The 72,089-nt window shown below is 37.1% G+C and overlaps 1 protein-coding gene across 1 annotated transcript; it reads right to left on the reverse strand.

The window, feature by feature from the left end:
* Window positions 1-777: 777 nt before the first annotated feature.
* On the reverse strand, window positions 778-33,313 carry LOC114284746 (glutathione gamma-glutamylcysteinyltransferase 2-like). The gene is made up of 14 exons (XM_082906778.1): window positions 33,181-33,313; window positions 30,706-30,786; window positions 30,538-30,621; window positions 26,668-26,728; window positions 26,546-26,573; window positions 26,345-26,394; window positions 26,154-26,251; window positions 18,441-18,583; window positions 15,612-15,849; window positions 15,142-15,305; window positions 10,716-10,767; window positions 8,951-9,172; window positions 8,317-8,805; window positions 778-1,203 (listed from the first exon to the last, which is right to left on the reverse strand). The coding sequence occupies exons 2-14, from the start codon at window positions 30,763-30,765 to the stop codon at window positions 1,114-1,116; spliced, it is 1,779 nt and encodes a 592-aa protein (XP_082762904.1). The 5' UTR covers window positions 30,766-30,786; window positions 33,181-33,313; the 3' UTR covers window positions 778-1,113.
* Between the last annotated feature and the right edge of the window lie 38,776 nt (window positions 33,314-72,089).

Below are 72,089 nucleotides of genomic sequence, written 5' to 3' on the forward strand. Positions count from 1 at the left end.
TATTTCCCAATGTGAGGGTCATAGAACTTGGATGCCTCAAGGCTCTATTTATCATTGCTCAAGGTGAAGGACCACAAAGTGGTTAGCCATGAAGGCACATTCTCATTTTAACCGTGTATATAACAAATCACATTCCCTCTACAACTATTTCCATGATTCTAGGGAGGGAGATTAGCTGAGGTGGCATTTTGCATATGCATGTGTTCACAGCTTCCATGTATGCTCAAGGATGACTCAAATCGGTCTTGTCCATACCTTGATTCGGCCTTTCATGAAATTGCTTGTAGAAATTGATTGACCCATTTGGATGACTTTGTGTGGGTTTGACCCAATTCGATTCTATTGATGGGTATGGCCCAGCTCAGTACTCTATATGGGCTAGTCCTATCATTATGATCTTGTCCCAAGTGCTTAGGGACTTGAGAGGATGATCCATATAGAGTTGGGCTCAATATGATTTGGCCCAGGCGGGTATCTGACCCATATCGGATGGTCATTCAGGTCTAGGCTTAATGGTTTGGACCAACCCAAAGCTTAGACCTGCTCCATTCATATTTAACCCCTTCATTTGCTCCCTAACTCGTGTTAAGATTCCCTTGGTGTGAACTACTGATTCATGAATCTTATTTTATAGATCATGATAAGAAGATTCCTAAAATAGAAAATTTTTATTTAAATCAGATATCCAAATCAAAAGTTGTTAAATTTTAAAATTTTCAAATAATGTAAATAATGCTTGTCAATGTAATACAGTTACCAAAGCCAAAAAAAAAAAAAAACAAACAAACGTACTACTGTTATTGCAAGCGTCAACATGTAAAGGGATACTTTGGTCATAATTTGGTCTCCAAATAATTTAAGGACTTGGGCTAGCAAACTAGTATAAACTTATAATAATGTAGCCCTAGCAAAATCCCACTATAATAAGCCTAGTATATTAGATAAATTATATATACCATGTTTTTATCATCCAAAAATAAAATAAAAAATGCATATATATACACAACATTATACCAATTTCCAACCTAAAATAGTAATCACTTAATTTTAAATTTAAAGTATAAATCGTTCATACATAGTAAACTTCTTGAACCATGGCTCTTTCAGTGTACTTCAGTCTGATACTGTAGTTAGCTCCTTATGCACAGAATTTGAACCAATATCCATCATAAGAAACTCGAGCTGTTGGCGCAAGCTCAGCACCTGTGTTGGTCATGAACAGAAATTCAAACTCTGAATCAGCATCATTTAACATCATGAGACAACAACTAATAACAATCTCCAAATAATAAAGATCAGAAATATTAATATATGTTTACATAGATAAAGAGCGTTTTTAGAATTGTGAGAGATGATTAATAGAGCATAATATAAAAAGAAAGATTATAAAAAATAAATAATAAAAAAAGATAAAAGAAAGGAGGTAAAGAAATGAACAAAAGAAATTTGAGAGAAAATATTAAGACAAGTTTTTAACATCTAATTTGTGGATCGTTCTTAGGATTGGAATCATCGTTATGAATCAAAACCAAACCGCTTTCCACAGGGTTGGTTGGTTTGGTTCAGTTCCATAATTTACATGATTTGGTTTGGTTCCCTAAATTTTTGAAACGGCTGAAATCGGTTCGGTTTTTAATTTACCTTAGAACTGGAACAAACTGAACCAAGTACACCCCTATCAAATTGCATAAAAATCACTTAATATGTAGAACACTAACACAATTAAATTTGCCACTAATGATACGTTTGAATGACATTTGCATAGATAACAATAATATAAGGATTTCCATGTATGAAAAACTACATCAAATGAAAATTGTAGAAAATCAAGTACAAAGAAGCACATCATCTTTGTTTGATCACCCCTAGTCCCAAAACCTTGAACTGTTAGGAAAGGGTTGCCACCTTGAGTAAATTGACACCCCTGAATTTTTTGAAAATTGAGAAACACCTAATACTTGAACTAACAATATGCAAAAACAACCCCTTGGTTGCTCAATAATTAGGAAAGATGCTGACATCGGCAAAATTTGTGTAATGCTAATAATACTCTTGAATTGTTCTGCAGACATAAGTACCCATTCATGGTAGAGTTGGAGTGCAGATCACAAGACAACCCTTTCTTTTGGCATAATGCTAACCTTAATACTGAAATAATCATTTTGGTACAAGGGTAAACAAGTAAAACCAAGCACGTTGTAACATCTGTCAACCCTTCATCTTTGATAGGGATTTTCTAGTAATTTCAGAAAACTGCAGGGTGTCCGAGTATTTGTTAGGAACCTCATGGAGTGTTTATGCAATTTACCTAAATAAAAATCACAAGCACAGCTAAGGTGCAAAATGTGAGCAAGCTTCAGTCAGTGATCAGTATCAATATGAGGTCCAAGAAGTAAAGGCATAGTGATTAGAGCAGTCCTAAAATAAGGAACTCAACTAATTTCTACCTCTTAAGAATTTGAGAGAGCAAAACTCACCTTCAAGTCTCAAGAGAAGCAATTCATTGAGCGAAACAAGAAACTTATATCGTCTATTACAACATGTTTCTATGCATTTTTACATAACATTATATTATAATGATGAAAACATGTACTACGAGTTCTACAGAATCATCTGCAAAGGACAGGCTTCTTCTTCCTTGCTAGATTGTTTGTTTTTTTTCTTTTTTCAATGAAATCCTTCATCATGCTGAAAATGCACCAGATTCGGCCACCAAATACAACACCCCACCAAAAATAAACAGAAAGTTTAAAACTGATATACATATGAAGAAATTTAACAAGAAAAATCTAGACAATCAGATCATTTGACTGTGCAAGAGTAATGAGTCATCCATATATTTAACTTCATCACAATCATGTAAAGAGAAGCCAAATCCCGGTTGACTTTTAAATTGGTAATAGGACAAAGATCACATAGAATATTAACCATGCATTCTCAAGCCAACGAACTCATTAAATAAAAAAAAAATTAAAAAGATCTAGAGACACAATAATAGACCGTTGAATCTGGTTTCAATTTTCAATTGAATGATAGCATAAGAGGAGACTAAGGAACACAAGAATCAACAAGCTTAAAGGACTATAAAGTGTTAAATATAGAAATTAGAGTAGAGTACATAGAATCTTTTTATTTTTAGTATTATGTATATAATCTGTGATTGTGTCAATTACTGATTTAGTATTGTTTTCTTATTGATATCGTTTCTTAAATTGTATCATAAATCTATTATATATACATGGCCTCTACCTCATTTATGAAAAAGCAAAATAATTCTTTTCATTCTTTTTTGTATCAGAGCTAAGTTAAGGACCTAGTAATTTTGCTTCACCGGCGGGCAGCAGCCTTGCCTTGGCCGCCCGCCGAACCTCAACTCATTCCACTGCCATATTTTCTTTCGGTATCACTTCGTGGTGATCTCTTCCTCTATATCATGGTGAGCATGGTGATATACCATGCGAACTACCTAAGCCGCCTCATCTGGCGCATAACCCAAGAATCCCTCTCTAGCACACAACCCAAGTCGCCCCCTTGGCACACCACCTAAGCCACCTCCCCTGGCGCACTTTCTAATAAGCCGCCTCTTAGCGCACTCAGTCATCTGTTGCCATCATCATTTAGCACCACATCATAAGTTATGTGTGTGCCACACTTACTAGTTCAACATCCAATTAGTTTCTACAACGGTTTGACATGACCTTTTAAATTGTCTCGACATTGATTCCGGTCAGTTTCTTCTAGGGCAGTTCAGTCCCTGTTTTTTCCCTTTCTAGGGTGTGGTGCTGATGTATTAAGCACTTTCTGGTCTTTTTCATTTAGTAGTATGTTCGGTAGCATTTATTTGGACTAACCGTTGAGTTTTTTCCGGCTTCTTCCAGTCATCCATTACCAAGCTGCAATTGTTGAATATCTTCACACCAACTTGAGAGGGAGTGTTGAATATAGAAATTAGAATAGAGTACATTGCATCTTTTTATTTTTAGTATTATGTGTATAATCTGTGATTATGTCAATCACTGATTTAGTATTGTTTCCTTACTTATATCGTTTCCTAAATTGTATCATAAATCTATTATACATACATGGCCTCTAACTCATTCATGGGAAAGCAAAATAATTTTTTTCATTCTTTTTGAAGCACGGATACTTCTAAAAAGGCAACGTATCCGTATCGTATCTGTATCAGATACCGATACTCCTTGGATACTCACAGATATGTGTTGGATACTTACTAAAAGTATCGAATACTTCTTAATTAATTTCGAAGAATCGGATACTCCAAGTCCCGTATTTCTTTCACAAAATTAGAATTGTAGCATTTATTGCATAGCATTATAATATAATATAATTGTGAGGATAAATACAAAAAAAAAAAAATTAATACTTTGCTTAGTTCTTTGATAAGAAGAACATAGTGAATTAAAGTAATTTAATTTGTCAAATTGACTTATTCTTATTGTGTCATGCACGTCAATTAGAAAATAAAATTAAATTAAATATCATTCTTCTATTATTATTGTAAAAATATATGTATTATTGATTTATATCTTGATGTGTTATATTACAAATCAGAGTGGCTCATTATATAGGAGAGGGTTTGGGTAGTAGGTGAGGAGTAGGTGAGGGTAAATTGGTGGTAGGTGTAGTAGGTGTGGTAGTAGGTGGTGGTAGGTGTAGGTAAATTCTAACAGCCCCCCGCAAACTCAAGGAGGATAGAAACTAACCAACTTGAGTTTGAAGAGAGGAACAAAACAAGAAAATACAGAAAAAAAAAAAAAAAAAAAAAAAAAAAAAAAAAAAGATAGGAGACACTGTATGGTCGTGTCAGACCGTTGGTGAAGACACTGTATGGGGTGTCATAACGTTGTAGAGGACACTGTATGGTGGTGTCAGACCGATGTAGAAGACAGTTTATAGGGTCATGTCGGACCGTTGTAGAAGACAGTTTATGGGGTCATGTCGGACCGTTGTAGAAGACAGTTTATGGGGTCATGTCGGACCGTTGTAGAAGACAATGTTGTGACAGTTTACGGAGTCTTACTGGACCCTTGTAGAAACTAACCGGAATCAATGTCGGGACAGTTTACAGAGTCTTGTCGGACCCATAAAGGAGCTAACCGGAATCAATGTCGGGACAGTTTACAGAGTCTTGTCAGACCCATAAAGAAGCTAACCGGAATCAATGTCGGGACAGTTTACAGAGTCTTGTCGGACCCTTAAAAAGTTGCACCCTCAAAAGGTGTGCCCAATTTTGTCAAAAGGCGTGCCATCAAAAGGCGTGCCCAATTCATCAAAAGGCGTGCCATCAAAAGGCGTGTCCACTTTGTCAAAAGATGTGCCATGAAAAGGCGTGCCAGTTTGTCGGGCGGCAAGAGGCGCGCGATACGCGTGGCTGCCTCGGCTATTTAACCAAGACGAAGGCTGAGGCTGAGGCATACCATTCTGAAACCTCTGAAACCAACCCTTCGCTAAAAAAAACTCTGCCTCTGCGGAGAGAGAAACTGTGGAACACTTCGTTGCCATTCTGTCACCAACCCTTCCGAACATTACCAGTCTGAAATTGCTATTTCGCTGAAACACTTAGCAACCCAAAAACATGGCCTCTTCTTCCCGTCCAGCTACCCAGAACCTGCTCACGCTCTTTCCAGAACTGAACGAGCCCACAAGAGAAATAACTGGTGCGGTGGCCAGTGAACCTCAACCAAACACCTCTGGTTTTGCTCCATTGAACTTTCCGATGCGGTCGGTGGAGCAAAAAATGGCGGTGCAAACTGATATTGAGGCTAATCAGTATACTCTGAAGTCATGCGTGGAAACCATGACGGCGGTCACAAATTTGTCGAACCGGCTGCAGAGTAGGACAAATGAGGTGCAGCATTTAAATTCCCAGCTGGCTCTGCTCCAACGCATGTATAAGGATGCGCGAGCAGAGATCAGTGTGCTAAAGGCAGAAAATAAGGAACTGAAGCGGAAGGCCACCGTGATGTTCCGATTTGGAGGGCCGCCATATGCTGCAGTGGAAGAGTATGGGGAAGTGAACGTGCTGGGCGGCGTGGAAAACACGGAGGCAGCACCGTCAAGGGCCGCGCAGGACGGAGGCAAGAAGAAGAGACCGGCGGTAGAGTAGAGAAGAAAAAGTCCACTGTTCCGTTTTGTTGTTGTGTTTGTTTTTTTTGGTTTTTTGTTTTTTTTTTTTTTTGTTTTTTTTTTTTTTTGGTGTAAAATGGTGATCGGGGTTGAGCCCTGAGATTAATGAAATTTGGTTTGGTGTGCAAAGTGTTGTTTGTTTTTTTTTTTTTTTTTTTTTGTCTTTTTTTTTTTTAATAATAATAATATATTAAGGAGGAAAGTATGTGAGCCGGGGAGAGTTGTACAGAAAAGAAAAAAAGATAGGTGTGATAAATAAAAGAAAGGTGATGGATATGATTAAAGTGAATCTGATATAAGAGAGGGTGTTATGTTTAAAGAAAAGAAGAGTGGAAAGATAATAGTAAAATAAAAAGAAATGAAAAGGGGGGACAAAACTAATGTGATAAAGTGGAGAGAGAATAAAGAAATAAATAAAGAAAGAAAGAAATAAAAAAGAATGCGTGTGTTGTGATGCTTTAAAACCATGCTGAGTGTCATTCATTAAAATAATATGGAGTGGGCGGTCATGATAAGAAAAGCAAAAGAAAGAAAGATAAGATAATTCAGAAAGTACCCACAGATTAAAATAATCAACCCATCGGTGAAACCCACTAGAGTGTAAGGAAAGTAAGCATTGCTCCCCATACCAGGTGTGAGAGATAGAGGAACGGGAGTCGCCCACCCCATTTCTGCAAGAGTAATGGAGCCATTGCACGACACATCCTCCAGCAACTGCAGAATATGAACATTGTTGACTTGGACTCCAAGGGTGGGAGGAAAAATCACGTCAAGCGGCCAGCGAGAGTTTTTCCGCAGAGTTTTTCAGCAAGAAACGGTCCAACTGGCGGCGAAAACAGAAGGTGAAGAAGCGAAATAGCGGCGGCGAATCGGCGGCATTACCGGTGGAGAAGCCGATTTCTCGGCAATACCGCGAAACCCAGTCCGAAATCGCCGATTACGGCTTCGGCCGGCGATCCTGCGATACGGATCCTCGGTTCTCCCTTGATGAGATGGTAAATGGTGATGATGCACAAATGGAAGGGAGTGAGCTTGAGCAGGATGCTCACACTTATTCCATCAAGGCACCTCTGTGTCGAACTGAGCTTCCAAATAGTTCTCAAAACGGGTCATTTGTTTGCAAGAGGGAAAGGTCAGATGATTGTCCTTTACCGTGTACAGCTGACGCAGAACCACTCTCTTTGGCTCAGAATAAAAGATCAAAGCCAGATGATCCCAACTCCACTTGTGCAAATGGTTCGGAAGATTCAATCACGACAACTCACGATCTTTGGACATCTACAACTGTAGCAACCACAACAAAATTTCCCTCTGCACTCTTGGTCTTCGTTGGCAGCCATTGTAAAGGCAGAGAAGAGCTCAATTATGGAAGAAGGTATGTGTAACAAAAAAAAAAAGAAAACAAGTGGACTAGGTTGAGGTCCGGCGGGCGGCTAAGGTGAGGTTGCCGCCCGCCGGGGAAGCGAAAATATTAGGTTCTAAACCCGCTCTGATACCATGTAAAAATATATGTATTATTGATTTATATCTTGATGTGTTATATTACAAATCAGAGTGGCTCATTATATAGGAGAGGGTTTGGGTAGTAGGTGAGGAGTAGGTGAGGGTAAATTGGTGGTAGGTGTAGTAGGTGTGGTAGTAGGTGGTGGTAGGTGTAGGTAAATTCTAACAATTATAATATAAACATATTAGACTTGATATTGAAATGAAATATTTGTAAGACCTATTAAAAGTTAAAAGCAGTAAACTAGCTACCAACTTAAATTAATACCTAATTATTAAAGATTAGTATTTTGTATTATTTAATTACAGTATGGTTTCTCAACATTCTTGAGCTCATGCATAACTGACTACTAATAATTTTTTTTAAATATTTTTTTTATAAACATATCCTAACCGTATCCATATCCTATTTTTTAAAATTTTGTCGTATCGCCGCATTCATATCGTATCCATATCCATTCTTCCTAGTTAAAGGATCAGGTTGAGGATGTATGTTGGAAATACTAGACCTCATTTGTAAATATTTGAAGATTCAAGCAACCCCACAATGTTGGAGATTCTTTGTTATTCCAGCATAGACATAATAGAACACAGTAAGGAACCAATTAATGCAAGTGAGATATAATACCAAAGAAAGTAAGACACAAGAAAAGGAAGAACTGTTACCTCTTTCTTGAGTATGTGAGGAACACTCTCAATTGATACAAGGCTGTTAAACTCTGCAGATAGGTTTGGTTCCTTAATTCCAGACCACATATGAGAGGGCAGGGCCAACAACAACATCGTTAGAGCATCTTTGCAAATAAAATGGCCATTGTTTACACTGCAGCCACTCGGACTTGGATCAATAGTTTGGATCATTTTACCAGGCCCTTGCTCCCTGCTGCAGGTAACTGGCTCACTCATTTCAACAGAGACTCTTTCATAATTGCCTTTTGAAGAACCCACTGAATCTGTAGAGTATAATCGACCAGAAGAACCAGGGTTCAATGTTGAATGCTTGACCCCATCCGAAGCCACATTTGCTGCAATCTCAAGCAAAGCATGCTGATTGCCAGAACTTGTCACAAATCCGCTATCAGAATTCATAGAATCCATCCATTTGCTGACTCGCTTATGCAATTCTGTCTCCCGTAATTGCATTAATAACTGGCCCTGAAACCCGAAAACAAGAAGCTAAATTATAAGATAATCTTCAGATAAAATGGGAGAGGTCAGAGAGAACAAGGGAGAAGGGAAAGAAGTTTCAATTTTAACAGGTGAGTAACAGGAAGCATATGTAGCAGAAGATAAATGACACCTGGGTAGTAAGCCTTTTCCTCTTCCTTTTGCTTGAATGAACATGCCCGTCCTTCCCTTGGGCTTCAGCAACTTGCTTAATAAACACACTGAAATTGGTAGAGACTGACATAAATAGAACGGATAGAATTTGATTAACATCTTTTACATCCTCTGACTCTAGTAGAAGGGGTATTTGTGAAAGATGATTTGCAGTCCTGATCCAACTCCCATCACGACAGCTCTGCACACAAAGTCCACAACAATTCATGTCCAATGTTTATTCACAAAACCACAAAAGTAATGCCAATGCCAAAACTGAAAGCTAACCACTATCATAACAATACCAAGAAGATCTCATTAACAAAAATCAAATGTCCACTAAACATACATTTTCAATAAATTTCATATATTTCAAATGCACCTTTCACTTGGTATAGGTAGGCCTCGGTAGTCTATGGTTATTGGCTGGTCATGCGTTAATCCAACTAGGATGGGATTTTGGTTGTGAACGGCTATAACACTCAACCCACTAAATGTGTCTATGTAAATGCATGAGTGCATTTTATACCTATAATGCTCATCACTGAAGTGCACATAATAGAAGTGCAAGCCTGTGTGCATTATTTCCGAAGTGCGACATTGTAGAACACAAAGGTTGTGCAAGATAGAATGTGGTTCCTTGAGCATTTGAACACAGATTATAAGCATCGATTGGAACAGTTTATTTAAGTCAATAGAATGCTTGTCCAATCGCAAGCTTGATTTGTTTGAACGCACTATTCAATGGAAAAGTAAAGTTGGATTATAGTAGGATCTATGTTAGAATGCGAGGCTTCTCCATTGGAATGTGCTGTCGGTATGACCTAGTATTAATGTACCTGAATCAAAATCTTGTGATTTTGGTTTTCTATATCCTTTTGGTTCTCCTTTCCGACATATAGATGCTTCGTCTTCTATGTTAGAACATACATGCATAAGAGAGAGAGAGAGAGAGAGAGAGAGCTTAAGTGAGTTTTAGCTTATAATCCGCATACATACATATCTTGAGTTTCTTGGTAATTCTTTTAAGCTTTACAAATCCCTTGGTGATTTTTGTGGTGACTGTGAGCATTGCGATTGGCTCCTAATCTAAGCCACATACTCATATAGATTTAAGGCAAGTGCATGATCAGTTTGTACTGTTGATCTCATCCGTGTGGAGGATTGACGCTAATACTGTTGATAAATTATTTGAACACCTCAAATTGTCCCTGAAGGTTTGGAATGGTCTCCATTTAAGGATAGCAATAAAACTAATTGGTTGGAAAGAATTTTGACAAGATGGAATTTAGAGTGGCAGCCTTTGAGTGTGAAAGACACAAGTCTTCGAAGCCAGATGGACTTTCTATGGCAGTTTTTTGAGATTGTTGAGATGCTAAATCTGATTTGATGAAGGTCTGTGTGGAATTTTTTGAGAAAAGAATCGTTAATGCTTGTAGAAGTACTTCATTTATATGGGCATTCTTAAGAAGAATTCTTTGAAAATTGGTGGTTCCACTGGGATCAAAATTTTCCTCAATCCTAAAAACAGCAACCAATAAACTAAATAACAAAATCAACGAACATGATTCTAAGCTAATCCCAGTAAGTGGAAACCAATTCCTGACTATTGTCAGTTCAAATAAAACAGCACGTAGAAAACAAGTGCAACAAGAAAAGGCATAAATAATGACTCTTTTATAAATGAAAGACAAATAATGAATTCATGTAATTATAACCGAAAGAACTTGCAGCAAGCATCATACCAGTGTATAAAGCACGCAAGGATCATAGGGAAGCCTTGTTAGAACCATAAACCTATAAAAACAGAAATACAAGAATTAAAATTGCAGAAAACAAGGGTATTGATTTCATATGAGTAGTGCAGTAGTGCAAGTTTATAAAGTGGATGAAACATATGAACTTCATCTTTATAACCAATAGGCTCACTGAATTTGAAACAGGATGTAAATAATTTTACTTATCCATTAAAAGGAATGTAAATAATAGTGTACAAAAAGATGACAAGCCCCACAAGTCATTGAAGTGGAAAAACATACGAATTTTTTCTACATGCCAACTAGCTCTCTCGATAAGAAATAGCAGTTAAATAAAGTGACGTATAAAAATGACCAGTGCCTACATGGAAGATAATGAGAAAGCTAACATTTTACATCAACAACTCATGATAGAGAAAGAGAAAGGGAGGTTGGTCCCTTCATGTATACTCCCACTTCTTTTCTCTTAAATATATTTCCACAAGAACATGTGGGTTTTAAGGGTTTGGGTCCTTAAATTGCAATGGTGAAATTAAAGTGATGATGCTTTTAGGTTTGGTAGATCAGTAATTGTTGGTTGCATCCTTCATCTAAAAAAATGAAACCCTTAAGCATGTAAATGCAATCAGTTAAGGAATTATAGTCTATGGTGGGTAGGAATGGCAACGGGCCGGGGCCAGGGATCACACTCCCCGTCCCCAATTGTGAAAATCTCCCTGGCCCTGATCCCCAACGGGGAACCTACCACCATCCCCATCCCCATCCCCTCCCCCTAACGGGGATCAGGTTTCCCCGACCCCGAAAATTCCCCACCCCCCAAATATGTTTCAACAACAACAACAACATCATCATCATCATCCCCAATTGTTTCATTTTCAACATCAACATACCATAAGCCAAAAAAAAAAAAAAAAAGGACAGATACACACAAACATACATGTATACATACATACACAAACAGATCTGAGATCTGTGTCACAGAGAGAGAGAGAGAGAGAGAGAGAGTGGACGATCGGCATCATCAATAGATCCACTAGCAAAAAAATAAAAAATGGACAGATACACACACACATACATGTATACACACATACACAAATAGATCTGAGATCTGTGTATCTGTGTCACAGAGAGATAGAGAGAGTGGACAATCGGCGCCGATGGACAACGGAGGAGATCGGAGGAGGCGATAGTGGACGAAGGAGGACGATTGGCGTCGCGGACAGTGGCGATGGACAACAAAGGAGGACGATCGGCGTCGTTGACAGTGCGAGAGTGAGAGAGCGAGTAGAGGGAAAAGAGAAAGAGAGAGACACAAAGGAAGACAAAACTGAGATGAGGATGAGGATGAGGGTTTGGTTTACATATGTATATATATATAGCGGTAAACTAGTAATTTCACTTCGGGAACAAACAAGGATGGGGACGGGGACAGGACGGGGACAGGACGAGTACGGAGTTGGGACACTTATCCCCGCCCCCGGCCTGAAACTAATTGGAGATTGATTTTTAAATACCATCCCCGTCCCGCGGGGATATTTTTTGAGGAAAAACCGCTCAAATCGGGGTTTGGGGAGTTGGGTCCCTGCCAAGCCAGGTTCAAATTGCCATCCCTAATGGTGGGATTCATAACTGGTGGTTTTTGGTTTTTAGGTTGATTTCTACATGTAGATTTTGCTCTTTCTTCATCAATTCATCTTTCTTGAAAGATGTTTTCCCTATTGGATTGGGAATGGGTCTTTGTAGTTGAATGTATGTATGCAGGAATACATATAGCTTGCACTGGGCTTCAAATTATTTCTATGTTTGGAAGATTGGGCATTACAAGTCGTAGTTAGTGGTTATGGGGGTTTGTAGTGGGGGTTATGGTGATAGATTGCAGTGATAATGGAATATGGTGGTTCGGTTATTAGGTGGTAGCAATAGCGAGTTGCAATGTGTTCCACTGGGTAGCCAATGGGGATGTTTCTCTTTCTCTCTCTGCCTTCTATCCCTCTATTTTTCCCTCACTAGTGGGTTGACCTCTACAATTGGGTTCAGGGGACAACCTTGTAATTGCCAGAAACCTCAAGCAAGGTGCGTGTAATTAACCCTTTTAATATAAATACAAGTGTTAATGAGAGGCAACCCTACTTTTTGGGTCTCTCACAATAGCCATACATTCTATCTTCTCATTCTCTTATTCTGCTCTTTTACTATATCAGTTTTAATTGGTGGTGAAACCAAAATATGGAAGTATGAGGGGGATTGGTCTTCGATGGACATTTCTATGTCTCAAAAAACCATGGACATTCTAAGAAGATAATGTGTCAGGTCCAACAACGTGTCTCACATTGACACGACACTCATTGGACACTTCCCAACACTTCACACATTTACAAGTTTGAATAAACTTACTTGGTATCAAATGAGAAAAGAAAAATAATTTAAATTTATACTTATTTTCCTCCTTCAAATTTTAAAATTTATTATCTTTGAATTAAATATTCATATCTGACATATAATAATCATCTATCCCTATATATGACATATAAGCAATATATAAAATTATATATTTTCTACGTGTCGCTCATATGTCATCTCCGACATTTTTTTAAAATTTCCATGTTGGAGTGTTTGTGTCAGGTCACGTGTCCATGTTTGTGTCCATACTTTTTGGCTATGGCATATGGAACGACACTTCAAAAAGATTTTCCAAGTCATATTTGTTGTTGGGAATGGTGAAGAGTTTGCTTTTGGAGTCATCTTTGGCGTGAAGAGGACAAGCTGGAAGAGCATTTCTCTATTCTTGCTCATATTTTGGTTAATAGGGGAGTAGTCAGAAAATATCTTTAAGAGGAAGGTACTCAAGTTTTTGAAGATATTGCTTTTCATTAAGAGTTGAATGATTGGGAGGCGAAGGAGTTGGGGAATCTTCATGGTATTTTGTATGCTATTCCACATATAGGAGAGGGAGAGGATGTTCTGTGGTGAACGAGATTTAACTCCGAAGGCTTTGAGTTCATAGAGGTTTGTCCTTTCCTTAGAAAGGAGTTTGGGTTTCCAAAGCTTCGTCTTGTATGGATGGAAGTGCGTATAAAAATAGTTGCCATTCATAACTTGATTAGGAGGTGGCCAATTCATTTTGAGTGATGTTATATGTGCAACCAAGATGGAGAATTTTCAATTGTCTCCTTAATAATTGGCTATGGTTTAGTGTGCGAATTCCCTAGGAATGTGTTGGATTTTATTGAATTTGGGAAGGGGGCTAGAGTGGGGAAGAGAAGGAAAAAAAGATTGGTTTTTGGTGCATTTAGCTTTGATATGAATTATTAGGGGAGAGTGCAATCAGAGGACTTTTGATAGGGTGGATGAACCTAATTTTATATTGAAGGGTAGAATTTTGTCTCTTTTGTATAGTTGGTATGCAGGTAGAGGTGATCCATCCTTGAAATAAGTTTTGGAATATTATAGTCTTTTGAATAAGGATATGATGTTATAGATGTTTTAACACCATAAGCAAGGATATTTAACACCTCAAGATAGACAATATTTCACTCTACTTGCAAACTGACGTAGGCCAGATGTGGGTACAAGTAGCTAGATTCCCAAAACTGATGTAATCAGATCTTATGGACTGCATCCAGAATTATCTCATCAAAATATTGTTGAATAGACATAACTAAGATATCTATCAACAACAAAAAAAACGAATAGACATAACTAAGATATCTAAAACTGCCTATCCAAACCAGAAAGAAATTACAATCCAAAATTTGGCCCCATAGTTATTCTTCCACCCTCTTTAAGTGACTTATACCTAAAAGGTATGCTAGACTTCACCATTCAAACCTAGGATGCCAACTTCCAGGCGCATGTTTGTTATCATTCGTATTCACACCGATGTCTGTTAATTAATAATTAGCAGGAATAACCCCAAAAATAATCCTCACAAAAGCTCCTTCTTTCATACAACACATTATTTTCATTAAAAACAATAAAAATATGACCGACAATTCCCATCAAAGTCGCTCCTCAACTCAGCATAGTTTCTGCCAAGCAAACTAGGCATAGTTTCTTTGACTGTATCAGTTCATCAAATGTAAATTTGGCAGTTGACCACCGTTTTAACAATACCTTAAATTATTTGAACAATATGATCATCAGTACATTATTTTCAATAAATTGTAGGTCATCTTTAACACATTTCACAATTGGTGGCTATTGCCCAGGTAAGTTATTGATCTACATCAATGTTTGTGCTTTAAGCTATGAATGACGGGGATCATGCAGAAAGTAATCGCTATGTCGGTTCACTCTGTCTATACTCCATACTCTTAACAACAATATTTCACTTTTTTTTATCAAATATAGAAGATAAATGGAACAATGAGATTAATGTTTAACTTCAATAGGGTTTGGTAAACATTATCCATACCCCATGTGATTTCCAGTTGCTTTGTCAATTGAAGTCATGGCTTGCCAAAGAAGTGTCAGTGGAATCCAGAAAGGAGGATACTCAAATCGAGAAACATCCATAACAAGTACCAAATCCCGTCCACCATGATATGCACCAATTGGAGAAATATGACTGCCACCAATCTGCCATTATAAGACATAATTTTCACTTGAAACACTTTTCACTTATCAAAAGCAGAAGAAAAAGAAACAGATAAACAAACATGATTTTAAATTAGTGTCATGCTATGGGATAACTCCATGACCAGCAAGACATTCAACGTGTGTACATTGAATATTGTTATTCATGAAGAAACTTAGCCCAAAAGTATTTGAAGCAGATTTTTAAATCTTATTGTAAGTTGCAATTTGGGTAGTGAAAAAAAAAATGAATGAAAAGAAAACTATTCAAAATTAAAAATAGATTTTTAACAAATTAAAGATGCATACCTGTTTGAAGTGGGATCTATCAAAGTATGAGACCATATGATAATCCGTTGAAGTTGCACATTTCAAGACATAATTGCGAAAGTCATCAATAGTGCATAGATTCGTTTGAAAAACTTCAACTTTAGCTCCATTGCAATGAGCCAAAAAAGCAAGTTTACCGAATCCAAGTCCTTCAGCTATGACCTTTTCAAAATTGTCACAAGAATCCAACAAAAATTCAAAACAACATCTCCAACTGCCTGCACCACCACCCAACCCCAGCAAGAGAGAGAGAGAGAGTCAGTCACATAGGCAAAAGGATATGCGAGCTTAAAACCAAGTGAATAACGCATAATAAATCAGAGAAGGGATTAATCTTCTAAAAATTCAATTAATGCTAACAAGAGTCTGGATTTGTAAATAGCAATTGCAACATGTGAAAGATAGCACTGTTTACATAAAGCATACAGCCAGCTGATGGATCTACACATAAAAGTTGTGGGAAAATTTGTTCAAATATGAGCGGTTTATGTACTCAACGTCCATAATCAGGCCAAAACACAACAATGTCGAAGGATTGAGTGCGAAACACATTAGTAGATCCTAGTATATTCAATACAGGTGAGACCTAGTATGCATGAATAAAGACACATATAACAGCAATAATCTGGCAATGAAAATAAAATAAAATATATATATATATATATATATCAATTAAGACCTTGCAAGCACTAACCCCTCATACTAAAATGCAAAAAATAGAACAGAGATGTAGTACACTTATTACTACGGGGAAAGGTACAGCTTTTAGTACTCCAAGTTGACAACTCAAACAAGGAGATAAAATAGACCAAACACAGCCAAGCACAAAGTGGAAATCTGAGTAAGGTGGTATCCAAAAGAGGGAGGAGCACACTAGCAAAAGTGGAAGCAGTTGATATAGGAAGGGGAGGAAGAGTCCATAAATTATGGTCTGCTTATTCTGTGGCTAGGCCAAACAAAATCTTTACCCAATCGTCCTAAGGAAAACAAGACATGGGAGCGATGCAGGATAAGTGTGATGAAACACACTCCCACAAGAATTAATGCCAAAATTTGCATATGGTAGCTACGGAGGGGCTTTATTAGGGCTGACTATAACAAGTTTATAGTTAAATCACTGGTAAAAGCACATGGGATTCAGTGTTTGTTGTATAGTTGCATGAACGGGGAGTGGAGACGGGGAGTGAGGGCCCTATAGAAGAGTTTAAGATTGGGAGCGGGAGCAGGGGTGGGGGTGGGGGTGGGGGAAGGGGCGAGGTTCTGGAGCGAGTAGCGAGGCCCCCATAGCAGTTTCTTGCTACTAAGGTTTGTAGAGAATAACAATAAGAAAAGTTGTGTGGTTATATTGAAGCAAGAAAGAAAATATGAAGCTGTTCAGGGTGCTGTAAACAGCCCCTGTAAACAGTTGACAGTGCCAGTTCCAGTCCTGTTTAACGACATGAAATTCAGGTAAAACAGTGATGGAAACAGCAATATTTTTTAGGATATGGAGTGGCAGTATTAATCCTTTTGGCATATACTAAAAAAGAGCACATTTTTATCTTATTATCTTTTTTGAGTCACATCAACTCTCTACTTTTCTGCATATCTTTTCATAAAAAGTCAAAAAGTATACTTATTTAGCACTTCCCAAACAACCTCGAATTGGGTTAGGTTACAAAGGTATGCCTCTGGGTCAGAGAGTAAGATAGTGATTAAACTGGATCTGCAGCAAAGAACTTAAGGGGGCAGAAGAACAAAGAAAAGAAATTGGAAAAGAAATGCAACAAAAATGAATCACTCAGGGTCCCTTAGGCAACATATCTAGGGCTTACAATTAGATACAAAATTTCTAAAGGGCATAAAAATCTCCAAAATCATTCACTAAAACTTGTTCTCTAATGAATTATAAGAATCACAATGTATAACGCTACAACAATTCTTATTCTAACAAAGACATCGACTACTGAAATGACCTAATAACATGACCTACTGCGTCAACTGACCATAAAATTTAGTTTACACCCAGCAATTTCAGAATTATGAATATAGATTTGACTTCTATAACTTAATATAACATAAAATAAACAAAACCCACCCAACAGCTTATTAACTTAAAAAAAGAACATAAAAATTGAGACTTTTTTCCAAAACACTTAATAATGCGAGGTTGTTATAGATCACTGAATTTTTGCTATTCTCACACCCCCTTCCGACCAAATGAATGTTCGAAATCAGCCGCAAGTACATGGGTCGGGCTGGGTTGGTCGGTTGTGGCGCGGCAGATAATATTCTTAACAACCCTAGACATCAATCAACACACACCAAATATCATAACAGTAAGCTGTATAAGCCTCTAGCTACATCACAGAACAAGTGATCAACTGAATCCTCCACCTGTTTGCAGATACAACACCAATTAGGCAAGAAGAAACCTGTAACACCCAAGGTGTTACTACATTACATATGCATATTTCTGAACCTCCCGTAGTGCCATTCAAATGCAAATAACAAAGAAGAGAACCTCATACAATCTCTTAATTTTAATAAACAAAGAAAATGTTACATGTAAATGGGGTATTAATTGTGGGATGGGCTAACAACCATCCAAGCAAAGTTAAAGTGAAAACAATCAAAAATCATCTACAAATAGAAAAATACATGTGCACATATAATCAGAAGTGCCACACACAAATTTCACATGGTCCATTGCAGCTAATCTGAAAAGTGCATACAACCACATATAGATGCAAACAACATTACACATGTCATACACTTCTATCCTATGAGAACACAATAAACATAATAAGGTCAGAATTGAATTTCTTTCCTGACGTAGGTCGAAGGGCATTCAAGACAGTGGAGATGCTGGCCAGTCCATACAATCCAGGCTCTGACAATGCTACATATGAGCCAAACACATGAACAAAACCTTTTGCACTTCCTGCTTGAAAAGCTTCTAACAAAAGTTGCTGCATTTAACAAAAGAGAACATAATGCTAATTTACTTGGATCAAAAATGAAATTGCGGGAATGATACATGCATGCACATACATTAACATAAATTTAAAGATACATAGATCTTAGCCACTCAAATATACACAAACAAAAAAGAAGAAGAAGAAGAAGAAGAAGAAGGAAAAAGAAAAGAAATTCTTCATTGATTGTGCGTAAGTGATGGAGATCAAGATTATTAGCTTTAGAATTTAGCTTTATTTAGGAATATTTTAGTTTTACAACAAATTTATTATTATTTTCCTTTTTATTTCCTAATTACGCAGCGCTCAGGAATATATGGATGGAATGCATCGACTATTACATTATTTTTGGCATTATTGATTACAAACAGAATTTGGTTACCTCTATTCTCTTAATCTCCAAATTTTCTCCCTTCTCCTTCTGCTCTCTTCTCCCTTTCTCTTCTTTGTTTCTAAACCACCAAGTGTCATATTCTTCTAAAAACTGTCTTAAGGACAACGGAATGTGGTTAAATATTTATATTTTTTAAGTAATATTCTATAACATGTAAAAGAAGAGGCATCAACTGGGTGACAGTGCCACTCTTATACACTATATTTAATTCCAAAAAAAAACCTAAAATTCTTATACACTCAAAAGGCACTACAAAGTTCAATAAAATTTGTTCAAGGATGGTGCAACGCTACCTGAGAACCAATCATACAAAAGGGACAAAATTCTAATAATATTGGAAATGCTCTTCCTTCCCTTCAAATTGGTTACACAAGAAAGTGGTTGGATGATTCACCATCTCGCTTACACAAGAACACCAATTAACATGAATTTGTGGCCTATTAATCAAACTGTCGATGTTAAGGATTTTTCAATACACCTTGTCCACCTAAAAAAGGCAAACTAGTTGCCTCCTTGGAGGCTCAAATATCTTCCCATGGAAAGAAATCCTCTATGACTCACCAAAGCTTCATAAAAAGATTTCACAACATGACCTTCCACCTTAAAGTATCACGTCCTTCCCTGTCTGTGGAATCACAAAGATGACTCCAAAAGCACACCTCTCACCATTTCCGGCAACAAACCCAGTGACCTGCTTCCACCTTAAAGTACCTGATGAAGATAATGGAAAGTTTTGGAATAATTTTGAGACTTTGTTTGAATTTATTATGGTTTAAGTACTAAGGGTATTATAATAATTTCACTACTTGTTGGACATGGGTTGTAGGGTTGCCAATGGGTTTTATTTTGGGTCAATTTATTAAATGGGTAATATATATACTGGTTTTATTATGTTTACAATAATCTTAATGGTAAAAAAGACAAGTTTCCTATTTTGATATTGAGAGCAGAATTAGAAGTCATCAAAGTTTCCTAATATGATTGAAGTGGAATTGGCAGTCATAGTCATAGTTGGTCTAGAATATTAGTAATTGCCAAATTTTCTTAGCTTCTAAATTTGTGTTCTTGTCTTTATAGAATTAGGAGAGCCTTTATTTTACTTCCACAATTTGATTATGTTAAGTTGATGAGTAATATTGATAACAGCTTCAGAGAACTTTCCTAATCAAACTTAGTTCCTTCAAATCAAACTTAGTTCCTTCAAAAGCGACTTCAACCACACCACGACAATTCACATATTTAATGAGCCATAACTCCAAAATCTGCTTCCACACCTAACCTGACAACCACAGATTGCTTCTTGTTACGCTATATCACAAGTTACCCCTACCAAAGGTGCAATAGAAAAGTAGATTTCAAGTATGTAACAAATTATACCACATTTGCATCAGCACTGACTTCTATCTGCAGATCATTATGTTTGGGAAACAATATTTCCCTACCACGTGTTGACTTCAAATACCACAATATCCTATCCACAACCTCTAAATGAACCCCATTAGATGAGCACATAAACTGGCTAACCATTCTACTTGAATATGCTAAATCAAGGCATGTGAAAGGCAACTAAGTCTACCCACAAGTCACTAATAACTATTAGATAGCTTGATATACATTGTTGGACCCAGTTCCGAACAACTTAAGCTTTTTAACTTAACATGGTATTGGGTTCAAGTCTCAACATTAGGATTTGATATCATGTCCCCATTTGGTTTCATCTCTCTATTTGGTTGTTTGCTTCTCATTCTGTTTGCTCTATGTTTGTCTCTCCACGTGCAAGACGGGGTTGCACGTGAGGGAGGGTGTTAGATAACTTGATATACATTGCTTGGCCCATTTCCTAACCGCTTAAGCTTTTCCTAACCGCTTAAGCTTTTAAGAAAATTGGTAACTTAACAACAACAACAACCCCTATCAACCTAACTATTACTTTCACTATCAACTAGTTTATGATTGTGTTCAATGGGAGTGTCCACAGGTTTACATCCCAACATCCTATTCTCCTTCAAAAGATCAAGCACATGTGTTACAAGATGAAAATACCATATCTGGATCAAGCAACTTCAATACCCAAGGAGTACTTCAAATCCCCAAAATCTTTTGTTTTGTATTCCTTGGACAAGGAATTTTTCAAATTGTTCATCTCCTCTACATAATTCCCAATCAATACAATATCATCAACATACACTATCTGCATAGTTATCTTCTCATGTGAGGAATGTTTGAGAAAGAGTGTCATCAACTCAACATTGGTGATACTCAAATCTTTGTGTAGCTTTGGCAAATCTGTCAAACAAGGCTCTCAATATCTATTTCAAATCATATAGTGACTTCTTTATCCTACAAACCTTGCCACTACCATTGGGAAGAGGAAATTTAAGCAAAATATCCATATATACTTCATCTTCCAAGTCACTGTGAAGAAAAGCATTTTTTACATCAAGCTACTGAAGAGGCCAAGGAAAGAATGACTCTAATGGCATTCATCTTTACTAGTGGTAAGGTCTCTTGATAATCAATTCTATAGCTCTCAATAAATCCTTTGGCCATCAACCTAGCCTTATAAGTTATTGTTAGAATTTCCCATCTTTACCTTCACCTACTCCACTACACACTCCACTTCACCTACCTCCACTTCACCACACACTCCACTTCACCTAACCCACTATCACCTCCACTACACCTACTCCACTACACACTCCACTTCACCACACACTCTACTTCACCTAACCCACTATCACCTCCACTACACCTACTACCACATTTTCTTCTATATATAGATTGTATAGGAATTGTAATTTATCAATCTTGTAATACATCAAGATATCCATCAATAATACAATTTATTCTCTTTCTCTCTCTATCAATATTTTTAACATGGTATCAGAGCAAGGTTAACAACCTACTCATTTTGCTTCACCGGCGGGCGGCAGCCTCGCCTTGGCCGCCCGCCGGACCTCTACCTATTCCATCTCTAAACAGTATTTTCGCTACATATAGATTTCCATCTCTAAACAGTACACTTGCTGCACATGCTCCTCCATTTACTCCCTGACTAAGAAATTCCTTATCAGTGTCCAAATAGCCGCTATGTATGGCTGCTTCTAACTGATCTTCTTCGTCTCTGACAAATTCAAGTGCTTTCACAATGTTCTTTCCCAGATTTTCAGCAACATAATCTGCTACCTTCTCAGAAACTCAACTTCCTTGAAAAGTGTTACCCGAGAAAAGCTGAGGAGACGTGGGGACATCCAATTTTCAGTTGTTGATAACCTGTCTGTTGCTTCTTCACCAGTAAGCCCCATGGATGCATCTGGTTCAAATCTTTCTGGAAAGGATAAACATCCAGAAGCTACTGGAATGGGCTTATTCTCTCCAAATTTGTTGGAATCACTTGGCAAGTCTGGTACACCACCCTTTTTATGCCCAGGATCTCAAGAACCTTCAATGGGCTCATCCCTTTTTTCTCCCTATTATTGTTGGTGCCCTCCTATGGCATCAATTTTTCAATACACAGTAAAACCTCCACAACTGCCTATGTCATTCACTGAATCACTATCTTTACCTCCACTTTCTTCTTTACTACCAGCTACAAGGTCTTCTAGTGTGTTGACACCAATATCACCTCTTAATGTGTCTGATCTCCCCCCTCTGGATTTTCCTACTTTGCTGCCTGAGCCACTGGTCAGGTTGCCACTATCTAGATCAAGTTCACCCCAGATCCTACCATTCACACCTCTAATGTGTGACCCTATTGTTCATATTCCAGTCATTGATGTTTGTTCCTCAGGCCAGTCTATCCCAGTTGGTGGTCTTGCTTACTATGTCACTGCACCATCAAACTTGGCAGACATGGCAGCCAATCCCTTTCATGCTCTCTTCTATTTAGAGTTCATGCTGTCAGCCTGTGCACTGTTCTCAAAAAACTTGGATTGAGGTTTCTGGATCTTCTGCTAAAGATGTGGCCAAGCAACTTAAGGAGCAACAATTTTTCTGTTGATTTTTCTGCATTACCACACCTACCATTCGAGTTTGCACAACACCCATATTTTATTCATCTCAGGGATCAACCCCGATCACATTGTTACACAAAAAAAAAAAAAAAAAAAAAAAAAACAAACAAACAAACAAACAAACAAAACAACCACATCCACTGGCGGATTTTTTTCTTCTCTACTCTGCAGCCGGTCTCTTCTTCTTGCCTCCGTCCTGGGCGGCCCTTGACGGTGCTGCCTCCGTGTTTCCCACTCCACTGGGCATGATCACTACTCCCTGCTCCTCCACTGCAGCATATGGTGGACCTCCAAATCGGAACATCACGGTGGCCTTCCGCTTCAGCTCCTTATTTTCTGCTTTCAGCACACTTATCTCTGCTCGCGCATCCTTATACATGCGTTGGAGCAGAGCCAGTTGGGCGTTTAAATGCTGCACCTCATTTGTCCTACTCTGCAGCCGGTTTGACAAATTTGTGACCGCCGTCATGGTTTCCACGCATGACTTCAGAGTATATTGATTAGCCTCAATATCAGTTTGCACCGCCATTTTTTGCTCCACCGACCGCATCGGAAAGTTCAATGGAGCAAAACCAGAGGTGTTTGGTTGAGGTTCACTGGCCACCGCACCAGTTATTTCTCTTGTGGGCTCGTTCAGTTCTGGAAAGAGCGTGAGCAGGTTCTGGGTAGCTGGACGGGAAGAAGAGGCCATGTTTTTGGGTTGCTAAGTGTTTCAGCGAAATAGCAATTTCAGACTGGTAATGTTCGGAAGGGTTGGTGACAGAATGGCAACAAAGTGTTCCACAGTTTCTCTCTCCGCAGAGGCAGAGTTTTTTCAGCGAAGGGTTGGTTTCAGAGGTTTCAGAATGGTATGCCTCAGCCTCAGCCTTCGTCTTGGTTAAATAGCCGAGGCAGCCACGCGTATCGCGCGCCTCTTGCGGCCCGACAAACTGGCACGCCTTTTCATGGCACATCTTTTGACAAAGTGGACACGCCTTTTGATGGCACGCCTTTTGATGGCACGCCTTTTGATGAATTGGGCACGCCTTTTGATGGCACGCCTTTTTGACAAAATTGGGCACACCTTTTGAGGGTGCAACTTTACAAGGGTCCGACAAGACTCTGTAAACTGTCCCGACATTGATTCCGGTTAGCTCCTTTATGGGTCCGACAAGACTCTGTAAACTGTCCCGACATTGATTCCGGTTAGTTTCTACAAGGGTCCAGCAAGACTCTGTAAACTGTCACAACATTGTCTTCTACAACGGTCCGACATGACCCCATAAACTGTCTTCTACAACGGTCCGACATGACCCCGTAAACTGTCTGCTACAACGGTCCGACACGACCATACAGTGTCACCTATCCTTTTTTATTTTTATGTATTTTCTTGTTTTGTTACTCTCTCCAAACTCAAGTTGGTTAGTTTCTCTCCTCCTTGAGTTTGCGGGGGGCTGTTAGAATTTCCCATCTTTACCTTCACCTACTCCACTACACACTCCACTTCACCTACCTCCACTTCACCACACACTCCACTTCACCTAACCCACTATCACCTCCACTACACCTACTCCACTACACACTCCACTTCACCACACACTCCACTTCACCTAACCCACTATCACCTCCACTACACCTACTACCACATTTTCTTCTATATATAGATTGTATAGGAATTGTAATTTATCAATCTTGTAATACATCAAGATATCCATCAATAATACAATTTATTCTCTTTCTCTCTCTATCAATATTTTTAACAGTTATATCCCTCAACAGAACCATCTGCTTTATGTTTCACAATGAAAACCCACCTACATCCAACCGACTTCTTACCTTCAAGTAATTCTTCAAAAGCAATCATTTCTCTTTAGAGTATACAGGAGATGTAAGAGGTACAAAAGAAATGAAAGAACAATAAAAATGAGCGAAGAGAAAACAAATCTATTGTACGGCTGAATGGAAAAGACCAAAATTAGGATTCTCTCCCTCATAGCATGTATTTTTATTCAATAATATGCAAAATAGAAAAGGACCCTCATATTAGAAACACTCCCCCTCAAATTGGTGAATAGATATCTCTGATGCACAACACAAAAATAATGGAATTGAAAACTGTACAATTAAGCCCTTCAATGAATTTATCAGCCAATTGATCTTATGATGTTACAAAGGGCATACAAATCACACCCTTATTCAAGTTTTCCTTGATAAATTGTCTGTCAACCTCAATGTTCTTGATTCTGTCAGGTTGAACAAGGTTATAAGCTATATTGATGGTCGCTTTATTATCACGATATAGCTTCATGAATCCGAGTCTTTCATTAACATCTGAAGTCATAACCATGCACTCAGCATCTGCACCAAATCTGGCCACCATTGCTTACTTCTCAAAAACTTTGTCGGTAGTAAAAAAATTTAGGGTGGTAAAAAAATTTATATTCCAAGTCCAAAAAAAATAAAAAAAAAGTTCATCAAAGTCAAAAAAAAAATTCAAACCCTACCTGAACTTTCTCAATACCAAAAGGCAACTTTTTAAGCATTTGCCAAAGGCATCAACTTTTTTAGTAACATCTTTATCCTAAAAAAGAAAAAAGCAATTGCCAAACTAGCACTAAGGGATCAAAACATGGTTCCAACTTAAAATCAATCCAATTTCTGAAGTTTCTCCTCTGAATTTGATTCATTAAGCCATTCACAGACTGCATCATGTACATAAGCAATACAAAGAAAAAAACGATCTCCAAAGATTTCATCTTTAGATCGAGTAAGTTAGGGAAAAACCAAAAATTTCTTCATCACATCAAAGCAAATATGTTTTGTACAAAAATTAGAAATGAGCAATAAAACTACTGACAACTAAACCATAACAAACCCACCCACAAGCCATTAAAATAAATTCCTTACTGAAAAGAGTCTAATAATATCTTTTGTTCCAATACCAACCTCAATCTTATTCCAATTTGAGCCTAGAAATAGATACTATGCTGCTTATTTAGACTCTTGCCAATCAAATAAACATAAGAAAACAGGAACCTTCCAATCTAGCTAAGAACACAACAAAAATGATATACTAATCCTGCATAAATTCAACTAGAATAATTTGATTTTTATACCAAACTAGAAAGGATTAGTTAAAAATGGTGCATTAAGAAATGAAAGAAAATAAGGTTTTCACCTCTCCTTCGGATGAAGCAAGCTCTACTGCGGGTGGGGAAGGAAGATCATGCTTGTTTCCAATTTCCAAGCCACTCTTAAGTAGGAAATTTTCTTCCACTGGTACGTTTAAAATTTCAGAAAATAATAATTAGTATTTCTCCAAAGTAAAAATAGCCAAACAAAAAAAAATAAATAAATTGAGTAACACACCATGGGACAAAGAAAATTGCCTACTAAATTTATAGTTCAAAGCCCCTCCCCTGCTAAGAAAACATTTTTCAGAAACTAGCATAGTAAATTACTTATCAAAAAAAGAAGAAGAAGAAGAAGAAGAAGAAGAAGAAGAAAGAAAAAAAACTAGCATTAGCGTAGCAAATGCAATGTCACAGGTACAAAAGATGTATAATTGACCTCCTCATATTCGAACTAGCTGGAGTACCTGTAAAAATTTGAAAGCATTGGTCACAAAACAGAGATACTGTATACACCCTCTTAACAAGTAGCAAAGAAGACATAGAACAATGCAATATTACCTAAAAGCAAATTATCACCGATGCCCCATAAGGGTGTGAGTTCTCTTTCAAAAGCCAATACCTGCTCAAAAGACAAAAACACAAGAATAACAACAGTTCAACAAGTAAAAAAACGATCTTATTATGCAAAATCGTGGTAAAAAAGGTGTAATAAGATTAAGAATGAGAACATTGTAGTATGACTCATCACCTATGAAGTACAGACATGTCAACTTAGTTTTTGTAGCCATATCCGACACATGTGAGACACCTTGGACACAATGGGATACATATCAGTCAGGCCACGATGTCATATTTTTTTTATTATTTTTGTTCCAAAATAATTATTTTCATTATTTTAGTTGTTTGTATGTAGATGTAACTAAAAATACTAGAAAAATCATGGTAAAAAAAGTGTAATAAGACTAAGAATGAGAACATTATTGTAGTATGACTCATCACCTATGAAGTACTGATATGTCAACTTAGTTTTTGTAGCCATATCCGACACGTGTGAGACACCTTGGACACGTTGGGATACATATCAGTCATGCCACGATGTCACATTTTTTTATTATTTTTGTCCTAAAATAATTATTTTCATTATTTTAGTTGTTTGTATGTAGATGCAACTACTAGAAAAGAGGAATAACATTTTGCATTAATCTAATAAGATTACAAACACTAGTATATATACAAAAAGCCAAATCCTAGTTAGGAAACTATAACGAAACAAACACTAAATCACCCTTGTATATAAACTAATATTACAACTCTCTCACACACACACCCTCAATCAAACTCATGATGAGAGCCTCGAGAGTTTGTCCAATAAGAACCGAAAGTGAGTAGAAGTGTGAGTTTTGGAGAAGAAGCCAGCAAGCTGCAAGGTAGAGGGAACAAAAGGAAGAGCAATCGTTCCCAACTGAAAGTGTTGACGAACAAAGTGACAATCAATGTACTTCATCCACTCAGCGCTCATGGAAAACTGAATTGTATGCTATCTAAATGGCACTCTTGTAGTCACAGTAGAGGGGAGTAGGAGAAGCTATGAAGCACAGGTACGCCAAAAAAGTTGCCGTACAAGTACCGGGTACTTACCGCGTGCGGGTACGCATACCAGTACGGCTACATGCGTACCAGGAACGCGGTGGGTACTCAATGGGTGTGGGGTGGGTACTCAATGGGTGTGGGGTGGGTACTCCATGGGTACTCCACAACAGTTTTTTTTTTTTTTTCTAGAAGTTGGAATTTGATGCAAGTCTACAGCCTTATTTCTCCTTAATCATCTTCAAAAAATTTATGTAATTTGGAACCACCAACTCTTTACATGGTTATTGAGTAACTTTGCCCTCTTCCACTTATTGTTGTATAGTATTGTATTTGCATTGTTGAATATTGATTTATTTTGGGTTTTATAATTTCTCTTTATAGCTATTGTTTTGAACTTTGATTTGTAGGTGGGATGTTTAGTTATAAATTTAAAAAAATAAATAAATAAATAAATTTGACGTACTCTACCCGTACCCGCACCTGTACCTTACTTTTTTTAGATTTTAACATATCGGCGTACCCGTATCGTACCTGTATCCATATCCGTACCGGCACCCATACTTCATAGAGGAGAAGTAGTGAGAACACCTAAATCAAAAAGAAGTCAATGAAGCCAGACTATCTCAACAATGATATGCGCCACAGCACGATACTTGGCCTTGGCAGTGGACTGGGCCACAACAAACTGTTTCTTACTACACCAAGAGATGAGGGAGTCACCAAGAAAGATGCATAACAACAAGTAATTAAGAACCTGACCGTATAATTTTTCTAGGGGGATACACCGGAAAGAAGAGAAACAATATTTTGCATTAATCTAATAAGATTACAAACACTAGTATATATAACAAAAGCTAAATCCTAATTAGGAAACTATAACGAAACAAATGCTAAATTACACTTACATATAAACTAATATTACAACTCTCATAGTAACAACCCTAAACCCTAATAATTATTTTCATTATTTTAGTTGTTTGTAGATCACATGTTGGTCGCCAACTACCAGACTATACATAATGCTGCTCATAAAAACCCGCAATAGCCCTTATAATATCCTCCTCCAACACATATACCAACTTTTATTCTTGATCTCTCAACAATTTTTTTTTACAAACAAAGCAACTGATTAGAATAACATATAGCTTGAGTCTAACAATTATGTGTGGAACCATAAAGGTAACAAGTGACAACATCTTGTCCAAAGGCTGTTATAACTGAAAATGAAGCCATGATTCAATTACCTACTTAGAACATAGGAATTGCATGTGTATTTATCAAAAAAAAAAAAAAAAAAAACATAGGAATTGCATGTAGACAAGGGGCATTAAGAAATTGAGAAAGGAATGTATTTGGGGAATCAAAATTAAATTTATTTCCTTCAGTAACTAAGGCTTTGTTGACTATAAAAAATATATAAGAGAAAAACAAAAAAACAAAAACATATAAAACACATGTTTCTAAATGATCTTGGGAAGAGAACTTCATAACAGTACTTCTCTTGCTAGTTAGGGCAAGGTTCTTTCCCTCTCTCTTCTCTTGTGGGGGGAATAGAGAGCTGGTTTTCAACAATTCTTCATCCATTATCTCAAAAAGAAAGACATTAGGGTGACATATATTATATATAATAATAATAGAGAGAGAAGAGAGAAGAGAGAAGAGAAAGTTGATTCTCAATTTACAATTGATAAAAGCAAGCTCAATCGTATCGCACAGCTAATCACACTAAATCCACCTCAAACTGATAAACGAAGCTAACATATACGTCATAAAAAAAAAAGAAAGGACAAAGTACTCAAATTTCTAAGCATCTATGTATATATATGTAATTAAACTAGTAAGTAGCTCCAGTCAATTAAAATCCTACTTTATTTTATATAGTTTTTATCAATATTGTAATAATAGTATAACAATCTAGGGTAGTTTTTGTTATTCAAATTCACTGTTCTTACTACCAACTAACATTAACTTCCACTCACATGCCTTGCACATTTTACTTACGTCAGGACACCACTCTTAAAAGAACTTGTCCTCAAGTGAGGGACGAAACAAAGAAGCAACTACTAGAAACAATCAATAAAAGCAACAACACCACCAACTAATCTATTACATAGGGAACTCAATGTTGAACGTTTAAGGTATTGGAAGTATTCATATGAGGCAAGTGCACTTGATAGGCGTTATAGTTTATCTTACTCAAGATCTCACAATGATCCACTTTCTAGTCATTGAGCTTCATATAGAAACCATGGGGTTGACTATCCTTTGTCAAAACCACCCAAACACAATGGAATTTCACTTGTTATCGTGATTAGGTACCCTGTTAAGATTTCTTAATGTGAAACGGATTTTATCCAATGTGAATTCTCCACTCATATTAAAATATTCATGCATTAGGGGTACATGTGCCAAAGCAGAAAGCTTTGTAATATACGAATATGATTCTCTCTTCTTTTGTTTAACAAGCCTTGCAAATACTTAATTTACAATAGATGTGTCGCACACCAAACCGCATCTGTATCATGCGCTTTTTTTTTTTATTATTGGCAACCATATCCGCATCATGTTATGTCCAAAAAATGCTTCACCTATTGTGATGTTTCTATACATCAAAATAGAAAGACATGGCTACTCATAAGTAAACCCATTGTCCAAGGACCAAGCAGTCAAAAAACATGGAAGCAAAATTAATCGACAAATCCACATAGGTGATAGGACAACAACTCAACACTAGAACACATTGAATCAGATATGATTATGACAATGACAAAATATATGTACACACTTTCAAGAACAAAAGAGAAATACAACAATAATAAAAGCAAATTAATTCAATACCCCTCTTCTTGTGGTCACATTAGTCGTATAACTCATAGGTTTAGGTACCACAGCTCGAATCCATTTCTGTGACTTGGCTAAAATCTGAAATGTTGAGAGAGATCAAATAAAATGAAATATGTTCACCAATTATGTAGAATGTACTAGTTTTAGTCCACATAGCAATACCGTAAAAGAAGAAACTCCCAAAGCTCCAGGAGAAACATTTTGTATCAGAATCATATACATTCTTGAAAATTGATCTAATCACTGAGAAAAAGGAAAAAGTAAACTTTCATCAATATTCCCATGAAACTCCTACTTAAAATAACATACCTATTTGAAACATATATAATTAGAAAAACAATAAATTTATATATCTTAACAACTCATAAACCGTAATATATTAGGAATTCTGCATTGCATATATCCAGAAATGAAGTACCATGAGGGAGAATAAAAATTTAGAATAATATAGCACCTTAACCACTAACATAAATGCCTGCAATTTTAAACTACATGATCAAAGAACTATATGAAGGGTTCTCTTTTTCATCGCTGAAAGGATAAGGAAAAAAACAAAATGCATAGTGACAAGATTAAGATCACACCCTTTATTTATATAACCACATCATTCGCATCACATCCTTTGTTAACTTCTAATAACAAAGTACCCTACAGTCCACACTTGCTAAATTCCTATACAAAGCTTAGGTTGCTCCAAATTTGGTGAAACATTGTCTTATGATTGCCCCTAATGCAATCAAAAAAAGGAAGAACTTAAATTATTTAGCATGTTATTCTTATCCAACTCCTTATCCCATTACAATCTCCTAAATTATAGTACCATGTCCATAAATAATACTAAGGTTCTTTAATCTAGCCTATAGGTCTCCCCCTCCGTAGTGGTTTGCTTTGACACCAAATGATACAACCCATGGATAGAACTCACCCTTGGAAATTGGCTTGCAAGTAGTAGCAACTCAAGGGGTAAGCAGCTCTGGTGCTCGCCTAAGGCCCCGAGTAAAGGAGACCTTACTTTTCATATCTTCACTTTACAATGTGTATATACACAAAAAGAAATGGAATTATTATTCACACTCAACTTTTTTGTTGCATACACTCACATTTTTTTCAAAGACACAATGTGTAGCACAAATAACAAAAAGTGAAGTGCAAATAACAACTCCCAAAAAAAAACCATCAATCAAAATAATTATTAAAAACCAAAAAAGTAGTGAAAAAACTTTTCGTAAATAAATGAAAATGGTCAAATCTTAAATTATCAAAACAGAATACCACACTTCATCACGTATCCTAGTCTCTTCATCAAATAAAAAATAAAGCAAAACAACCTATCATCAGATACAAAAAGGGTCTCATCATTATATTAACACTTATTTCGGTCTCTTCGTCAAGACAAAACAAGCCCTCTTTATACCACTCTCTTGGCAGGTTCTCTCTCTACATTACAACAAAAATAAAATCTCTCTCATTATATAAAACTCTCTTTCTAGCTCTCTATGTTATACTCAGAAAATGCCCCTACCATTAAATAAAAGCTCATCAAAACCGTCTTAGTCATATCAACAACAAAAAAAAGTTCTCTTCATATAACTGCTTCTTTTTTGTCTTTATCTTTTTCTTTTTCTTTTTCTTTTTCTTCTTTCGCGTCAAAATATATCAAAAGCAATGTGCACTTCACTTTGTCAGTATATCAAGCAGATCAAAACAAAACAACTCATTTGATTGCATCCCTCTCCCTTTTCTTCCTTTGCAGTAAAAATATCATCTTGTCTACAAAAAGTAATCGTCCTTGGTTATCAAATTATAACAAGTACACTAAGAAGCACAGACACTTCTAAGAAGGTGATGTATCCGTGTCGTGTCCATATCGGACACCGACGCTCTTTGGACACGTGTCCGACACTCTTCAAAACATGTCCTATTTTTTAAAAAAATTTTAAAGACCCAGACACTCTTTGAACACTTGGAGAACACACAGGTGCCTATCGATTAGACACATATGAAACTAATTATAAGTTTAAACAAAACAACTTAAGATACAATAATAAAACAAAAATCATACAAATTTATAGGAATTAGTGTCATATTGCATTTTTTATTATCTTTAAATGACATATTCATATATATAACATATAATGAATATATAAAATTATATATTTCTTGTGTGTCCCCCACGTGTCGTGTTCTGCATTTTTTGAAAATTAACGTGTCGGTGTATCCATGTCGTGTCACGTGTCTGTGTCCGTGCTTCTTAGCAAGTACATTTATTTCATTTTCTAGTATATTGTGTTTTTGTTTTCTACAAAAGTATGAAATCTTATATAATTTGATTTATTGATTATCAAAATTGTTTTGATTGCAAAGGTTAAGGATATTAGATGATTTGGGTCAAGCAAAGAAATACAAATTAGAATAAATAAATTTGTTTTAATTGTGGAGGTTATGTATTTTAAATTAAGGCACAATCACAAAATGTGTGTGTATATATACGCATCAATCACAACATGTATAACAAGATGCAGAAACACATTTCCCTGATTCTAGACGGTGATTATTCAGGAACACATCTATTGAAAAGTTCGCTTCTTTTCTTTTGGTTTTCTAGGCAACCAAACGGAGGGTGAAAACAAAAATTACCAGTAGCAGCAGTCGCTTATTGCCAGACCGGAGAATCACAGTCGCAGGAGCGTCACCCCTCTGGGTTTTTTTTTCCTTTGTTTTTAATGATTTGGAAAATCTTGCATGTCTGATGCCGGCCTGACCTCTTAAGCGGAAATTATTAAGTATTGCCCAACCCTCCTCTTCATTATTTAAAGGGTCTCAAATTAAGGGAAAAGCCAAAATTACTGTTTGGTAAGTGATTTTTTTTTTTTTTTTAAGATACTTTTTATTTTTTTTATTTTTAATATGGAGCTAAAAAAATGGGTGGGATTTTTCAAGTTGGTCATTCAATTTAGAGCAAATTTCATTTTTACTTCTATACTTTTACACAATGTTCAAGTACATCCCTAGACTTTGAATAATTTAAATTTTACTCCTAAAATTTTTAAAATCGTATCACTTTTGCCCTTACCGTTAGGAGTGCTTGCGAATCGGATTTGTGCGGTTTGCGGTCCGGTTTTGACTCGCCCGCACCTATGCGGTTTAGGAAAAAGTCAAACCGTAACCGCCCGCAACGCGATTTGTGGTTTGTGTGGATAGAGTTTGCAGATGTAAGGACAGTTGCGGGCGGTTTGCGGTTTTGATTTTTTCCTTTAAAAATTAATTTTTGAGTTTTTTTTTCCAATTTTGTAAATATTTATTTTGGGTCATTTTCTTCCAATTTTCTAAAATATTTCAACATTAATAATTAATGAATTAAAATTTATAAAATTAAAAACACAACAAAATCAATTCATAACACAAACAAATTATTTAGAATCTTAAAATCATTGAAAATCATTCAAAATCCTAAAATCATTCAAAATTAATCTACTACCCAACAATACAATTTCTAAGGTAAATCATCAATCTCATTCTCCAACTACTTTCTCAACATTTTCCATCTACTACTACTGCTCAATCATACAAAATTAAAGTAAAATCATTCAAAATCCTAAGCCTCCCTAAAAGTAATTCTTCATGTACATTCATCCAAAATGCAATAATAAAATGAAAAAAATAAAATAAAATTATTGTCAAACAAACTTCATTAACTATTACATTTATCCAAAATACGATAAAAATAAATAAAAAAAATTTGTTGTCAAATAAAATAAAAATATTTGCAACACAATATCTCAAAATTTCATATATTACATCTCAATATAATAAAAAAATGTGTTAAGTATATGAAAAATTTATTGACATGAGTCAAGGTCCCTACATAGCATAATATTGTTACCTTTTTTATGCATACCATACTTAGAATATATGGCGTATCATTCCTTATTGACTGATTGTATCTCTTCCTTATTGAGCACACCGCCTCCTATATAAAGGTGTGCTCTGTTCTCATAAGAAATATACAAGAATTCAATTCTTCTAGTTGGTATCAAAGCCTATCCTTGTCGCCTCTGTAATCCTTCTTGTGGCTGGCCAACTCACAAACACACAGTGCTACCTTCTGCTCCCGCTGGCAGTCCCTCCAAACCCTCTAACAAATATACAAATCCTCTTCTCTCCATAACCATGACTGATGGATCTCCCTCTGCCTTGATGAATTCGTCATCTTCCATCACTCAAGTGGTCACTATCCATAGCGATTCTGCTGCCGCACCATTCACCATCAAATTAATTGAGACCAATTGCAAGACATGGTCTCGCATGATGATGCTACATGTTACCGGCCAAGACAAACGAGGCTATTTGACGGGCACTATAGTGGCAGTACCCGAGGGTGATCCTGGGTATGCAAAATGAAGCAAGGAGGACTCTATCGTACGGGGCTGGATGGTGAAGACCATGGATCCTCAGTACCTAGAACTCTTTCTCGATATGCCTACTGCCAAAGACATGTGGAAGACTATCGCTCATATGTTCTATGATGAATCAAATGAGTCCCAGATGTACGAACTTCGCTGCAAATCCACACGCATCAAGCAAGATGGGCGTGAGTTATCATTGTATTTTGCTGAGATGAAACGAATCTGGCAGGAACTTGATCAATGCCGTCCCATCGCTATGAAGTGTGTCGCCGACGTCAAACTTCGCTAAGATGAAATTACAAAGGATAGTTTATACGATTTTTTGGCAGGCTTAGATGATATCTATGATCAAGCTCGAAGCGACCTGCTACGACTACGTCCCATACCTATTTTGAATGAATCTTTCAATTACCTTGGTCGTGAGGTTCAGAGCCGTGAAACCATGTTGAAGAAAACTAGTGATACCATTAGTGCTTCGGCTGCCTTACTTGTGAAACCCATGCCTGGGCGTTTTCCTTCTTCTCGGTCTGCATATGAAAACAAAGATGACCTACAGTACACTCATTGTAATGGCAAACGGCACACCGAAGATACCTGCTTCCATAATCATGGCTACCCCGACTGGTTTCTCGAACGACGCAAACAACTCAAAGCAACCCGCAGGCCAGGTCTACCCAAACTAGCAGGCTCTAGTGCTGGTTTGGCTGCTATCGCCTCCTCATGTGAGTCGACTCCTTCGGCTGCTGGTTTAGCTGCTGGCTTGGCTGCACCGGTTCTCTCTCTACTCTCTCAGGTGGACCAATCTGAGACCTTCGAGGACACAGGTCCATCGGGCCACGCACTTGTTGCCTCTGATAGTTCACATACATGTTGGATTATCAATTCCGGTACAACAGATCATATGACATATGATAAAACCTTATTCCACTCTATGACTACCCTTAAGAAAACAAATGTTGTCACTGCAAATGGTGACTCCAATCCCGTACTTGGAGCTGGTTTTGTTGCCATCTCTTTTACCTTGTCTTTACATAACACCTTATTTGTTTCTACCTTGTCTAACCATTTGCTCTCTGTTAGTCAAGTTAGTCAAGTTACGGAACAACTCGGTTGCGTTGTACTAATGTTTCCTTCATTTTGTTTACTACAGGACATTCAGACGAAGGCGATCATTGGGTGTGGTACTAAGAAAGAGGGATTATATTATGTTGATGATATGGCTGTGGGATACGTTCATCAAGTTCGCGGCACTCACAGTGAAAAAAGAAAAAATATTTGGTTATGGCATAAATGACTCGGGCATGCGTCATTTGGTTATCTAAAATATTTACTTTCTTCATTGTTTGATGGAGTCAAGCTCTCTGACTTTACTTGTGAAAGTTGTATTCTTGCGAAAAGTCATCGTGTTTCTTATTTTCCCAGTTTAAATAAACGACACTCCTTTTGCATTGATTCATTCCGATGTATGGGGCTCATCCCCTATTGTTACACACCTTCTGGCATTCAGTGGTTTGTTCTTTTTGTGGATGATTGCACTTGAATGACCTGACTATATTTGTTAAAAAATAAGAGCGAAGTCACTGCCATATTTCGAGCCTTTTTTTCGGATGATTCAAACACAATTTTCTTCTCCCATTAAGGTGTTTCGCTCTGATGGTGGCGGCGAATTTATCAACCACCCACTTTCAAAAAAATTTCAGGATCATGGCATACTTTCTAAAACCACTTGGACCAAGACTCCTGAACAAAATGGGTTCGCCGAGAGAAAAAATCGCCACATCCTTGAAATTGCCCAGGCTCTCCTATTGGCTGGCAACATCCTCCAACGATATTGGGCTGATGCTATCATTTATGTTGTGTATTTGTTAAACCGTATGCCATCTCGAGTCCTCATCTTTCACTTTCCGTTGGCAGTTTTAGCTACTCATGTTTCTATCACATCCTTCTTAAATCTCCCTCCTTAGATTTTTGGTTGTGTTGCTTATGTCCATCTCCATAAACATCACCGCAGTAAGTTGGACCCATGTGCTCTCCGGTGTGTTTTTTTGGGGTTTTCTCCCTAGAAAAAGGGCTACAAGTGCTACCACCCATCTTCCCAACAATGGTATATTACCATGGATGTTACCTTCCTTGAAAGTGAGATATTTTTTTCCACCACTTTGCCCAACCATGTTCTTTAGGGGGAGCATCACAGTCATCCAGGTGAAGAACATATTTGGTTTGACGTTAGCATGAGTACTAAATCACCTATAGAGCTGAGTAACATTTTCGAGCTAGCAACTTTGCCTTTGCCTACTTCCCCATCTCTCATCACTTCAGTACCCACCCAGCCTGCTCTGAATGTTCTTGAGATAAGTCTTCTAGAACCCAGTATTATTTCTGCCCCTATTAATAATATTGAACAATATTACCAGTTGCCTCACAGAGAGAATCAGGGTAAACCACTTGATAGATATTCACCAGAAGGCAAAACTAGATATGGAATTGCTAAATATGTGTCCACACACAGGCTGTCAACACAATGTCAAGCATTTGTTAACCAGATGGCAACAGTTGTTATACCAAACACAGTAAATGAAGCCCTCAACGATCTGAAGTGGGTAAATGCTATGAAAATGGAGATGGAAGCATTGAAAGAAAATGGGACTTGGGATATTGTTACATTGCCCACAGGGAAGAAACCAGTAGGTTGCAAATGGATCTTTATAGTTAAACACAAAGCAAATGTGACTATTGATAGATATAAAGAAAGACTGGTAGCAAAAGGGTATACACAAACACATGGTGTTGATTATCAGGAGACTTTTGCTCTAGTCGCAAAAATGAATACTATTTGAGTATTATTGTCCTTAGCTGTAAATCTAAATTGGCCCTTAAAGCAGTTTGATGTAAAAAATGCCTTCCTTCATGGAGATCTCAAAGAAGAAGTTTATATGGAGTTTCCTCTAGGCTATGGAGTGACTCATAGTGCTGGAAACGTGTGCAGATTACGAAAGGCTCTGTATGGATTGAAGCAGTCCCCTCGAGCATGGTTTGGAAGGTTCACTGTAGCAATGAAGAAGTATGGGTGTAGACAATATAACTCTGATCACACCTTGCTCATCCAACGCAAGGGTGAGAAGATTACCTTGTTAATTATTTATGTAGATGATATGGTTGTTACAAGTAACGATGCAGATAAAATTGGAAATCTTCAGAAATATTTGGCTTCCGAGTTTGAAATGAAAGACCTAGGAAGTTTGAAGTGTTTTTTGGGCATTGAGGTTACACGCTCTACTAATAGTATCTGTTTGTCACAAAGGAAATATGTTTTGGATTTGTTAACCGAAACAGGCAAGTTAGGGTGTGCACCAGTGAAGACTCCTATTGTGCAAAATCATCACCTAGCAATCTATCCAGATCAAGTACTAACTAACAAGGAAAGATATCAGAGGTTGATAGGCAGACTAATTTATTTATCACATACTCGTCCTGATATTGCTTATGTTGTCAGTGTTATGAGTCAGTTTATGCATTCACCTAGTGAAGATCATATGGCAGCAGTTGTGCGTATATTGAGCTATTTAAAAGGATCCCCAGGAAGAGGGCTAATATTCAGGAAACAAGGGCGTTTGAATGTTGAAGGCTACACTGATGCAGATTGGGCTGGTAATATCACTGACAGACGCTCGACATCTGGCTATTTTATTTTTGTTGGAGGTAATCTGGTTACATGGCGTAGTAAGAAGCAGAATGTGATGGCTCGTTCTGCAGCTGAAGCTGAGTATAGGGGTATGGCTTAGGGAGTTTGTGAACTTCTCTGGTAGAGAAATCTGCTTACTGAACTTGGGTTTCAACCTGAAGGTACTGTGGCACTCTACTGTGACTGTCAGGCAGCTCGTGAGATTGCAAACAATCCAGTTCAACATGACAAAACGAAACATGTCAAAGTGGATCGTCACTTTCTAAAGGGGAAGCTTGTTGAGAAGTTGATTGAGATTCCATTTGTAAGACCAAAAGACCAACTCGCCGATATCTTGACACATGTTGTATCCTCAAAAGTTTTTCATGACTCACTGGTCAAGTTAGGTATAGAAGATATCTACATACCAACTTAAGGGGGAGTGTTGGCGTGAGTCAAGGTCCCTACTAGCATAATATTGTCACCTTCTTTATGTATACCATACTTAGAATATATGGTGTATCATTCGTTATTGACTGGTTGTATCTCTTCCTTATTGAGCACACCTCCTCCTATATAAAGGTGTGCTCTGTTCTTATAAGAAATATATAAGAATTCAATTCTTCTAGTAAATTTACCAATGAGCAAATGGATTAGAGTTCAATTATAGTATTAGCATCAACATTATAGGTTAAACTTGAAGATGAGCTTGACTCCAAAGTACTTAATTAAGAGTCAACAAGAGAAGATCAATAAAACTTACATTAGAAAATGAACAATACAAATAAAAATGAAGATAAATAAATTCTCATATTACCCGAGTCATATTTCTCAAATTCCTCTACATCATCTATCGCCTTTCGAAGAGAAATTAGAAGGTTGCTTCGAAGCCAATTTTGAGTACATACAAGAGCTTTAACCATAGAAGGCGAGAGTGAACTACGAAATGGGTCAAGAATATGCTCCCTCGGTACTAAAAGCTGACTCCAACGCAACAGTAGAAATAGGTATGGCCAACACATCCCTTGCAAGTTGCGATAGCACTCTATATCTGGTTGCATTCACCTTTCAATAATTCAAAATCTCAAATGTTTGATTCTTTGCAAAATGTTCAACCTCGAAAAAATATTGTTCCAATCCCGACTTAGATCCACTAGTGCATCGCCCCTCCAAATAGGAATTAAATTGGGAGTTAACCAAAGAATAAGGATCATTATCATCATCTTCCACCATATTCACAACTTCACTCACACTTAGAAGTTTCTCATTTGAAGGATAAATTGTGACATAATAGCTATACAAACGACTCAAACAACCCTTAACCTTGTCTACCGTATCTTCCACCTTCTTATTATCTCCAAGAAATAAATTTGAAAAGCAAAACTACAAGTATGCCATTTTTTTGGTAAGATCAAGAACAACCGCAACATACAATAACAAATTGATCTTACTTCCATCCCCCCTTACACTTGCTAAACTTTTGTTTCATAATCTTTGCCATTGTGCTCAAAGTATCATCCTCCTCCAAAATTAATTGGTTAATTTTGCTTTCAATAACAAATATTTCTTTGTAAAAAGCATTGGAAGTAACAAAGAGAGACCCCAAAAACTTCTTAGTTGTAAGATAAAATAATTTTAGAAATCTCAAAAATAATCTATATTTTTTCCAATCCAACTCATTAGGACTTCTCCTTATGCCACCATCAACATCCTTGAAGTAAGGTTCAAAATTGGAATCCACAAACTTCAAGCGGTTAAAAGCCTTCTCATACTTTTCGGCAGCCTCCAACATCAAATAGGTAGAGTTCCACCTAGTTGGTACATTTAGGCATATAAGAGCTTTTGAATCAAGTTTGAGTGTGGCTGTAAACTTCTTAAAAGCATCATGCCTATGAGGAGAAGACCTCACATATCTCACCGCAAGTCTAATGTTGGCAATAGAATCGTCCAATTCTTTCAACCCATCACTTACAACGAGATTAAAAATATGTGCACAACAACGCATGTGAATAAACTCATGTTGCAAAATAGTCCCCTTCTAATCTTTGGTTATTGTTTTCAAATATTAAATGGTAAGATTATTAGAACTAGCATTATTAACTGTTAAGGTGAATATGCTATCAATGTTCCACTCAATCAAACACGACTCAATTTTCTTACCCAATGTTTCTCCTTTGTGATCTTCAACTTGTTGAAAATTTATGATTCTTTTTTGAAATTTCCAACTATCATCAATGAAATGAGCAGTCAAACACATGTAACACAAATTCTGAATAGATGTCCAAGTGTCCGTAGTAAAGCAAATTCTACGACCCTTCATGGCCTTCTTTAACTTATCTCTTTTATTCTTGAATATGTTAAGCACTTCTCTAGATATGGTATAACGAGAGAGGATTGGTGTGAATTTTGATTGTATGACATTACAAAATCTTCTAAATCCAACTCCCTCCACAAATCTAAATGACAACTCATCAATGACAACCATTTTCTACAAGAGACCTTTTACAAGCATCAAAATTAAAAGTTGTTGCCACAACCTCAACACCATCTTCATTTTGTTTCGGTTTAAAAATTAATGTTTGTTGACCATCTCTATCTCTATTTGGATATTCTTTATAATTGGGTGTATGACTCCTCAAATTGCTAGTCCCATGAAGTCTAAAGTCAGCCAAATACTCTTTCTTGCAATATTTGCATATGGCTTTACACTTCCTATCGGTTCCTATAACCTTATCCAAATGATCCCAAACTGTGGATGGTGCTCTCCTCCCTCCACCCTCACTGTTTCTCTTTGGGGGTCTAGGAGGCTTAGGTTTAGGTTCGAATTCAGCTAAGGGGGATTCATTTGAGAATTAGAGGATTCTGGATGTAAAAGATTGATTACGGGAGATTGAACACTATCCTCCATTTAAATTGGATTACAAAAATGACAAATTTAATTTCAATAACATAACAGATTACAGATTCAATTTCAATAATATAATTATAGATTTAATAACATATTCAATTTAATAACAGATTTAATCACAGATTTAATAACATATTCAATTTAAAATTACAGTAACAGATTTAATTTCCACTTCTAACAAAGATTCAATCACAAATTTAATTCCAATAACACAAATTCAATCATAGATTGAATAACAAATTTAATTCCAAACAGAAATGATCAGATAAACTCCAATCAGAAACGAATAGATTTAATTCCTATCACCATTGAAACAGAATCTTAGTTACACAAACATAAATGAACAAACAAACTCAGAGATCTGTTGCTACAAAAAAAAAAAAAAAAACAGATCTGATTGCATAAACAGATTTGATTGCCTAACAAATAACAGATATGATTGCATAAAAATAACAGATATGATTGCATAAACAAATAACAGATCTGATTGCATAAACAAATAACATATCTGATGCATAAAAAAAAATTCACAGACCAGGAAAAGAGAGAGAGAGAGAGAGAGATAGATAGATCTGATTACCTAAAACAAAAATCAAAGATCGGAGAGACAGAGACAGAAACAGAGACAGAGGCAGAGGCTTACCTGTGAGGTCGATTGGTGCGATGAGAGAGTGAGGTTGATCGATCGATCTTGCGAGGTCGATCGATGCAGATGAAAAATGAAAGAGTGAGAGACTGATGAGATAAAAAGAAAGAAAAAGAGACAGAGACAGAGCTTACTTGTGAGGTCGATCGGTGGATGAAAGAGTGAGGTTGATCGGTCGATCTTGTGATGAGAAAGAGTCGATCTTACGAAGTCGATCAGTCAATGAGGTCGATCGGTGCAGATGAAAAACGAGAAAGTGAAAGACTGATGTGATGTGATGAGATGAGATGATAGGAAATAAAGAGCTGCGTTGAGTTTGAGAGATTAGATAAGGATTTTTTTAGGTTTGTTTCTTATAGATAAAGTGAAGATGAACGGTCTAGATTTGAAAAAAAAGAAAAGAAAAAGAAAGGTTCATGCAGACGGGTTTTGCTAGTGCGGTTCAAACCCGCAATCCGCCCGCAACCCAAAAATCAGCCAAAATCCAAACCGCACCCGACCCTAATGTTTTTGCGAAAGCATCCATACGTGTGCGGGTCGGATCGAGTATGGCGGTTTGGGCAAGTCGGATAACCCTATGCCCAGCCTTATTTACGGTCACATTTGAAACGGAAAAAGATAAAAAAAATTATATTTTGACCCTAAATTTCAAAATAAAGATGCAAACTCGCCTAAGACCTTGAATGGAATAACGACACTTCCTATGTCTACACCTTGGATGATTCGGACCCAGAATGTCAAGTGTTGCATGTCGAGGACGGAATCCTCATACCCAATTAGCTCGACGACGCCAGCTACCTCGGCCAACACTATATGGATGGGTTTCTTTGCAATGTTTGGGAGAAAGTTAAGTTTGTTTGGGAGATGAATGGGTTGTTTCCGGAGATACAGTGGCATTTAGTTTCTTACTCGTACACAACTAAATATAAATTGAGTATATAAAAAAAATACTGAAAATAAAAATAAATATGGTGGGTCAGCCCTACATAAAAAGTTAGTAAGACCTACCATTCTGCAAAAAATAAAGTTAGTATAATTTAATCATAAGTAAACTACTGAAGGAGTATATAAAAAATAAAAAATATAAATAAATAAATAACTATTTCATGCTTAAATCATTCGAATTGACCAAAACTCAAAGAACAAAAGTTGTGCAAAATCAAATTTCTTAAAAGGCCACGTGAACGAATTTAGTAGAAATTGAACAAGTTGAGAGAAAAACTGGATAGAAGAACCTATACGGCATTCGACTGAAAAATCTGAAGCTGAAAATGAAAAGAAACTGTCCTAAGATAATTTTTTTCAGAAAAGTTCAAAACATGAAAAGTGTTCAAAATAATGTTTTATTTTAGTTTGCACGAAATTAATAAAAATGAGCTCGTTTCGTAGGTTAAAACAACATCCAAAACCTGCATTGCTAAAATAAATAAAAACTGTTGTAATCAAGATCATCCGATTATAAGTTTTAATCGATCTTTTTAGTAAAAATTTAAAATACAAAAAGTTGTTTAAAATTATGTATTCATGCCTCTGCCCAAATTTCATAATTTATCAAGGTAGGTTACTATTTTTCAATATGTACAAATCAATACAATTCAAACTATACCAATAAGTTCATATTTAATTCTTTGTACCTTAATTCTACCACTTCGGCCCTTCACTTCCGGCCTACACATATATCTCATGTGCCTCCCGTATACCTAACACCGCTCCGAAACCAAACTTGCACGGGGATATTGTCCCGTGTTTGACCCCATACTCCCTGGATGGTTAGCATATACGTATGTGCGTAAATCAAAGCACTCGTCTACTCTAGAGAACGAAACAACAATATATATATACACAACTCCTCATCTACTCATGAGAACAAACATTACAATGCCGAACCTAAGGCATTCAAATAAATCTCATAATCCTCACTTCTTTTTTTTTTTTTTTTTTTAGCACACAAATAAAACAACAATCATATATTAGGAATTTATCTATGGATTTCAAGTTTATTTTAATTTCATACATCCATGAGTGTGATTACAACCATAAAATAAATACATATAAATACCCTAAACCTTACATACACAACTAATAAAAATAATTAAAATCAATCCATCATCTTCATGCAAATACAATATCAAATCAAAGTCAAATAAATAAAAATAACGAATTAAACATAAATTAAGGAAAGTGGGTTTTGCACTCATAATTATTTTTCGAAGATCAAAGAGTTACGTGAAGAATTAATGAAGCCACCAAAATAAAACCCCAACCCTTTTGTTTTTCTCTCTACCTCACCTATCTCTCCTTGCCCCTCTCTCTCCCCTCTCTCTCAGCTTTCTCAGATTGATCACAAAGTCTCTCTCTCTTTCTCTCTCTGGGCTTGTTACTTTTCTTTTTTTTTAAGTGAGCCTCTAAGGCTTATAACCCAATTGACATATTATATTATATTATATTATACAAATATAACATATATAAATATAAATATCCCATATAAGATCAATATAAATAACTTTTATATATATATATATATATATAATCAGATTAATTATATATAATAAATAACACATTAAATTAATTAAATATCACATTAAATTCTCATATAGCAACGTAATTAATGAAGTCCAAAAATAAAATAAAGTAATAATAATAATAAATAATGACTTAAGGAAAATTAGGGTCGCTACATCTATGTATTTTGGTTAGTTATTGTGATTGTTTATCTGGGTGTCCTTGTTTATCTTTCCAACTAGTTATGTGGCTCTATAGAGTGATAAAAAGCTTGGTGGTTTCTATAGATATGCTGCATAGGTGGATATTGGATGAAAAACTCCATTGAGGGATGGATGTTTCAATGGGTTGAGAGAGGCAATCATGCTTTTTAGAATGGCTCTGTTTCTTGGAGTGGGTTTCATGTGGTCTAGTCCGGTGGGTCTTTGTCACTGGCAAGGCTGTGTAGAGTTATTGTAGATTCGTTTGTCGTGCCGGTGGTGCTTGGTGAACGTCCAATCGGTCGTCTAGACGATTGACCGGCTCCGGTGTTTGGTGTGTTGATATTGGTTGTTGTTTACTGGTGTTTCCCATTTCTGGGGTGTGCTATACTGTCATTAGATAATTGCATCAATGGAGAGTCAGAAGGCAAGGTACTAGTCTTAAGCTTGGTTACCACCGACGCTGGTATGTTCAAGTTCAAATGTAACTCAATTCTCAATTTTCCATAACCATAGCTTATGAGTTGAAGGCATGATTTTGGGAGTTTTCATGGCAAATGAGTTGAATGTTACATGAAAATACAAACCAGTTCTCAATTTTAGAGGGCTTCTTGGTGATGGTGGTGGTGGTGGTGGTGGTGGTAATAGGGAAGATGACCACGAAGGAGGGAGGAGGAGGGTGGCGGAAGGATTTGGGTAATTCAGGGAATGATGAGAGAGAAGAAGAGATAGTGAGGTTGCATATTATTTTGAAATTTGGGGTCAAAATGTAATTTTTTTAACTTTTTCCGTTTCAAATGTGACAGTAGAGGCAAAATTGATACGATTTCAAAAACTTTAGGGGTAAAATTGAAATTATTCAAAGTCTGGGGGTGTACTTGAAAATTGCGTAACAGTATACGGGTAAAAATAAAATTTGCTCTTCAATTTAAGGGAGCGTTTATTCTTTTAATTAATTTTGTTAAATAAAAAATTCTAATTGAGATATTTATAATTTTCCAAACTATAGGGTCAATTCGTATTTTAAGCAAATCTTAAGGGGTGTATTTGTAATCTATCTATTGTTTAATATGTTAAGCAAACCTCCAACTTAGTCATTCAATTTAGGGGAGCGTTTGAGGAAAAATCATTTTTCCCCCCAAACTATCACGCGTTTTTCAATTTCACTCCATACTTCGATTTATTTCAAATTAGTACCTGAACTTTCAACAAATTGATCAATTTAACCCTTGCCCTCACATTCCGTTTACAATTAGACGGAATGTGCTGATGTGGCACCAAAGTTCATTTAGGCCTGTTTTGGAACAAGCTTTTTTAGTAACTTTTTGGCTTTTTGGCTAAAATGTGATGTAAAAAAAACTGTATGTTTGGGATGACTTTTTGACTTTTTACGAAAAGATGTGCAAAAAGTAGAGAGAAAATAGAATCTTTGACTTTTTGGTATGAGTTGTTAGCTTTTTGATTTTTTTAGTAATTTTTTGATTTTTTGGCTAAAACGGTCGCTTCCTAAACGAGGCCTTAGAGTCATTTTAACCCCCAAACTATACCTTAAAAATCAATTTGTCCCCCAAATATAAAAAAATTAAATTTTAAATAATATATACTTTGCAAAAAAATAATAAAAAAAATATAAAAGTCCTCATTTAGAATTATCTTTAGACTATGAAGTATGGATACTTTGACAAACATATCGTACCCGTACCGGTTACTTACTGAATTTTGAAAATATTTTCCCACTCAATTTTGAAATTACTATTACTCGATCAATTTTATTGAAATTAATTTGGATAATAAACTAGTTACAATTGCGCATGCACACACACATAGAGTAGTCAAGAAATTTTCGGCTCAATATGTTTCTCTAGGATCAACTCGAGATAATTTGAGACCTATGAAGTACAAGTATGGGTATGAGTACTAGTATTGGTATGATATGAGTACATTGACATGGAAAAATCTTTAAAAAGTAGGGTACGAGTACGGATATGGTTTAATACGTTTGTAAAAAATATTTATTTTTAATTTGAAATAATACAAAAATTGATTAAATGGTTTAATTTGTTAAATCCAACATACAATTGACATTTAATGCCAAAAGCATAAGTATAAGATAAAATTAAATATTATTATATTAAATAACTTATAAACCATAACTTAATTTTAAAACCATGCTAAGCACAAAACTAAAAATGAAAAAGAAGTTTAGTATAAAGAATTTTATCTTTGTAGTAGAAGAAAAATATTATTTTCGACTGAGGTGCGATACGGCTTGGCTTGGAAATATATTAGATACGTCTAGGTAGGCCAAAAATTAAGAAAGAAAAATTTGAGTACATATTTTGTGTACCCGGTACGTATGCAAAAAATATTATACGTCGGTAATGTCACGACCCAAACTCGCGCCTATATGTTTAGTGTCGTAACCGGCTAGTAATCCTTAGATTACCAAAGGCCTCTTGACAGAACAACATATAATAAGGGGATTGCGGAAGCAAAAATAGAGAATATACGATGTCCATAGAGCTGTGTTAACATATATGAGACGGAAATCTTCAAAACAAACTTGTACATATATATATATATAATGTCATAATTACATTATTCATACGTCGCCCATTCATAAACATGAAACCAAAGGGGGACTTAGCCAGTACAGATATACAGAAAAAAATCAACTAAAGCTTGACATGGTCCTCTCAAAAGGAACCTCCTCTGAAGGCACGGTAGTTGGCTGACGAAACAGAATCTTAGGCCATCAACTCTAGGCCTGGTCACGTGCTTGCTCACCTACATACATAATATAAATAGTGAGCTGGAGCCCAGTGAATAATAACGGAGTAAATGATTTAAATAAATGATGTCCATAACAGGTACCGAAATTAGAGTTCATATTAGAAACAGATATATTTATGTTCTTGTTCAACTACATACATAATTAGAGTTCATGCTTCGTTAAACATGGTACATCCATTAGCATTAACTAGCTTGGTAGTTCCATTGGAAACCTCTAGTACCGAGAAACTTGTAACTTGCTTGAACCACGGTATTGTTACCCTCGGGTAAGGGCCCTGAAACCACGGTATTATTACCCCCGGGTAAGGGCCTTGCTTATAAAGGTACGGTATTGTTACCCTCGGGTAAGGGTCTTGTGCTAAGGATGCCACGAATACATTTCAGAAACTTGGACAACCATTTATTGCATAGAATATAACGTTTCATAAACAGATCTTAATTCATATCATTCAGAAAGTAATTAAATTAAACATAGCTTTACTAAGTTATAACTCACAGATGGCTCCACTTGTAGAACAGGCAAATCAAATAACTTGTGGCGCGTGACCTACACACACATAACAGAACACTTATGAAACACACACTCGGTTGGTACTTAACTTCTTTTATTTCATTCTTTGTGTGTTTCTAAGTCTTAACCTTTTATCGAGTCTTAATCATGGCCTAGGAGTGCCTAGGATGTAATAAGGATGCTAAAATGCACTTGAACACATTTAACAAAACTTGCAGAAAACAATGGTCCCGCTTGAGCGCAACTTGCCTCGCTCGAGCGAACATGCAACATGTGAGGGTACGCTCGAGCGCAACTTCCCTCGCTCGAGTAGCCTGTAAACTTTGAAAAAAGTACTGGTTATGTGAAATCTCTGCTCAATGGCCGCTCGACTCTCGCTCGAGCATGAGACTCATGCCCTCGCTCTAGCGGAACTTTTGTCGCTCGAGCGGTCTGCAAAACACGCAAATTTCTGGGAGCATGAATTTTATGCTAGAGCGAACTTCAAGTCACTTGAGCGGAAGTGTAAGATCACAGAGTGGTCGCTCGAGCATAGATTTTGACGCTCGAGCGGAGAGTAAAATTCTGGTATTTCCATATTGCTCTTCTTAGCTCAAAACTCAAATTCAAAGTTGTAAAACAAGGTCTTTTGGGCCAAAAACTTGAGGAAACAATAGGAAACTGTAACGCCCTTAAAATAATACATAAAACCCATCACTTTAGACATGCATTGATATAAAAGAAACTAACCATCTTCCCATTAATCAGAGTAGTTCTTACAAAAGTATTACATGTTAACAACAAAAGCAAATGCCCTTTGGGCTTACAGCTTTCCAAGTTAACACTTGGTTACAAAAAGAAGAGTGCTAACTCAATACATATTAAGCCCTTGGCTTGAATTTACATGTAATACATCAAAAGAAAGCAAACAACAAAAGCAGTCTGTCTGCCTCTAGCCTCCCAAGCTATGTCCTTAGAGGTGGCATGCTACCTGTACTTGAAAATGATGTCCCATAAAGGGTGAGCCAACGCCCAGTAGAGATATGCTAAACACAGTATGAGTAATAACTAAGACATTAGCAATTGATAAATGTTCAATTTCCATAAATCAATTCATAACCCATTTCCATTTCATGACCACTATGTTCATATTTCATTTCAGTTTCCAATTCTTATCAATTTCACAATTTACATCAACGGCTCAGAACCTGGCCAACCACTTATATGAGACAGTGACTCATATTAAACGTCTCCCATTTCACAATAGATAAACATACTAGTTGTATCAACATCTCATCAGATAAGCATACAAGCTGTATCCACATTTCAACAGATATGCATATTAGCTATATCAATACTTCCAAAGATAAGCATATGAGTTGTATCACACTTCCATAGATAAGCATATAAGTTGTATCAACACGTTAACTGACAAGCATATGAGCTGTATCAGTGGAGTCCATCCCTTATCTCCTCCCAAACAACATCCGGTTTAGAGGTCCATCCCCTATCTTCCCCTAAACTGTGGAGTACATCCCCTATCTCCTCCCACACACGCAACGTATATACACATAGGTCATATACACAATCAATCAATACATAATGTTAATGTATTCTAACAACCGTCATACTCTATGACATATCCAATTGATTAGTTTTAGTTTGCCTAATCATCATGCATTGTCTACAACAATCAAAACTACCCTCCACCGATAGCCCAAGCAATTATTTTTAAACAGATAATAAAAGCTCTAACAGATAAAATATCAATGTTTTCAAAAGTGAGCGATTAATAAATCCAACTCCACTATTCTACTATATAATGAGCCAATTTCATTATTTCCAACTCAATTCCATATAACCACAATTTTTCCAAATTAATCATACTAATTAATTTATACAACCAATTAAGGTTTTCTACCCCATTTCCCAATATTGACCCAATGGTCTATATATCAACAACCAACATTAATAACACCATTTTGAAACCCAAAATACATATTTAAGAATCAAAATGACAAAACCCCCATTTATACTTTTTGAAACCCTAAGTCCCAAAATCAACCATTTAACAAAATGCCAAAAAAATCTAGGTTAAAACCCATAATAGTGAGTAGGAATCCCTACCTCAAATTCGGAGCCCAAGAGAAGAGGATGAAGAAAACCAAAATGCTCCAAACCACAAGTTTCTCTGATCAAAATGTAGCTATCGACGATCAACACAACTTATATTTGTAAAAATTAAGAAATACGCATGACATAAAAATACTGGCCCATTAGCTATATCTATTATATAATTTTTTTAATATTTTAAAATGTTTATACAATAAGTTTAAAAAAAATCTTATTTTTTAATATCTAATCCAAATCTAATTTGAAGATCTTTAAAAATAAATTCTAAATATAATTTTGGTCATTATAATTTGAAAATAGTTACTTCAAAATATGAATAAAAAAAATTATTTTTTATATTTGAAACTAAATCATACATGTGGCATAAAATAATTGGCCTATCTAACCATATCTAATTTTAAAATTTAGAAAACAAAATTACAGATAGAATGTCAAAAAATATTTTTAACCATTTACATCTAATTTAAAATTCAAAAATAAATTTCAAATAAAAATTAAATCATATATAATTTACAAATTTTTAAGAATTAAATTTTTAGTTATAAATCATAATCTATTATTATAATATATAAGTAAAAAGTTCCAACCTCTTCGAGATTGGAAGTCTCACTCTAATTTTCACATATTTTTTGAATTTTTAACTTTTTATAATACACGTGGCACCATCCAATTGGCCTAAATACTCTAATAAATTACATAACATAATTATATAACATATCAATAATATACCAAATTCCACTAATAATATCTAATACGTCATGAAGCTGCCATCAATACTGCCATTAATTTATATGGAAGCTCCTGTTAATAAAATAATTTTAAATTTGTGTAATACCTGTGTTCATTAAACCATTAGAAGTTGTGTTTGATTCCATTTCTTTTGTTATTGTAAGCCTTTGGAAGGTGTATTGTTATACTGGTTGAGTGAAATTCGATCTAGACTTTGTTAGGATTGTTGAATTTCACTCAGATTTATCAGAGAAGTGCCATAGAACCTTGAATTTCTGATCTGGGGGTCAACACTTGGGTTCTTGGGGTCGACACCTTCATTTCCTTTCCTTCTCTTTTTGTTTCTGCTTTCTAGTGTCAACACCACCTATTCCTAGTGTCGACACTACTGGACTTGAGTGTTGTATGGTACAATACTGCTTTCTGGTGTCAACACCAAGGCTTGCTTATAGAGACTCGGGTTAAGACCCGACCCTTTTGTGTTCTTCGAATTGAAATCCGGAACTCATTATTATTATTTAGACTTCTTGAGGTCTTGTTATTAATTAGGATTAGTTGTTTGAAGTTTTTAGTTGTGTTTTGAATAAGTTAGGAGTTAGTTTTTCAAAAGAGTTTATGCATGTTTCTCTTTAGGTTCGCTCAAGCGGTCTTTTCTTTACTTGAGCGGTCTTTGGTTCCTCCTAGTATGTGTGTTTATAGTCTGAAATTTTGGGAGTAGGGTGTTTTTTGGTCGAGCAATGGATTGGTCGCTTGAGCGATATTCTATGTCTGACGCTCGAGCGGTCTTTCTTTCGATCGAGCGGTCTCTTTGCAGGTCTGAACTACTAGATGGCAGTCATTTTCGCTCGAGCCATGACTTGGTTACTCAAGTGATTCTTTATGTTTGACGCTCGAGCGGTCTGTGCGTATATGAGTATAGGAAAAGATCCTTTTTTTTTTCATTTTTTGATCTTTCTCTCTAAAAGGTAACTTTACCAAATTTCTTCACTTTCTCTCTCTAGTTCTTGTCTAAACACCCCTTACACTCAAATCCATTGGTCTCGCCGCTGTAGTGTTTTGGAGAAAAGTGCAGAGCTTGTAGAGTTGAACATTCTAATAAAAAAAAGATTGCATTTTCAACTACGTCAAAAGTTAGGTCTAGTTCTTCTCTTCTCCTAATCTTGAGGTAGGGATTTCTTCAACCTCTTTGTTTGATTCTTAGCCTCATTATGTGTTCCTTGAAAAGTGTAATGATTTGGGAGTAGTGGGTTTGATTTAGGGTTTGGTTTTGGGAGTATAAAAGAGGGGTTATTGTTAAGTTGCGTTGAAATATTAGAAATTTCTCATTTAAATGTGTTTTTGAAAGAAATAGATGTTTTGTTGGAAATCATTGGTTTTGAACTAAGAATAAGAGGAAAGATGTTGAGTTTTTGAAAAGATAATATAAATATATTTGTTAATGATGAGAGTGGAGTTGGATATATATTATCACTCCTATATTGAAATTATGAAATTTTAACTATTGTTGGAGATTTATCTTTTGTATAGAGATATCGGTTTTGGACTATTGGTGGAAGTTAGCTTTGATTGTTGTAGAAATTGTATAAGAATTAGGTTAATTGGAACCAACTACTCATACATCTTATATTGAACATTGTTTCATATTTATACATTGAAAATGTATTATTTTGAGAAAAATGGGTAAATACCTTGGTGAATTTGGTTAGGGGGTGTGGTTGTGGTATTATCTATGTTGGCCTACGTGCCGTTGGTGAAAGTCCAGAAACCAGTACGATTAGGTGCCAATCCTTCTGGTTAGTACCGGTGAAATGGCTTTGGTAGTGCTCGTATAGCCTACTAGCAAACACATTCCTAAAGATTCCCAGTGTTGTGTATCCACTGTCCTATTTTCTGATTTAAAAAGTATTGTTTTACAAATTGATTTATAATCATGGCATTGCATTGTTTTGAGACAGAAAGTGTAACATTTTGGTAAATGGCATGCATATGCATTCACTATATGAGTTTGTTAAGCATCATATAATGTGTTAAGGCATTCTCTACTAGGCTTTAGCTCACCCCATGTGGAAACCAACTTTCAAGTACTGATGGTATGCATCCGCCAAGGACTTAACTTGGGAGGATCATGGAGTTAAAGGCTCATTTTATTTTTCTTTTATTGTAAATATTTTTTGTACAAGCCCCGGGTTTTTTTTATTAGTTTTGAGCTTTGACCCACTTTTGTTATAACCAAGTATTGTCTTGAAAATATAAAGCCACTAAGGCATGAACTTCTCCAAATTTCCTTTCATTTTTTGTATGTAGTTGTAGGATGCCTTTTGGGGTTACCAAGTGCGTCCTACAGTTCAGACTCCCGATCTCTGATCTGATATCACTAGTGCAATGTGAAACAGAAAATAAGAGTCTAAATCTAGCAACTTTTATAGAAAATTCATTTTATTGCAAAACAATGCCAGAAATGGACTACATCACTAGATTTAAGAGTTGCCACCTAATCTTTTGGGATAATTAGGAAACCCGTGACTCGCGCCAAAGGCCACCGTCCACCATAACTAAAGTGTCTCGGCTCAAGAACTTAAGTATGAGAAGGGAAGGTCATTAATTGAGCACTCTACTCACCCAATTAAAGATCGGCCTCTACTAAGTCATAATGTGGTTTATAATCAACATATATCCAAATTTTGATTATTAATAATGCTACCATTACTGTCTGAAACATGAAAATATAGATTATGTCATTAATTTTGGTTATGCTCTAATTTCATATGTTTAAAAAAAAAAAAAAAAAGTTTTCTTGAGCAAAATACACAGCATAAGAATCATCTACATTCCAAAATAAACAACACAACCTTTATCCACTAGCATTCAAGCAAATATCTCACTTAAGCACTTAGTCTCATGATATAGTGACAGATATTATAAGAAACACACACATACAATCTACTAAAGCTCAAAACTGCTCACCTAGTACTCCAAGGCGAGTTCCAAGACATACAGATTGGCAAATATGCATGATCCTATATACAAAATTACTAATGCAATACAAACATAACATGCATCTAGGAGTCCAAATACTAAGACATGACATGAGCATCATCTCAGGACATGGATTTATGCATGTATTCATCTTTGAAAATAGTAAATCCCACAAATGCAAGTGAATCAGACCTGAATGTATGAAAAATAAATGCAATATACAAGCGTGATAAAGAAAACATGATGCATTATTAAAAATAGGTAAATAAGAGAGTTAGAAAGACGTAGGGTTGGAAAATTATTACAACAATTCGAAAAAGAAAATGTGGAGAGAGAAATTATTACAATAATGAACCGATTCAGCTTGACAACTACTGAATCTAACAATCATAATGAATAAAGAAAGGAAAGAGTCTAGGAGCTTCAAAACTGCCCAGTGGAGCATTCCCCAGAAGCTGTTTGTTTTGTTCTGAAAAGGGAGTGACCATCCAAACACACAGTGAGCCAGCCATACGAGGAAGTGACCGGTTGAATTTCTTCTTCGGTTGGGGAATAGATCAGTGTAGGATTCTAGGACAGAAGCCAAAAGGGCACCTTCTGGGGGTACTCAACCCTTCTACCTCCTTTGTTAACAAGGGTCACTCGGGGAAGAGACGAATAGGCCAAAGCCCTCAACAATTATAAAACAAGTATATACAGCAGATATTTTGCAATAAATCAACAATTAAGTTAATCAAAATCAAGAACAAATTCAAGCCCAAGAAAGGAATAGGAACCTACATCTTCTCTTTGTAAATAAGGGTAAATTAATACCCAAATCTATGCTATTAAGTGGAGAGTGTAGAATAATGCAAATCATTTCTTGGCGAAAGCTTTGTTTATCAAAACAAGAGATTCATCAAACTCATTGAAAACCCCCCATCTAGTCATAGAACAAGGATGGTTACTCCCCTTTCTATGTTCACAAATGATTGAAAATGGAGGTTTTAACTTTATTTGACCCAAAATCTCTTGTTTTACTTCCAAAATACTCAATGAAAAGGGAAATGTACTACTCATCAACATCAAATCCCATTGATTACCCTAGTAACCAAATAGAACAACCCCTGACACTCATTGTCATTGAGTAAGGAGTTAAAACACAGATTAACACACTTGAGAGATAGGATAAGTGAAGATAAATGGTGCAATAACAAGAAAAAGTACTCTACTCATTGAAATTGTGAATTGATGGCTAACACTACTTCCAATCACATCTACAAGGGTCTAAAATACATGAGAACTAGATAGTTACAGCCAAGGAAAGCAAGAAAGAAAATGAAAAGGCTATCAACTCAATGGATAGGTAGCTAAGGCTACTCTCTCTGCATCCATGAGGACTTACAACAATTACAAAATGGGAATAAAGCTAGAACTGAATAAAAAGTAAGAGGATAGGATTAAAGATGCCAAAGATTCACCTCTTAAAGAGGATAAGCCTTTCTTATTCACAAACTCCCTTTAAGGTCCCTCAAAAGCTTTTAAGGGTGTTCTTTAATGTCCAAAGTCCTTTGTCCTGAGCTTAGGATCAAGCTTTAATAGAGAGTTTAATGTTAAAAGGTAAGGGCAGTACGTAAGGAGCAAGAGAGGAAGAATGAGAAGCTTTCAAGCTTACTTATGCCTTGGGCAAGTTTTTTAACCCTTTGAAATGAGTTACCAAGCTCTATATATAGAGCTCAGGTCATAAATATTTGAGATATTTGTGGTAGGTAAGCAAAACAAGCTGAAATTCCCAAAAATGCTCTGTACCCAGAACATTTAGCTGGCCAAGCTTCGTAGTGATTGACTGAGTGCTTTTGTAGCCGACCATCATATGGTGTCGGCTAGCCATTGAGCACAACGTCAGATCAACAAGAGCAGGTTAGCTTGAATTGAAAAGAGAAATAAGTGTTTCAGAGAATTTCATTCATTTCATTCACTTTCACTATATTCTTTGCTCAGCTTGTTTGAAAGAATACAACGTTTTGATTTTGAAAATATGAGCCTCAGAACATTGCAGTAACGTCTGGGGTTACACCACTAAAACTTTTTTTGACAGAGGTTTCCATTTTGGTCGAAAAAAATTTAGTCTAAACATAGGTATTTGATGGTTTAAAGCTTGATCTCTAGGCTTCTTGGCGCGAAACTTGTAAGGATTAACACCTTTCACTTTCATCATCGGGAACTCAATAGAGAGCACCCAAGTCTCATGACGTAAGTGAATGTCAAAACTCGAAGACGACCCTTTTTAATAAGGCTATAAGACTTGGGCAAACAAACAACATGCAAATAAATATTTGGTAGAACCCGAGGGTTGCCTACATATCCCTTTACAAGGAATCAAACTAGCGTAGTTTAGGGACAGAATGCAAATGCTATGCTTGAAACAATCTTGAAAAAGGTCTTATGTGGCTCGCACCGCCATGATTGGATAAATGGGCTTACGTGTACCATACTACCAGAGTTTTGAAAATCTTGATGATGCAAACGCCTCAAAAGGTAACAAGGTGGAACAAATATAAAGCTGTAAAGATGGCAAAAGAAAGAGGAGGCCCTCCTACAAATGACATACAAAGAAAGCTAACAACTATGGAAAATATGAAGAATGATGCACCACATACGAGCATGCAATGCATGGATAAAGAAAAGCAACACCCACCCGCACTGTGGCACAAAAAATAAAGAGAAAATAATGGTTGTAGCCAAAGTCACATATGACCGATAGTCACAATAACAAGAAACTCCACAACACACTCCAAACTGTAGACACCCCATTTTTGACCGTCCTCAAGACTTGGACGTCACCGTTTGAACACTCGGTGATTATCCATGTTTGTGTTCGTTTGGAGTTCCCGGAGGCCTCGGCTCGCGCGCCTTGCCTCAAGATCTCCGAACTTGACCGTTTAGTGTCTGGTTTTGCACCAAACACTTGCATCTTGCCTTTGAGAGGCAAGGTAGGGTTTGTAGACCATCCCTACCCACCACCGGCAGTGGCTAGATGCCACCGGCTGGTTTTTGCTGCCACCGGCAATATGGTTTGCCGGCCGGCACTCTTTGTTGCCGGTCAGCACTATTTGTTGCCGACCGGCACTCCTTTTGGCCAAGATGGCATTTTTGGCCGGCCGATTGCTGTTCATCTGCTTTTGCAGATATTTTTAGACAGCTATCTTACTTTTGCTCTCCTCCATACACGTGTATGGAGGGATCTCCCTCTTGTAAAGCTTGTCTTGTAAGCTTTACAAGAGATATAGAGAGAGGCTTGTCTCAAAAAAAAAAGGGGAGTTTAGATATTTTTGAGAGCAAGAAACAGCCATTGTTGAGCTCTGGTTCTAGGGTTTGAGTTACATACATTCTCTATCTCTCTTTCCCTCTCTTTTGTTCACTAGGTGCTTTGTGTCTTACTATTGCACACAAACACCTAGTGTTTCACCTTCCTCTTGGAGCTGAGGTTCTAAAGGGTTTGTTTTGAAGTTTTGGTGTTAGATTCAAGCCAAAGGAGGCCATTGGAGCACCATTTGTGAAGAAGGCTTCAAGGGTGAGAATCTAGTCCCATTTTCCCCCATTTTTGCATTGATTTTATACCTATCTTAGAGCTGTTTTTGTGCTTATTGTATAACATAAAAAAGTTCTGTTTTTAGGCCCTCTTTATTGTTTATTAAGAGTGTTTTGTTGTTTGAGGGCTGTTGACCACCGTTAGGCCTCAAAAGGCCTTATTTTGAGCCATTTTGTGTTAGCTCCGGGATTTTGGCGTTGAGGTCTCTTCACCACTGAAATCTTGAGGGATTTCAGTGGTGAAGATGATGCCTTGAAGTCCCAAGAAGGAGAGGGCCACCCCCTCTCCTTGTTGTCCTTGAAAAAGGCATATTTTGGCCTCTTAAGGAAGCCTATGCTTGAGTGTGTGTTGAGCATGTTTGGTTTGCTTTTCATGCTTATATATCCATAATATAACATGATTTTAAGTTGGTTTTGGAACTCCATGCATGCTTAGCATAGTTGCCATGTAATGCCTTGTTTATGCCTTAATGTGTCTTAGGTTGTTAGCCTTTGTTGGAGCATGTTTTAGGCTTAGTCTTGTGAAGATTTTGTGCATATCTTGCCATGTTTTAGCTCTGTCCATAGTCGTTTGGGTTGATCTTTGCATGCTTGATATAGCTCCTTTGTATTTGGGCTTGTTAGCCTTGAGTATGTGCATGTGTAGCATGACATCTTTGCATTGTTTTGGTGATTTGGGATCATTCTATATGCCATTTCAGTCCCATTTCCATGCTTGTTTGATTGCCTTGCATGCCTCTTTAATGCTTTGGAAGCTTGTGTAGCAATGCTCCATGTTTTGGTGCTTATTCATGCTTTTGTTTTGAGTCATTTGAATGCCATTTAAGTGATCCTTGAGGGTTGTATTAGCATGATTTCAAAGCTTACAATGCATGCTAATTGTCCATGATTCCCTCTTTCAAGTGTGCTTGAATGTTGTTTGATTTGTGCTTAAGTGTTGGTCCTTATACGTATGTGTGTGTGCATGCCATTTAGCCCTCACTTTTTAGCACATTGGCCACTGTTTTAGGCCTTATTAGAGCTGCCTAATTCATGTATAAGCCCATCTTTCCATACATTTGCATTGCCATATGTATGCTTGTATGCTTGCATAAATGCCTTGCCATGCCGTGTTGCATTCTTAGCTTGTATGCCTAGGTTGCATTGCATCTTGCATGCATGCCTTGTTCCTTGAATTGGTGATAGGAATTGGGCCTAATTTGTTTGATTGGTTTGCACGCATTTGAAATCAAAGTTGCATACTTGGTTCTTTGGGCCATCATGCATGGAAATGCGTGATTGGTGGTCCGAGAACCGAGGCACATGTCCCGTTGAGTCATTACAATGATAAGAGACATGGTTGGTGCATACATGCCTTGAATTGTGCTGCCATGCCTTGTTTTGCCCTCTGTTGCTGTGAGTTGCAGGTCCTGCAGACTTTCTTTGCCGACCGGCAGTGTAAGGTGCCGGCCGGCAACCTTTTCTCTGCCGACAGCTTCAATTTTGTGCCGATGGACACATACCAGTGCCGGTGACGATCCCACTCAGCCGGTGGTACTCCCCAGTGCCCAGGGATGTAACCCTGAGGTTTTGATAGCCTCCAGAGAAGTGAAGGAAGGAAAACAGAGACAGCTTGTGCATGGCGACGCGCTTTTCGAGGCGTTTTACTGTTTTTCTTAGTCTATTTAATTTGTTAATTAAATTAGGCAATTTGTAATATTAATTAGCTTGCGTAGTTAATTAATTTGTAATATTTATTCGGTCCCTCCGAGCGAGGGCAAACTTGTAATAAGTGTGGGTGCGTGTGTGCATGTCTTCCAACCTCCACTTCTTTCTTCCCTTTTATTTACCTGCTTATGATGGTAGATTAGGGCATATTTATTTTAGCATACCTTATGCTATGCATGCGTGCATTCATGCATTTGTTGACATGCACCGGGCTCGGTACATCATACAAACTACATTGTACGTTTCAATCCCAAGTTGAGTACTTGTTAGTTGCAGCATTTCACATGCCATCTTTAGGATAGTCGAGCCTGTTTAGATTGCATCTTTGCATGTGTTGCATTAGCCATTTTTAACATGAACTAGGATCATGCATATGATTACTAACTAGTTTCTGTTTTGGCTCGGAGTACTAGGTAAGCTTTTATGCTTTAGCATATCGCATGCGTGTGAATGTTGCCATGATAGCATGATTACCATGAGGCTAGCTGCTTATGTGATATAACTGCTTGAATGCCTGTGGATGGATGTTGAATTACCTAAATTGGAATAATGCATTAAAACTGTGAGTTTTAAGCCCACTAGATAGTAGCAAAATCATCTTTTCGAAAAGCCCACTTGAGGGTGGCAAAATCTGCATTTTAGCCTACTTACGAGTAGCAAACCATTTTCAAAACAAACATGAAATGTTTTGTTCCAATTTGGGCGATTTGGTCTGTACTTGTTTGCTGCGCGCATAACATAGTAATTCTAGGCTAACAATTGGTTTAAGAACACATAAAGTTTTCAAAAACGGATATCACGGTTAGTAGAGGCCGGTCTTCGGACCGGGCGAAAGGGGGTGCTCATAGCTGACCTTCCCCGATCGTACCCAAGCTCCCGAGCCGAGACAACTCCGGTGATGACGGACATGTGGCCTTCGGCACCGAGTCAGGGTTTCCTAAATTCTCCCATAAAAAATATTTAGGTGGCGACTCTGTATCTGGCAAAGCAGTCCATGTTTGGCACTACTTTTTCAAAAATCTGTTTCTCAAAACAATTTGCCAGATTTGGACTCTTTGGTTCAGATTAAGAACCGTGACACAAATCGAGTTCGAACTGTAGCATGAGGCCCCTGCGGGCCTGTTACACAAACACCACAACATGAAGGAAGAAAATATGGTGTTAATCGCCAAACCAGCAAGGGGCAATATTAACTGAGGGTGGTGTTAATCGCCAACCCTACAGGGGGCAATATTAACCGAGGGTGCACATCTTACCCACTTGACACGTGTGGGGAGAAATTGCAACAATAGAAACATTAAGACACTAAGGTAAATGCAGGAAAAAAAAAACACAACAAAAATAAGGATTGACCTTCTTTTCTGTGAGTTCTGCTGAATAATCCTGCTTTAGAGCTCAATAGGGATGACAACCATATATCACGACATGCGTCTAAACACCTTTCTACCAATGTGTTGTTGATGCTTACTTAGCCAATTGAAAAATTGATCGGCCTGAAAAAGGAATGGTCGGCCAGCCCTATCGAGCTTTTACTAGGTCAGAACAGCCATTTCACATATTCGAAAGTTTATAAAAAGGCGCAACTATCCAACTTCCTTTCCCTTCCATCTGAAAACAACTTTCCAACTCTCTAAGCTCATTTCTAATCACTACCCATGGCTGATAATGATCTTCTCCATCCCAATCTTCCCATCAATTTCGATGAACCGAATACACCAACAAACAGTGATACTTCCTCCGGGAACACAATATCGGAGGCTCTTGTCATGGCCATGATAGATGGCATTGATCTAAAACTTGTTTATATCATCACCCAGGCAAGGAGGCATGGTTTAGGACACCAAGGCGTTAGTAGTAGCAGCAAGGAGGTAAAGGTCTATGAGCATGCACCAACTCGGGCCCACAGGCGTGAACGTTACTACAATCCTGGACAAGCTCCTCAAGAGCAACACGACCTAGGCATCTGAGGTCGACGGGGATGAGTACGCGGCCGAGCTTTAGTATCCCCCTATATTCCAGACATCTACCCGAGGCAATCGTCATCAGCAGTGACGATGACAATGATGATGTGCCTGATGGACCCTTTAACCACTCTTTTACCGGAAATAGCATTCTTGGCAGTGAGGCTAGCGATGATGACGACAGCCTTGGTGGAGATAGCATCCCACTACATGTTAGGATGATCCCTCCAACTGCCTAGCTTTGCTTTAACTTATACTCTATTTTTCCCTTGTTTTCTTTGTATAGCTTGTAGGAACTTTGAATGTGATACCCTCAACCGTCATAAGACATTTTGTAACTATTTTTGTAAACAACTTGTGTTGTTCATAGCCCACATATGTATAAACACTATTTTATTTAAGGATGACTTCCATTTACTCTACTCCATATCTGAACGCTTGTACATATGACTAAACACCCTCTTCTCTTCTAAACTCTATAAAAACATTCTTGCCCCTATTCTAGAACTTTGAAACTCATCAGTGCACCTAAACTAGTTTCCCCAGAACCTGCTGGCCAATACCATGGCCGGCTGGCCAAATGTGAAGTCGACCGATTCATTTAAGCAAACCTTGAGTAGCTCTTGATTTTTCCACTTCTAAAAATATACTAAAAGGTGTTACTTCAACTACAAACAACCCACAGCCACCCAAAGTTGTTATTTATATGGCTTTGTACACCTTCTCTCATTTCAAATGGATCATAATCTCTTTCTCCCTTTCCTTTCCAACGTATCTTAGGCATGGGTTCTCCCCATTATTTAGATTTTGTTGGCTTGTCTGATGAGAGCTCTGTTGATACTATAGTTCCAAACTTAGAAATAATACATTCAAGAACTCTCTCCAGTTGTCGGAGAGGTAGAAGAAAGCTTGTCCGTAGAAGAGAAGAGCCGTGAGCGGTCCCAAAGGAACCCACCGTTGACAATGGGAGAAAACTTCACAGTCACGGTGAAGTTAATAACAGATCCTTGAGCTACGCTCACGCTTGTGGCCATTTGTATAGACTGAGTCCGATGCCAACTCATGGGCTCAACCAAAGCTCCTTGCACATGGGGTCATTATTCCCTCATCCTAACAACTTCCTAGAGGTAAATACACTGACCTTGCCACTCAATTTTCATTCCATACAATCATTCTTTACTTCCCTCTTCAATGACATAGTTCTCTTGGTTTTAGGATGACAACTTAGAACCGCTTCGAACATCCACTCTGAATTCTCTAGTGGTGAGTAGCAATGAAGAAGATGAAACAGGAACCACTTCCGGCGCTGAGGGAAATTTTGATAATCATGTTGATTTCAGCGATGACAGCAATGCACCGAGGAACCTTTCGCACTCCTTGAAGCATTAGAGCCCTTTTCTCACAACTTAGGCTAATTCTAGATGCGTATTTTCCTTATTTTGCTCTTTTAAGGACAAGGGACGCATCTTAGAGTACGCAAAAGAACTCAGCACATATGAAATAGGATGTTTTGGACTTCTATGTTCTAGAATCACCCCTTCGTGAAACATAGTTGCTTTGTAATGGCTAGAACCTCCTCTTTGGCTTTGAATAGCTCTTGTAATCCTCTGGTGTTTAATGGAAATCCTTTTACGCATCAATCGGCTTCCTTTATTTGCATGGCCCGATCTTTTGGGCACATACTTGATATGTTAACTTCACACAGAGCTTGATTGTCATCAACTCTTCCCTTTAAACAACAAGCACAACTCATTCGAACAAAAGTATGACCCTGCCCATACAAAAGGCTCATGCCGGTCACTTATTTCAGCCGCCGGCTACAAAATTGGCCGGCCGAACAAATGGTGGGTCGGTCGGCTGTTTCGGTTATTTTCAAGGATAGTTTTGTCTTTTCGTCTTCCGAAAAGTTTATAAAAGCAAACCAACAATTTATTTCGACTCCACACCATCTGAAAGCACTTTCCATCTCTTCTCCACTCTCTCTAGATTTCCTCTCTCTCTTACATTATCCAACGTCCTATGTCTCTTCGAAATCGTCACTTTCCTCTATACTTTGAACCGATCAATTTGTGATTTGGTGGAGTTTCGAGTTTCTCACTCCTTGTTACTTGTTTTTGCATGTCTTGGCTTAGTCTCTCACTCACTCCCTTTGGTTCCTCACATTTCTCTTTGTTTTTAGGGGGTTTTGGGCTCCCTTGGGTGGTCTTTTGGTTTTCTTCCTCCCTTTTCCTCATTTTTGGTTCACCCACACCTATTCTTTCTTGATAGATGCTGATATCCCTTATGGAGATGATCCTCCTGTCTTCCTAAAGGTCGGCGTGCCTCTTTTGGCCCCCGAGGCCGACGTACATATGCCTGCTGAGGACGTAAGGGTCCAGGTGGATGACCTAGACATGGCAACAGAGGACATCCTTCCTCTTGTGTTTGGTCATGAGCTACCACTCCCACATCTTAGGCCATTTGATCAGGCTACCTATCAGCCTGATGTACACCGTATTATTCATGGTAGCATGCTTACTTTCACTGAGTTCCGGCCAAGGATTGCTCGAGACATGCTTCTTTTGGGAGTGATAGTTGCATCTACCCCACGATGCTCGACTGGTAAGCCTTAACACCAAACTCACATGTTTATTCACATTTGCACATATATACATTGTATTAATTAACTTTCTTGTAATAGGACAATGACCGCTAGGCGAAGAGCTATGGAACAATCATATTCCCTCGCTAATGGTATTCGGTTCTCCCTACTGTTGTCCGAGCCTTGGTGGAACAGGCCCACTTCGGCACATTCTGTTCAAGGATTACCCAGATGTAGGTAACCCAATTGGCCATAGGAACCCTCATGGAGAGGTAATGGGATACCACTAACTCCTTCCACTTCTCTTCTACAAGAGAGATAACAATGACCCCTCACGACTTTTCCATGATTACCAATCTCCCGATAGGGGGTGATCCGATCCCTTTGGACTCAGATATAGGATTCTAGAACACCGCCCAGCTTCATTTACTCAAGGACATTCCCCCGAAGGATAGCCCAAGGATCATCCGCTACAACTAGCTACACTAGAGGTTCCACGACATGCACCCTGACATCCCAAAGGCCACTGCTAAGTACGCCCATGAATTTCTGCTATATGTCTTCGGTACTATCTTATTTGTAAGCAAGGAGAATATTGTTAGATTGTACTTTCTGAATACGATGGTGGACATCCCCCAGATGAGGGATTATGATTGGAGAGGCACCATCTTAGCCACATTATGCAGTTATGCGAGCTCGTCCTCTTGTTGGAAGGCAAGGCTGCTTGGGGTATATTGGCGTGCGTGTGAGGTACCATTGACCCTTTTTTCAGTTTACTTTACTACATTTTTCATTTTATGCATTCTATTTTTGCTTGCTATCCGATGCCATTGTTCTTTCCTGTGCAGATATATTCTTACTTTCTCAAGCTCTCTCCGATTTCCATACGTGAAATTGAGTGAGAAATGCCTCGGTCCCTATATTTTGATAAAGCCTTCAAGCCACGCGACCACCAGTCTCGCAGCTTCACCCATTTTCACTATTTTTTCGACACAGTGACTCCCGCTTGGGTAAACATTCAAAACTCAAAACTCATACTGCCATGTTTTGTACTTTTGGATTCATTCATTTGGGTTTTTTATTGCGACTCATGTAGGTAGACTGGCACCCCTAGGTGACTATGTCCCAAGCTGTGAGAGAGAGCGGTACACTACATCATGGGTAGCCTTCAGAGCGAGGCTACTATTTGAGGGCCCCTTTAGCTGGATTTAGTACTTGGGGGAGCATTTTCTTCTTCAGACCCTAGATCATGGTGTTCTAGACATCCCATCTCCTCCATCTACTCGCATGAGGACTGCTGATCTGATCACTGACACAGTGGAGCTTAAGGCCATGTTGGATGGATAGGATGCCAACCTATTCCATGTGCCCGAGGATTACATCGCATTCTTGCAGTCCCATATCATGCCCCTTATTACTCTTGATACGACCTGAGTATTAGGGGTTACCGCAGCCGCTGCTCCTATTCCTGATGATGTTCCAGCCCCTGGAGGCATTGTTGTTCCTCATGTTGATCCTGCCACAGTTTTCCAGCACTCCCCTTCTCATTTACGTACATGAGGTCGAGTAATGCTCTCAGAGAGATTCCTCTAGAGTTTCCTGAGGATCGAGTGCTCACCCTTGTTCCTGAGATGAGATGGTATATTTTATTCCTTCCATGGCTTTATTAGATACCCCCTATACTAATTCATTATGCTCTATTCTGCTTTCCACTTCTTCACTCTACTTTACTCATATTCTAATTTCTATTTGCAGCCTTCCACGACCTACACTGAGTGATGTTTAGAGGTGATCAAGTCCCTGGTTCACATGGTGCGAAGTAGGGAGCATGTCCTTGCCACAGCTGTCATTCAAATTTCCCATTCTGGTTCATTATGTACTATATGTCCTCATACTTCTACCCTGATACACTCTGATAGACTGCCCTTATCTCCATACCCTTCATATTTGGCATTTTGTTTCTTGTCAAACCTTCATTTCAGCTTGATGCGGTACCGGTAATGCCTCATTCAACAGTTGAGAGGAATGTAGGTCATCCTCCAGCTCGGGGGAGAGATGCTAATAGAGGTCGTGGCTGGAGTGCCCTTGGCAAAAGTAGAGGCAAAGGTGACTAGGTAGTGGAGAGCTTTTCCTCTTCAGAGAGGACTCCCACTACTTCTAGAGATGAGGACCTTGCCACTAATGAGACCTCTGAGGATAGTGAGAATGATGTGAGCATCGATATCAACCATTTAGAGGGCATTGATATTGATGGTGATGATGATGAAGGAAAGAGCAGCGGGAGTAATAGTGGTTCACCATGTACTAGTGGCAGTGAGAACGGCAATGGCTCTGATAGAAAGGGTGGAGATGAGGCTGGTGGCAAGGCAGTTGCCCAAGCCGAGGGCAGCAGTACTGATGGGGACGATACTAGGGTTCCTCCAACGAAGTAGACAAAGAGGGTGAGTCGACCATGATTCTTTCTTTTGTATTTCTCTTTTTGTAAATGTCTTTTACTTTGTAGCTAGAAAATCATGTATAGCTTCAGATAGGTTTTGTAAAAAAACTTTTGTAACACTTTTGACCAGGAAATAATGAAAGAAACACTTTTTCTTTTTTCTTTTTGGATTGCCTCAGATATCTAGACATGCATGGCACCACACTCATGTACACAACATTCTATTTTTTGATTTTTTGAAATTGAGAATGGTTGTACTTGGATGAGTTCTAAATCTGATATCAAGCCTACAACTGACTGAAACACAAAATACAACTCAATAAATGCATAACACCTATTTATATCTATTAGGATGGAAAAGACTCAAAACAAGACCTGAAGCAAAATCTACAACCTAGAGTGCTAGATCACACTGTTTCTACACTCTGTGGGTCGGCTGGTCACAAATTTGTCCGACCGAGCTAAACTTGGTCAGCCGGTCGAAGGTTCTGGCCAGATAGTAGGATACGACTATCAAGCACTCATGCAACCTTATCTCTTTAAAAGGTGGTTTGCAACTGCTTCTTCATCCAAAGGTGGAAAAATTGAGGAGTTTCTTCTGCAAATGACGGCTTCAACTATAGCTAGGCTCTAAGATTGGATAGCTTCTTTGGATAGTGCCGATAAAGTGAATTTTACAGGATTTTGCCTAAATGCTCTTTTGCCTTTGAGTCACACTTCACTCCATCTTCCTTTCATTAAGACAACGGTTCGTTGCTGGGACCCAATTACCCATTTATTCCACTTTGGCATGCAAGAGCTCTGTTCGACCATTAAGGAATTTTAGGCATTATCGGAGCTTTCCCAGGATGAAGAAATCATACCTCAACCTAACTTCGGTCATGCTCACACCTTAGCCCAGATGTGTGGTCTAACTCCGAATAAGGCTCAATCCCTAGCTCATGATAAAGGTTTGATCGTATTTATCTTGATTCACTGATTTTCCATCGTTAGAGAAAGGAGTGATCCTATTTGGTGAGGGTATCATCAATATGCGCTTTGCCTATGCCTACTCTCATGCTACTTGTTTGCCCCTAGTAGTAACACTATGGTAATATTGGTGAAACAGTGTAATTACAGTTGTTGCGCATATATAATTAAGTATGTGTTTTTCCAAGGGAATTGGATTGTAATGAATTGTAAATTCTGTATGTTTCGATGAATTCTTGTTAAAATAGGTAATCTTAGTACTATGCGAAGATGCTATTAGCTCATAAAGTTATTTTATGTTAAGTGTGTATGGTTGGAAGTAGTGTAACCAATAGAGTTGTAGAGTGGGAAAGAGTTATTGATGTAATGTTGGGGGAATTCTTTGAAAACATTGTGAGAATTGTGTTACTTGATGAAGAAAGTAGGGGTCAAGTTTGTGGTTGTATGTGTTCTGGCCGTATGGTTGGTCAGGTTGTTGTTAAGTCTATCAATTCCTTGATGGTAGGAAAAGGAGTTTGAATTACCATACAGGTATGTAGCGTAAAGTCGGTGGTGTGAATCACACTATTCGTGAATGTTGGTTTCTCATTGACCTTGTATGAAATCCCTAGTGATGGGACAATTTCTTTTGAAGTTAGGGTGTTTGTGTGTGATGATCTAAGGGGTGAGTGGTATGCCTTAACCTATAGAATTCCAATTTGGAGTCAGGAGTGATGAATGGATGTTCTGGCCATATAGGCACATGAATGGTGGTCTGTTTGGAAACATGAGTGGTATGGTTTGGTCTGGGAATCTGGTACGAATAGGAATATGTGGAACTCCTTATAGGAGTGAACAGTGTTGGGTAACACGTTGACGTTTAGTGTCGCGTGTAGGATTTTGTTAAGTTGGTTAATCGGTGGGTTGATATCGGAATCTATTTGACAAGTAGCCACCTTAAGAATAGTTGGGCTAGAGTAAGAGGGTTGTAAAGTGTGGGTGTCTTAGTGTGGTTTAGCGAGTGTAGAGTCTCATGTATGTGGTTGTGAAACTAGTGTAAAACTTGTCTTGGGTTAACAAAACTCCTCAGGTTGGAGTAACGTGTTATGGACTCATTGTCTTGACATGTGCATTATGCCTTGTAAAAAAAATAAAATAAAAAATAATAAAAATAATTGTGTTTATAGCTGAAAGAAATTGCATTGTGTTGGTAGCATGCTTGTTATTCCTATTAATTATTATTCTAAAAATGTTAAGTATATGTTGTTGTTGCATCACTGTAAGAGTGATGGGTGTTGTTGGGTACCAGTAGAGATTCACCGGATGTTATGTGGAAAAGGAAATGGAAATGAATTTTTTTTTCTCATTGTGGTTGGTGTGAGTTTGAGTACCTTTTGACAAATATTTTAAATACAAGGGATTGACTTTCAAATAATTGAGAAAAAGAGAAAACTTTCTTTTAATAAAGAATTATGTTATTAATTGTTTTACTTGTAATGAAGGGGTTGGGTAGCAACTTTGTTTGAATCGTTAGTCATAGGTTTGTGTGGTTGGTTTGAGGAGTATTTTGTGATGGTTGGGGCTTATTACGCCGAAGTGTTGTTTTGACCATCTTTTACTATAAGTCATCTTCTTTGGTGAGAATTGACCGAAGGTTCTGTTGTGAGGGCTTTCTTCCGTATTTGAGTGTTGAACGCTCAATGGTGTTGTGCGTGTTGTTGGTGGTTGAAGCGTGGTGAACGTTCTTGGGGTGCGAGTTATTGTTGTTGCTGCTGTTGTTGTTGTTGTTCAGAAGTCTTTGGGGCCTCGAGATGTTGGACCGAAATCCAGGGACTTACTTCAAGTCTGGATCTAATTTGAGTTTGTGGTTATCTTTCTGTTGGCGGTTGAATTATCTTTATGTTAGCTCTTTCTTTAATTTCGGGGACGAAATTTCCTAAGGTAAGGAGATTGTAACACTCTGGAAAATTTTCTTTCTCTCTGCTCGAGCGACGGATTGTTCGCTCGAGCGGTCTTTTGAGACATCCAGTACTTTTGTTTACAAGCTTGACATGCTAAGAGTTGGATGTGTTCGCTCGAGCGCAATTGTGGTTTGTCGAGCGATCAATTCGGGATCAGCATATATATAACCCATTTTTTGTTCATTTTTTCACATTTTTCTCTCTTTTCTCTCCCTCCCCTCTTCATGTCCAAATCCCTAGCCACAAAACCTTTGATTTCACCTCATTACACTAAGGATCCACCTTAGATCATGCAAGATTAGTGAAGGAGGAGTGAAGATCTTTCTCTTGACCAATTGGATTGCAAATTTGTCGAAGTTCTTGCTTGGGTCTTCATTGTTTGCTCACCTTCTTGAGGTAGGGAGTTCTCTTAACTCTAATCATTTATGAATTCATTCGATTATGTTGTATCATGGAAAATATGGATTGATTTGAATTTGAAATCTTTGATTAAAAGATGTTTATATTCAAAATTTGGGTTTTTCACTCAAACTTTTGAAATATTTAGAATGTTTTAAGATATTGATGGATAATATTTGATGATTAGTGGATTTGATGATGAAATGAAGAAAACCCCCAATTTTTTTGAAACCCTAGATTTTAGATTTTGTTTTTAAATGAGGGGTTTGAATTAAAATTGTACCTTATGTGGAAATTTCAATTAATCTTCTTGAGTATCCGTATGTGGAATGAGATTGGTTTTTGGGTGGAAATTCCGGCAATGTTGAAAGGTTCAATTTACGAATTAGTATATAATTAAAATTGATGGCGGGAATAACATGGAGACATGGAAATATATATGTAGTTCATATCGTATTCATTGGATTGATTTTGTATGTGATTGAATTGGACTTCAGTTAAGTTACAATATTATGAATTCTTGCATTACATTGCATCCACAGAGTGTTGGTTTTGTAATTAGGTGTGTGTAAATTTAGAACGTGTTGTGTGTGTTGAGGTGCCCAAATGACCTTCTGTGCTTGGAAGCCAAAGAATCTGAAAATGTCATTGGTATATGGTTAAGGTGTCCAATTGCCCTTCAATGCTTAGCGCCGATATATGTGGGGGATACGGTTGAATAAATGTGTTGGGTGTCCAATTGCCCCTCCGCGCTTGGTGGCCAGTAAATGTGGAGGTTTTTTTAAAAAAAAATATAATGGGTGTCCAATTGCCCCTCCATGTTTAATGGCCGGTAAATGTGGAGGTGTTTTCGGAAATGTAAAAGGTGTTCAATTGCCCTTCCGTACTTGGTGGCTGGTAAATGTGGAGGTATTACGAGATGTGTTTAGGAATTTCACAAAAACGGAAAAAGAAATGTTTCAAGAAGAAGTAAGGTCCAAGTGTGGAGTCCATCGTGAGGTTAAAGTTTACATTGAGTATTGAATGTCAAACAAAGTTACAAGACTCGTACATTATGAGGTGTTGCATGAATGTAACCAATATGAACATTTATATATATATATGTATTTATGTATTTATTTATAGTGTGTTTAATTTATTTTCTATTGGACGCCATTGCTCACTCCCATTTTAGGGGCTGGATATTCCCAAATTTCAGGTGATCAAGGTGTGACTTGTTCATTGAGAAGTATATGGAGTTCTAGATGGAGCACTAAAGCTCTTTTGATGTTTCATGTTTCAACTATGAGCTTACCTACCGAGATAGAATTTTATTTTCTTTGTGATCAAGGCCCTTAACCTTGAAATGTGTAAGCCTTTAGGGCAATTTAATATTTATATATATATATATATATAGCTTCTTGTAATATATGAGTTGATTGATTTGCGAGAAATAGATGGATTTTTCATTTATAATTCGTTATTTTTATTTATCTGGAATTTATTAAGATTATGGAATTAAATGATAGTAATGGATTTATAACTAATACAATGATGCTAATTTTCGGGGTGTGACAGGCCTCACTTGGGACTTAAAGTGGATACAATAAATCTAAATTATTTGAAATAATTACTCTACCTTCCCATTTCCTAATGTTAAAGGGACTATAACTAATGTAAATAGTGTAAAGATATAAATATAAACAATGCAAAATATCCATTTTAATACAAAAGAGATGAAAATATTATTTTTCTATTCATATGACTAATGAACTAATAAAAAGGGACTACGTGTTATGAAAAACTAAACCTTAAGGGAGTTCAATGCAATTATGTTTTTTTTGTGTGGCTTATTGTATTTTCATTCAATTTCAGAAAAAATCAATATAATTTACCTTTTTATTTTTAATTTTTTTGATGAATAAGTCAAACAAAATAATGGATTCAAATTATGATAATAGAGCCTACATTGAGGCTTTCGTTTCACAACAGATTAATTTAATTAAAAAATTTAAAATTCAATAAGATGCTAAAAAGTCATGTATGAAAAGTCAAAGATTTTTTTTTTTTTTTTTTTTTCATTCTCTGTACTTTTTATACTTTTTTTGTATGTAAAAATCCAAGAAACAATTTCTAAACATTTTAGTTTTTTTAATCTTTTAATTTAGCCAAAAAAATAAAAATCACTCTTCAAACCAACCGTGACCCAGTAGACCCAATAACACCTCAAGATAAGCTTCAAAAATGTTTTAAGAGCATTTTCCATTTCATTAAATTCTCTTACAACTCATCTACTATCTACTACTACTTAAAAAAACTAAAGAATTATGAGAGTTTTCTACATTTTCATTTTCCACAAATGTCCTTATTAAAATAAGAAAATTACTTATTTACCTAATTCCCCAATTTGTAACGTTACCAATAGGTTCAAGTGACTGTTGGAGGGTCTCAAGTTTCAAGTTCAATAAGAAAATTACTAATTTACCATTTCTTTTATTAGTTCTTCTTCCCCTAAACCCTCATCTATGCCAAGTTGAATTCAAACGTATCTATATTTTA

The sequence above is a fragment of the Camellia sinensis genome, chromosome 14, assembly GCF_055761805.1.
Source record: "Camellia sinensis isolate YWXY chromosome 14, ASM5576180v1, whole genome shotgun sequence".
Taxonomy (NCBI): Eukaryota; Viridiplantae; Streptophyta; class Magnoliopsida; order Ericales; family Theaceae; genus Camellia; species Camellia sinensis.

Bases quoted from the DNA above. Each gene is read 5' to 3' on its own strand.
- LOC114284746 (XM_082906778.1), bottom strand. From the start codon at position 30,765: ATGTATATGATTCTGATACAAAATGTTTCTCCTGGAGCTTTGGGAGTT. The intron at 30,622-30,705 runs GTATTGCTATGT...TCAACATTTCAG, and splicing joins TGGGAGTTTCTTCTTTTACG to ATTTTAGCCAAGTCACAGAA. The intron at 10,768-15,141 runs GTATGGATAATG...CTGTTTTTATAG, and splicing joins GCAACTGGAAATCACATGGG to GTTTATGGTTCTAACAAGGC.